Here is a 71,928-nt window from a genome sequence, read left to right as displayed (position 1 = left end):
AATTTTTTTGAACAAAATTAATGTAAACGAGAAAAAACAACAAAATTGAATAAAACCCAGCAAGAATGAATTGTAAACTATGCACTAGTTCCTCCTTCCCAAAATCTCTCGGCAGTCTTACTTCCCAAGCAAACGACGACCGCGTTGATTGGCACCTTTCACTCTAACATTCAGCTCCTCCACGTCGCCATCAAAATGATCCAGAGCTTTATTTTGCCTGTATATATATAAAAAGCCAAAAACAAATTAGCACTATATCTAAGTAACAAAAGAAGTAGACGTAGTATAATAGCATATTTTGAAATCATAAATCAGGAATAAAAAAAACACGCCCTCATAGAGCCTACATTCCTACATCCCTATAAAGTTATGCCATGAAAACTATTTCTACATGTGCTGGTCATACGAAGATGATCTGCAATGGGGTCTTAAAGAATATCAACTAAATTAGATCACCCTAGCATAGCAGTTTAAGCAAATCCAAGAGTGCTGGCATAGCAAATTCAAATGGTGACTCTCATATCAGAAGAACTGTAACTACTATAATACCAAATTATTAACCCAAAAAACTACCAAACTTCAAAGAACTGTCAGCTATATGCAAAGCCACAGTAAATCAAATTACTTTAGCAAAAACTGTTTCCATATATATACCATTCAGTCTTCATTTTAAGATGTTTTAAAGAATGAAGGAGTCCTGGATACTTCATTTTTGATTTTTCAGTTTTGTTTTATGTTTGCCATTGCAGTAACTATGATCTCACACGTGGCCCTTCAAAAACTGATGAAGCCCTTAAGGGCAAGAGAAGCAAGGGCAAGAGAACTTAAACATCTAAATCGCAAAAGCCGACAAGAAACAAACACAACTAGCACAGATACTAACCTTCCAATTTCAGATCCCATGTCCATCGCCATAACCTTCAGCTCACCCAAAATGTTACTTAAATCGTTAAGCGCATCATCCTGCTTTGCCTTCTCAACCTATTATCAATGAATTCACATAAACACATACAACAAGTTTCAAAATCCAAACACATAAATATTATTAGCGCACATATTTCTTCTTCTTTTCTAGTTTATATGTCAAAACAAACCTCAACTCTCTGTAGCGTATTTGTGGGCTCAAAAGAAGATTGTTGAGTCCTTGCTTGCCCATTAGAAGCAGGCAACAGTGCTGACCTTTGCTTCTGTTCCAACTGACTGTCTCTGCTTCTTACTGGATCATCTGCCAACCAACCAAGAGAATAAGAACAAAAATTTTGACAGTGCAGACCAACGTCGAACAGATTCTGTTCCATGAGCAATATTAAATCCAATAATCCTAAGTGCTTTAAAATATCACCTCTTGAAAATACTGGCCCTGTAATTGAACGGATTTTCTTTGGCCTCCACGTCCTAGAGAACATACCCCCAAGACTTCCAAGAAGCTTCTCACCCTGAAATCCATACCACATAACCAAAAATGATGTTACCATTTGCAGCTGAAAACACAACTACATCCATTTATTCATTTACCATACACATGGCATACATTTACAAACTAAGGACAAGGACAGCTAATGAAATCCATACAAAATAACCAAAAATGATGTTACCATTTGCAGCTGAAAACACAACTACATCCATTGGTTCATTTACCATACACAAGGCATACATTTACAAACTAAGGACAAGGACAGCTAATGAATATATCTCCTCAATAAATTTCATGGAATATAAAACTCAGAAGAACGACTGCAATCAGTATGAAATATATGTTAAATTTGTTTCATAGATTCTTCTAATTTTACACCCAGAGGTGGGGGGTCACTTATAGGTGCTGAGTATGCATTTACCTTGGAAATGTTACATGCTTCCTTTTCTACATCATTCATTTCTTATATTAGGAAATGTTGGATAGTATGATGCTTTTGAAAACTATCACAACTTCACTAGCAATCAAAGCTACATTTACCCACATAATTCTATAATTCTATGTGAGATGTATGGAAAATGAGCATGCCCTATGGAACTCCCTCCTTCCTTACTACGTAGTTCCTACAGTGTTTTAATTGTTCTCGAGTGTTAGGTTTTGTAGTTTCCCACCATCAACCCTAGACTATTAGTTTTAGCAAGGTTGAGAGCTTCTACTCCCTACCATTTTCATCATCCTTTATCTATCCACCTAGACATCCATTAACTATCCTGCATTCCTGCTTCAGTGAATTTATTATTTTTTTCTTAACTGCTTATTTCTAAAATCTCTTCTGTCATAAGGAACATGGGTGTAGCTATATTCAACATAGTATGCTTAGGCTCTTTCAAATCAATTTGTTTTTTAATGTGAAAGAATCTCTGGCTCTATATAAGTACAACCTCTTAGTCTTATACTTTTATGTAAAGTTCATAGTTCATAAAAATGTAAACAGTTGCTTAAGTACTTCTACAAGAGAAGCCCTAAGGTTTGGAATGAATAATTGTCAATCCAACCAATATCTGCGACAAGAACAAACTACAAAATGAAGGGCCTCAATCCACATTCTATCAGAGAACTCTCTCAAATAAAAAAGAGACATCATGACTGCCGTGTTTTCAAAATATATATTTAAATCTTCAATACAGTTTTCAGAAAGGCAGTGGTAGTATCCTTTATATCTTAAAATCTAGTGACTCAATCTTCTTTACTATATCACGCCATTCATGTCTTCTAGAGTCTAGACTACTACAGGTTATAAGAATAAAATTAAAGTACATACCCGACTAAGATCATGCTCAATATCGGCAGCATTCATGTGGGTTCTTGTGATCTGCTCACCCTGCTCGTGCAAGGTCACCAAAGTCTTTGACGCATCTTCTCTGATGTCCACAGCAACCTTTAGGCACCCATTGAACGCTTTCGTTGTCTCCTCCGCTTTGTAAACTGCATAGTGCTCCAACTCCTGAACTGACTGATTCTCTATTCCTCCCGTGTCACGAAAATCATTATTATACTTCCTTCTCATCGTCGAAGTAACTAAATATGAATTCCCAGAAGCCAGTTCACTCCCCTCTTCGTCGTCAAACGGGTTGATGGTAAATTTTGAAATAGCCTGGGCAGGTTCAGATGATGCTCTTCTAGCGGGTCCAAGTGTTTTCTTATCTGACTCGGTTTCCAAATCAAAGGGGTTGTAATTAGAAGAAGACGGCAACCCAGGGTCAACAGAATTCTGGTGTACAAACTTACTCAACGGTGATTTCATAAACCCCAACATTTTTGACGAAATTGTTTGCGACATGATAGAGTGTAGTCAAGACCCTATATGCAATTATCCCTGAAAACACATAATATCCAATAAGATCTATTGTTAGTTGGCATAAATGTGATAGAAAATCAAAATCAATAGCCCTTTAAACAAGAAAAAGGCCCAACATAAAAAAAAGTACCAGATTGAGACAAGTCCAAGAAACTTTTAAGAAACTCAAAGATGGAATCTTTATCCAGATGTTAACAATTAGTAAACACCTAATTAATCAAACTAACAACTTCAAGATCAATGACACGCAATGGGCTAGTTTAAAACTTCTAATTAACCAAATTAAGTACAAGTTTAACCAAAATCTACAGTACCCAATACTTAAAATGCTGTTTCAAACTTCAAACATACAAAATCTAACTATAACCAGTACTTATAAACAGTAGAGATTGAAATGGGTACCTTTAGATTGCAAGAATATGCGTGGAAGAACCAAGAAGAATGATGTTCGCAGTATGGAAGAAGTGTAAATAGGGATGGGTGGTTTGTGAAAGATTTGGTAAATGAAGAGCAGACACGCTAAAGAAAGCGTCAAAGAAGAGTGTGGTATTCGAAACTGGTAAGAAAGAGGGAAGGAGCGTTAGAAAGAGAGACACTGGTTTTTCTAGAAACAAAGAGATGGCAGAAAAATTAGACCGTTGGGTGAAGACTGATTCGTAGAGATTTTATGTAGAAATACTATATTGCCCATGTTATGGATATAGCTGTGTTTTGGGTTTGGGAAGGTATCGTAATGGTAAATTGGTAATCACACAGGATGGTATGTTCTTGTTTTTTTTATGTGTGTTTTATTCCAATCAGATAGGTTTGTGTGGCATCACAAAATCCTATAAGGGTAATTTCCCATTAGGCACCAAATAGCAAGCCACATTTTATCAGCCAACTAATGGGATCATAAACTTTTTGCATTAAGTTGCTGACAACTTGACAAGTGCCTATTTGGGATCACATTGCATTTTTGGTGTCTAATTAGGAGGTGTCTCTAACTCAAGAGAAAAAATTCGCTTTTGTATTTGGTTGGCCTATTTGTCAAATATTTGTTTGTATCATGTGATTGCTGGGTTTGAATTAACTCTACTGTTTAGGACAAACATCAGAAGACTTGTTACACTTATACAAGCTAATAGATCACTGTTGATTATTGAAAAAAAGAGCTAATAGACCACTTTCTACAATGTCTAAGGTTTCCTACGTTTTTCCCCGCTTCTAGTTTTCACAAATACTCGTTTGCAGATGCGGATGGCTTATGTGGTTTTACCTTCTTTAAGTGTATGAGTGTATCCATTACTGAATGTGCAATAGTTAACTTTAACATTTTATCAACCAACTAATGGGGTAATGCCATCAACTCTTTGCACTAAGTTGTTGTCAGGTGTATATTTAGGAACGCATTGACATTACTGGTGTTTAATTGAAAAATTATCCATCATAGAAGGGTAATATATACACTATTATTACAACCTATAAGATCACTTGTCTCTTCTCCTTCTTCTTTTCTCTTTTCTTTCTCTCTGTGTATTTTTTCTTTCTCCTCCTCTTCTTCCTCTCTCTCTCTCTCTTTTTATATCTCTTTCTCTCTTTCTAACTTCCCTCCTCATCTGGTTCGTCGATCTTCTTCCATCCATTGTCCCCTCTCTCTTTCCATGTATTGCGGCAGTTATCTTGCAGTTATGATTTCGCTCTCTCTCTCTCCACGTCTCGCAGCAGTTCCAAAGCAGTTAGGATACAGCGAATCTGATCTCATGAACCTGTCCCCCCATACTATACCGCATCCGGTCCCATTGTCACCACTAACCTCCTAAGTCATGAATAAAACCCATACAGATGCCCTCTCTCGGTCTTATTGATGGTCCGCGAACAACTATGGGGTCGAGAACTAACATTTCTCATCTCATACACCTTTCGCGGTATACCTCTTCTCTGACACTACCACTCTGTCCCCATATCTTCTCTCCCAGCACGTGTGTTCCACGTGCTTCCTCTTTATTGCCACGTGAAAATACGGCGCACGCGCATCGTATTCTGCCTCTTCGAAAATCGAGATTCCACGTGTCACACTTTCCTTGGTTCTTTTGTTGGCTAATCCCTTTTTGCCCCTGCCCCTTCAAATCCCGCTCAAACCTCTCTCTTCTTTCAAAACCCCAAACCCTCACCAATCTTTTCAACTTCCTTCCCTTCAACCCTTTCTAACTTCTTCCCACTGTTCTTCCCTCCGGTAGCTCTCCAAAGATCGTTAGGTGTTCTCGACGACCATTTGTCTTGGCTCCCTCTTATCGTAGGTTTGTCTTCCCCCTTCTTATTTTTTTTCCTTTCCTCTCGTTATTTGTTTTAATCATTTTTTGGGGTGTTGCTGCTTCATCACTTCCTTCTTTTCTAGAATCGCATACCTCTTTTTTTGTAAACTCCCCTCTTAGCACTGGTTCCATCATGTCTGGATCAGAATCGAAGGCTACCTCCGCCACCAAATCCTCCGCCACCAAATCCGATAGATCTGAATCCTCTACCCCTAAATCTAGCCATCCCACCGCGGAATGATCTGAATCCCCAGCTTCTGATTCCACTGACCCTATCGCTGTTCCATCTACTTCTGGGAGGAAACCTTCTCTGCCTCCCCCACCATCCTCCTGACGCAGACCTAACTTAGATGCCGTTAAAGCCGCTTATGGCATACCTAGTGACGTTATTCTAGAACACGTGTCTGGCGTCACCCACTTTCCTCACTTGGTAACATCGCGCCCCGGTTATCTCGTCGCTACTGTAGGACAGATAGCGGCTGGTTTGCGTTTTTCCTTAACTCTTCTTGACGTCGAGGTCTGTAACCATTTCAACATTCCTCCGTGCCAAGGCATAGGTAACTTCTGGCGTGTTATGTATGCCGCCAACTATTACAATGAGACCCACTCCCCCAAAATCCAACTCTGCGATATCCTTGCTCACTTCTATATAAAGAAAAGCACTAAACTTGGGAGTGTGGGATACCAATCCATCTGCACTCGTCCATAAAAGAAGTCTTTTATTCTTCATATCACCACTTCTGACAAGGTGTGGCACCACTATCCGTTGTATGTGTCTGGGAGTTTTTTATCCGCGGACCTCCCTTCGGAAGTTTCTCTGATGCATCTCCATTTCCTTACGAGTGGTAAGTACGTAAGCCATTTTGAGTCACAGTATTTATGTCCCACTTGTTTGTAATTTGTCTTTATTCTTGGTGATATAGGTTGGAGACCCGATTCGCGATCACAGATATACAACGGCGTTTCATCATAAATCTTCCAATCCCTTTCGCGAACTTGGAAGCGCACAGTGTGAAGTCCTCGACATTGATCTGGAAAAAGCCAATCCTCTCTTACTTGACCATTCTCTAAAAGACATTGGCAAATACCAAGGCCCCTCTATCGCCTCCCCAAAGAAAGAAAGCCAAAACCTTTCCCACCTCAAAAAAGAAAACATCCAGCTCACAAGCAAGTCCTTCAAATATACCACAAAAAATTCTCATTCACGAGCTGTTGCCCAACGTGTCGTTGCTGCTAAAGCTAAAACTACTGCTGACACCCTTCCTCCTTCGTACTCTGGTGTGGTTGAGTATGAAGCAGGAGATTCATGGCCCTGATGGCTGGAAAGCCAAGTATGCTAAGCTGGAGAAGGAAAGGGATGATTCGCGGATCGTGGCACTCAAGGCCCACAAGCAGCTCTAGGTGGCCGAGGACAAGCATTGCGACTACGTAGCGGGGGTCAATTCAAAACTGGAAAGCCTCAAAGAGACAGAGAAACTTGCCACTCAAGCTGCTGTAGACAAGGCTTTGAAAGAAGCCGCGGAGCGATTCTGGAGTCTAGCTGCGAAGAAGATAGCTCGTGAATTGCAACAACAACTTGATCAGCTTACCGCTGATGGCTGTCTTCTTCCACCGCTGCCTCCAGTTGTAGATACACCATCTTTGGTACCATCGACCGCGCATCCTGAGACTGCTGAGACCACTACTCCTAATGTGACTACTCCCATTACTAATGTTGACACCTCTCCAGTTGAATTGGACGAAGACAACATCACCGCTGTTGGTGAGGAGGCAAATATCGCTCAGGAAGAAGGGAATACTGAACCTCAGCAGTAACATGTGCTGACTTTCTTTCTTTGCAGCTTTTCTATCTGACTTGTAATTTCTTTGTGGAACAACTATCTTTTGTATGTGTTTGGACAAATACTTCATCGACCCATTACATTTGCGTAGTAGGTGCCAATCAAACTTGCGTTATACTCCATTTGCACTTTCATTTACCACTTGTCATAATTTCAGATTTCGCCCTTCTTTCGATTCGATTATGCATTGAAGCCATTTAATCTATTATAAAATTTAATATGAATATCCTTTTCATAATCTTTGAAGGGGCTATCTTGATTTTCATCCAAGTTGTTTGCACTCATTTCCCCTGCAGACTTAGTTAGCTGTGAAGCCAGCTAGGGTTGCCCCCAAGTTGTCTACCACCGCGAAGGGATTAATCCCCTTGTTCTCTTTGGCTAGCTGTGAAGCTAGATGGGGGCGGCTCAGTTTGCCCCCAGTTTGATTCGGACGTACAGTTCGCGAAGGGCTCCTCCCCGGCTTTGTCTTTATCTGGTGTGAAAGCTGCTGAGGGTTGCCCCAGTTTGATTCGGACTTGCAATCCAGCGAGGGGGGCTCTTCCCCTTTGTACATTTTGTGAAGCTATTCCAGGTTGCCCCCAGTTTGATTCATACGTAAAGTCCGCGAAGGAGGTATATCTCTTTATCTGACCATGAAGCTATTTGGGGTTGCCCCCATTCCTCGATTCGGACGCGGCGTCCACGAAGAGCTCTTCCCCGCTCTCTCTATACACTATGAATTTGTTCAGGGTTGCCCCCATTTTGATTCGGACATGCAGTCTGCGAAGGGCTCTCTCCACCCTACATATAAAATTTGTGAAGCTTGTTGAGAAGTTATATTCGTTCCAAAATTGATACTTTATTATCTACTGCTGATTCGATTGAAAGAAGTGCATGTTTATTTCACAGACATAATAATAAACAATACAAATAGTGCGCTATCTTAAGCTCTTTCTTAAATCTGCCATACGAAAAGACTAAGTACAGACTCTATACATAGAACTTTTTCAACATTCTGACATTCCACGGCCTCTCTATCTTCTTTGCAATGTCGTGATGCGTAATCCATAAGTTCGAGTTACCCCTTCTACGATGACATAGGATCCTTCCCAGTTTGGACCAAACTTTCCTTCGTTTTCTTTCTTGGTGGCAGGAGTAACTCGTCGCAGCACCAAGTCACCCACCGCAAAACTCCGCGGCTTTACTTGTTTATCATACTGTCTCTGTAAAGTACGATGGTATTCCTCCAACAGAATACGAGCTATCTCTCTTCTTTCTTCGACAAGATTCAAATCCGCAGCTAATATTTTCTCATTCATGCCTCTTTCAATAGCCTGGGTTCTGGTTGTAGATTCTATCATTTCCACTGGTATGCTGGCCTCTACACCGTACGCCATTGCGAATGGGGATTCATTAGTGGATGTTCTCGGTGTGGTCCGATATGCCCATAGCTAGGGGTGTAAAAACGGCCCTCAAGCCCTCGGCCCGCCTGACCCGACCCGGCCCATAGACAAAAAAAGCCCTCAAATTTAAGCCCGCGATGCAATTTGAGGCGGGGGGGCCCGACCCTCATGTTTTGAGGGGAGGGTAAGGGCCTAAGATATGGAAACATGAGAGTATGCCCCATTTTGACCCTTGAAAAGCCCCCTCACAAAGCCCGTATTAAGGCCCCTCATTGATATTTAGATTTTCTAAACAAAATTACGTATAATACCCTTAGGGTTTTAAGTTTTACTTATTATTACGTAGGGTAGAAATGTAAATTTCAAGTATAGTAGTTGATATAATTAAGCCTTGTAATGAAGGTTCTCTCTCTTGTAATGAATATATTGTTAGAATATGTGAATATATTCTATAGGATACAGCTGTATTATATGGATATATCTCTATCTTATAAAATATATTCATATATTCTATTGTATATGTTAATGAAGTTTGATAGGTTTTCAAGAATTTTTGTAATGAATATGTTAATCAGTTAATGAAATCTGATAAAAACCAAATATGTTAATGAAGTCTAAACAAGTTGTATTCAAGAGTTTTGAATAATTGACAAGTTATGCTGACGACCCATAGACTAGGCCCCTCGGCCCGCCCATAGTTTTTTAAAGGGGGCTGAGGTGAGGGCAAGGGCTAATATAATTCAAGTGTTGGCCCTCACAGGCCCGACCACTTTATAGCATAAATCATTTGGGCCGGCCACCCTCAAATCATATGGGCTTTATGATTTGAGGGGATTCATTAGTGGCCCAACCCCCATTTTACACCCCTACCCATAGCACATGACTTAACTCGTCTGCCCAAGCACCCTTTCTCTCCTCCAACTTTCACTTTAAATTGTCCATTATTATTTTGTTGGATGCCTTTGCCTATCCATTTCCCTCAGGGTTGTAGGGGGCCGAGAACCCTTGCTTTACTTTAAACGCCTGTAAAAACTCTTGGACCTTTCCCCCGGTAAACTGAGTTCCGTTGTCCGCGATTACTGTATGTGGTAGTCCGAACCTGCATATGATATTCTCCCACAAAAACTTCTTCACGTTTTCTTCTTTAACTTGTTGCAAAGCCACGCCTTCTACCCATTTGGTAAAATAGTCAGTAGCGGCTAACAGAAATCTCCTCTTACCGCTCGCCATTGGTAGTGGTCCTACAATATCCAGTCCTATCATGACAAACGGCCATGGGCAGAACACATTATGCAATGGCTCAGTTGGTGAGTGTATAAATGAAGCAAATCGTTGGCATTTCTCGCATTTCTTGGCATACTCTGTGGCATCTCTTTTTCATATGGGGCCAAAAATACCCTTGTGATATCAACCTATGAGTTGTAGTTCGTCCTGCAGAATGACTACCGCAATCTCCTTCGTGAACCTCTGCTAGAACCTCTTGTGCCAGCGGCGGACCTATACATTTAAGCAATGGTCCGTTGAAATTTCTCCTGTATAGTGCCCCTTCCACCAATGTGTACCTCTGACTCAACTGTTCCATCCTTCGTCTGCCCTGTTTATTCTCTACCTCTACTCCCTTTAAGAAATTCTTAATCGATGTTATCCAACCTTGATCTCCCTCGGTAATGAGCAAAACCCCATCCTCATCTGATGTACTTGGTTTGCTCAACACTCTAACTTCAATAGACTGACCCTCTGATCCGGGTAGGACCGCTGCCATATAAGCCAAAGCATCGGCATGTCTATTCTCTCCGCGACCCAGATGACCAAATTGTATTTTGTCAAACTCGCTTGCCTTTCGTTGTAGGACATCAAGGTATTTCGCCATCCGAGGGCAGTGAGCCGCAAACCCTCCATTCACCTGACAAACTACCAAATTGGAATATGAGTAAACAGACAACTCCTTCACCCACAGATCCTTGGCCAAGTCTAATCCAGCTATCACAGCTTCATATTCAGACTCGTTATTTGAAGCCGCGAATCCCAATTTCATAGATAGCTCAAGGCGATTGTTCTGAGGAGTTACTAACACAACCCCTATTCCATTTCCTGTATCTGTAGCAAAACCATCTGCGAAAACTCTCCACCCATTGCGCATATCCCAAAGGTCCAAAGGATCGCTACTGACCTCCCCTTCAGATTCCATTACCATTTCCTCTCCCCAAGTGGGATCCTCTGCCGGAAATTCAGCCAGAAACTCCACCCACGACATTGCCTTTTCCATCTATTCGACTTGGTATGTAATCTCGTAAGAACCGAAAGCAATAACAGCCACTTAAGCATCCTACCTGACTTCTCGGCCTTCAACACTTGTCTGAGAGGCAAATTTGTTACTACCACTACAGAATGAGCTTCGAAGTAAGGCTTTAATTTAAGAGCTGAAAATATCATAGCCAAAGCATACTTTTCAATCCTACTGTACCGGGTCTCTGCATCCAGTAGGGTTTTGCTTTGAAAGTAAATTGGTTTCTATCTTGTCGATCACAAGAACTGAACTTATAGCATACTCGCTAACACCCAGATACAAATGCAGCTTTTCTCCCTGTTCCAGTCGTGATAGCAAGGGTGCCTACCCGAGGTAGCTTTTCAACTCTTGAAAGGCTCTTTCGCATTCTGCGGTCCAATGGAAATCAGGAATTTTTCTCAGCAAGTGGTATAGAGGCCAGCATTTGTCCGACGACTTGGAAATGAATATATTAAGGGCGGCGACTCGGCCAGCCAGTCGTTGTACTTCCTTCACATTCTGTGGAGAGGGCATCTTAATCAACGATCGAATCTGCTCTGGATTTGCCTCTATTCCGCGGTGTGTGACTATGTAGCCCAGAAACTTTCCTGAAGTTACCCCAAATTAGCATTTCTCGGGATTGAGTTTCAGTTTATGCTTGCCCAGCATGCCAAAAGTTTCATGGAGGCCTTCTAAGTGTTCCTTTTCCGACATGCTTTTTTCCACCATGTCGTCAATGTATATTTCTATCCCCTTTCGAATCTTGCCTTCGAACATCTTTTCTCCCAACCACTGAAAGGTAGCACCCGCATTTTTTAAGCCAAAAGGCATCCTGGTGTAACAATAGGTACCACCCTCCACCACAAAGGTGGTTTTCTCCTAATCTGGTCCGAACATTGCGACCTGATTGTATCCCATCGATGCATCCATGAAGGAAAACACCTTGTATCTTGCCATTCTATCAACTACCTCATCCACTCGGGGCATAGGGTAACAATCTTTCGGGCATTCCTTGTTGAGGTCTGTGAAGTCGACACACATTCTAACCTTGTCATTCTTTTTCGGTACCGTGACCACATTAGACAACCACTCTGTAAACTCCACTTCCTTTATTATCCCTGCCCCCTTCAGCCGTATAACCTCTTCGTGAATCCCTTCAGTGTATTTGGGCCTTATGCTTCTCATTTTCTGTCGCACTAGCTTAGCATCTTCATTCATATGCAGACGATGACAAGCATACTCTGGGTCTAAGCCCGTGATATCCTCGATTACCCATGCAAATATATCGGTATTGTCCGTCATAAACTGTACCAACTTACCCTTCCATTCCTCCGGCAAGTCAGCTCCAACCGATGTAAACTTTTCCTCATCTCCCACCCCAAGGTTCACTACCTCTAACTCATCCAACGTTTTCGGTCCCAGCGGAGGCTCGTACCTTTCTGTTTCCGCTGCCCCTTGTAATTGCTATGCTGATCCTGGTTTGTTTGACGACCCCTCCCCTTTTGTTTCGCAGACCATACGTTTTACAGTAACTTGATGGATATTCTGCGCTGCTACTTGGTCCCCCCTTATTCCGTATGTCCCCCAATTAGTAGGGAAGCAGATCACTTGATAAAATGTCGAGGGGATAGCCTTCATTTCGTGGATCCATTTTCTCCCTAGAATGGCATTATATTGAGAACTTGAATCCACCACCATAAACCTGGTGAATACTGTCGTCGGACCAGCTATAACCGGTAGCATCAATTCCCCCATGGACTCTGTCATGCTGCCATTGAACCCATACAGATTAGTTCGAGATGCTTTTAACTGATTTTTTCCTATATTCATCTCCTTCATCGCCCCCTTAAATAACAAGTCCATTGAACTGCCGCAGTCTATCAATACTCTCTTTACCAGATAATTGCCTATTGTTATAGTAATTACCAAGGCATCCTCATGCGGGGAAATCACTGACTCTAAGTTTTTTGGGGTGAACCTTATGCTTTTCTCACCCACTGCTGCTCCGCAAATTAACCGCGATATGCTTACCACCGCATTCAATTGTTGTAAACTCGCTGTCTTTCTCATCTTTTCTCGGTGTGCATTTCTTCCTAGGGTTTCTCCACTAAAGATGACATTGATGGTACCTAAAATTCTAGCCGGAGCTGGCACCCTCTCTTCTTGGTGAACCTCTGCGACAAACTCCCTGAGCATCCCCTTTTCTATCATTCTTTCCACCAACCATTTCAATGCATAACACTCATTCGTGGCGTGATTCCTGATTTTATGATACGCACAAAATGGTTTCCCTTCTATCTCCACAGGTGTATTTCGCGGACCCTCAGAAATCAATGCCGCCCCTTAATCGATTGGCAAGATTTCCTCTAAGGGGCCTGTTGAGTGGAGTCTATTCGATTTCCCTGTACGGCTTCCTCTCCCGGATATCCCTTCGGCCGCGGTCTCCCGTCCTATTCGGACCTCGGCCCTCTCCTTTGTACGCTCTTTTCTCTTTTTCCTATATTCTACTCTTTCCCTTGGCGACATCTCGATCGATTAAGTGCGCCGCTTTCCCTCGATCTCTTACGTTTCCTTCGCGATTTCTATGCGTTATGTCCTCGTAAGTAATGCGTATTTTTCTACCTTTGGATCTGAGCATGCAAAAAGTGATTTCAATTTTGAAACCGACTCATGAACTCTAGTTCCCGCCCTCAAGCCGTGCTGGAAGGCTATGACCGTGGTATGTTCCTCCAAATTTTCCACCCGCAATGTCTCCTCCTTGAACCTACACAGAAACTCTCTCAATGACTCTGCGGACCTTTGTTTTATGTTGAATGTGAGTGCGATGTCAACCACCCTTCTTTTCTGGTGTATGAAGTGATCAACAAACGCGCGCTCCAGTTCTTCAAACCTTTTGATGCTCCGTGAAGCCAACCTGTAATACCAATCGGAGGCTCCCCCCTTTAGACTAGCGGGAAACATCATGCAGCGAAGCCCATCATATTTATTCTCCTTCCATAACGACATCTGTTGCCGAAAATGGTGCAAGTGATCCGTCGGGTCTCCCTTTCCATCATACCTCTCAAATCTTGGCTGGGCGAACCTCTTAGGTACTTTCAAATTCCATATCGAATCTGCCAGTGGATTTTTGTTGAGGCTTGCCACCTCCTTCTGTGTAGCGCTCTGGTTTGCTTTTTCTGCTGCGCGGTTCATCTCCCTATCTTTCTCAATCATCGCCTGTACTACCTCCAATGTGATACCCACCGTTTGTTCAGCCTCCTGTGGCGGGTATTCCTCATTCTCCCCCTCCACTTCGCTGCTTCGATGATCATCCCGCCCCGTTTCACCATGTGTAATCTCTCTCTCTTTCCTTAACTCATCATTCTCAGTCCGTAACCTAACTATCTCCTCCTGGAGAAGTCCGGTAGCGTCCACCACTGCATTAGATACTTCTTCCTCTCCTACCCCTTCTTCTCCTACCCTTTCCGCTTCCGTGTTCTCTGTTTCCTCGGCTATTTCTCTAACCATTGCTTTCTTAGGTCTCCCTACTCCCCTTTTCACTACAGTAGCCATTTTCTCTTCGTTCCCCACAGACGGCGCCAAAATGTATATACTATTATTACAACCTATAAAATCACTTGTCTCTTCTCCTTCCTCTTCTCTCTCTTCTTTCTCTCTCTGTATTTTTTCTTTCTCCTCTCTCTCTCTCTCTCTCTCTCTCTCTCTCTCTCTCTCTCTCTCTCTCTCTCTCTCTCTCTCTCTCTCTCTCTCTCTTTTTATATCTCTTTCTCTCTTTCTAACTTCCCTCCTCATCTGGTTCGTCGATCTTCTTCCATCCATTTTCCCCTCTCTCTCCATGTATCGCGGCAGTTATCTTGCAATTATGATTCCGCTCTCTCTCTCTCCACGTCTTGCAGCAGTTCCAAAGCAATTAGGATACCGCAAATCTGATCCCATGCAACCTGTCCCCCCATACTATACCGCATCCGGTCTCATTGTCACCACTAACCTCCTAGGTCATGAATATGACCCATACAAGTAATTTATTTGTAGAAATTTTGTGTTTTTTGGCAATTGTTTTGATGGTAGCGCAGTGTATAACCTAAAAGAAGAAAATCATTTTATATCTTTATAGCTTATTTCAATTGAATAGAATATTTTAAAAATATAAAAAAAATATAAACAAAGTAAATAAATAAATGATTAAAATATCTAATAGTAATCATCCGCGTAATCAACCTTAACTTGTAAAATAAGAAAAATTGGGAAGTGCATGCTCACATAGTAAAACTTGGATTTACAACACCAAAACGTGTAACCTCCAAAACAAACTTTAATTAATGAGTTACTAATTATGTTCATGTATACTTAGTCCAAGTGTTCTTCTACAGTACCATCAAAGAAAAAAAATCTTCTTGCTTTATTAACAATTTTGCATTGTATTATGGCTAGTAACTTAGGAGTGCGTTTGTTTGCCAGGAATCGGACTTAATTGAGAAGCATAATTAAATAGAATCCTTAGTGGACCACCCACTTTTAGCCTGTTTGGGAGGCTTAGAATCCAATAGAATTGAATTCTAAACAGACTCCAACTCCTTTCATCAAGTCTTAGAGAGACCCCTGTTAATTCGATAGAATGGTGGACTATGGAATCGGACTTTTCTTTCTAATCCACTCACAAATCTCGCACTCAAAATTAGATCTCTCAAGCGCCAAAAATATTTCACTCGCCCGCCAAAAATCTACCACTCCCCCAAATATCTCGGGGCTCCTACACTATATATCTTCTCTAACTCTCGCTCAAACTCACATATTCTTGTTCATTCTCAGAAGCCATATATTTTTTCTGGTATGTATTCATCTTTCTTCTTTTACTATTTTGTTTATTTGGGTTTCAATTGTCTCATTCTCATTCTAATGTATATGTGCAGTGAGATTTTTATAATTAATTTTTGAATTGGCTTAATAGTTATGTATATTTGAGATATTTGATGGTCATTTTTTGGCCAAATATTACTGCTTTGTTTACATATGCACACATTTTTCATCTTGTAAACACGGTTGGTAAAAAAAGATTTGATTTTCACTTCATACAAATTATGCTCAGTTATGCTTGTATGCCCTTACTGTTGTTTGTGTGGTTTTTTCGACAACACCACTTCCAAACACATAGTTTCTACATACTGGTGTTGTTTTAGACATTGTTACATGTCCATTGTTAATATTGTTTTCTACTTTGTTTAGGCTTCAAATTTAAAAAATTTATTTTCAATTCGTTTAAACTAATTGATAGTGTAGGAATATGGATGATGAGTTCGAGGTTGCAGCTTACGTGTGCATAATTGTTGTGTACTTTATTTGTGAGAGAGCACTCACATATTTAGATGTAGATAGAGCACCATCTATAAATTATGATGTGGAGAGAAATCGATATCTTGAGAGGTTATACACGAATAGTGATCGTCAGTGTCACAACATGTTGTGAATGAATACAATTGCTTTTCATAGATTGTGTGAAGGGGTTGAGTCTTGAAGGGGTTGAGTCCTAGTAGGTGGGTTGGAGTTAAAGAACAAGTGGCAATGTTCCTTTTCGTTCTTGGCCATGACACCAAAATAAGGCAGGGCACTTTTGATGTTATAAGATCATCGGAAACGTATCATCGACATTTTCATAATGTCTTGCGAGCTGTTTTAAAACTTGGGAAAGAAGTAGTGAGGCCTGCTCGTGCAAATTATTCTCCGAATATGGGTAGTAGAACACAACCTTGGGCCATGAGCTGTTTCAGGTAGATTTGCAGAAACAAATATAATGTCTTCTTCTATATGGTCCAATTTATTTTGGATATTTAATCTAGAGCTCTTCTTTGTAGAATTGTGTTGGTGCTATTGATGGCACACACATACTAGCTTTAGTACCAATAGAAGAGCAAGATGCTTATCGCAATAGAAAGGGTGACATTAGCCATAATGTTCTTATGGCTTGCTCATTCGATATGAAGATCACGTATGTGTTAGCCGGGTGGGAAGGATCCGCTCATGACAGTAGGTTGTTGAGAGCAGTTGTCACGCATTCAAGTGACAAGTTAACAGTTCCAGAGGGTAAAATGAGTTCAAATCAGTTTTTATTTTTAATTATTAGTTTGATTTAAAAAAATAAAAAATGCATCTAATGTGTTAATACATTCATGTTTGTAGGCAAATATTACTTAGGTGATGCCGGTTTTCCACATGTTAAAGGCTTCTTGATTCCTTATCGTGGAACAAGATATCATTTGTCCGAACACACACTTATACCGGCAACATATAAAGAACTATATAACTACCGACACTCATCTTTGCGTAATGTGATCGAAAGGACGTTTGGACTTTTAAAAAAGCGTTTTGCTTACTTGAGGCATGCCCCTTTTTATAGCGTGGATACACAAATCAAATTGATAATAGCTTGTTCTATTCTTCATAATATCATTCGAGATGAAGATCCAGGTGATATTGGGCAAGAATGGCCGGATCTTCCCAAGCGGTAAGAATGATGTTGGCACTCAAGGGACGAGGGACATTACAGCAATGAGATCTAGTGATGAGTGGACTGGGTTTAGAGAAAATCTTGCTCAAACTATGTGGAATGACTATGATTATCGTCATCCTTGAGCAAATGCTTTAGTTTTGGACTGTCTTTTTTCTTTGTTGCATGTTTCAATTATGTAGAACATTATGATTTGATTTATCTTGGGAGGACATGAAAACTTAGTTGTGACTTTGGAATAACGATTATTTATTTTGTGGTTTCCTATGTTTCTTCTAGTTGATATATTTTCATTACATAAATTTCAATTATATATCTTGGGAAAATTTTCTTAACAGAATGGAGTCACAAACGGAGACACAATCTGGGGTGCAATGCGATATGTAGGGGTCTGAGAAAACATTTTGGTCCAATTCTATGGATGCATGTATGTTAAGTGTTTTACAGGAACATTTGCACCAGGGCCTCAAAGCAGGGAACGGGTGGAAGGATTACACAATCAATGCTGTCATCTCAGAGGTGAACAAGATAGCTCATAAGGAAATTACCAAGGTGCATGTGCAAAATAGGCTTAAGACAATGTCAAAATTTAAAGATGCATATTACAAGTTGATGAGTTTCAGCGGTTTTGGCTATAACCGGAATCTCAAACTATGGGTATAAATCAGGTGTTTGGGAAGAGGCTCTGAAGGTAATTTCAACTGTGAAATTCTTTGTAGGATTGTTACATTGTTCTATTTTGGTACATTAATATGTTTACCCTCAAAAAGATATTGTACGTTTTTTTATTGGAAGAACATAAAATACTGCTTTTATGCAGTTGCTAGCTGTCCTTTAGTGTCCACTTTGTGCATGCTGTTTTTTGTCATGAAGTTCTGCATAGCTAGTACTTTTGTCCTCTAGTGTCCACTTTGTGTATGCAGTTTTTTGTCATGAAGTTCTGCATAGCTAGTAGCCTTGTTCATTATGGTTTTTTACTGTTAGAAATATAAATAGTCTCCAACCTATTATGAACCAACGTATTATGTTTAGGGGAGATATTTTGTTTTTATATTGGATATGACTTGAAGTTTTCATTACCCACAAAGACATTGTAGGTTGCTAGTTGCTTCGTAAACCCTCGAGAGATTCATTAATATTTAATATTTTATTCATTCTATTTCTTTATCAATTAAGTTGGGAAAAACATAGCTGAACAATATTTGTTTGTTTCCGAAGGTCCACTCACAGTTGAAGAGCTACATAGGGAAACCTATGCCAAAATTACTAGAGTGGGTTGAGGTGCTTGGAAACAAAACAGCCACAGGTAGGAGGATGACAATTGTAACTAGTGCTACTGATGATGCGAATGCAAGTAACGGTATACCACTTCAACAAGAGCAACAAGATCCTTTGTTAGGAGAAAATGGACAATCGCATGATTTTCCTTCCCTTGACGAGTCTGCAGTACCAGCTACTTCTGAAACATCTCTAACATCACATTCTAGTGCAGAAAAACTTCCTCAGACTAAGAAGCGTAATCGCTCAATGGTTGGAGGTTTAACAATTGAAATGACTGGATTGAAAGGATCGGTTGACAAATTTGCAGTGGTCAATGGAATCAAGGAACAAGATTGAAGAAGCGAGGAGTCGAATGGAAGACCCACTATGGGATCAATGTTCTAGTGCAATTGATGTCATAGTTGATATAGATGATGATACTAAATTGGATGCACTAGAGTGGTTCATGGGAGACTCTGAGAAGAAAAAGATGTTCTTAAGAATCAAAGAACATCAACGCCGATCTTGGATTATACGAAAAAATTAGGCACGACGACTATTATTAGACCTTTTTCTTCTTGTTGAATAAAATAAAACACATGTTTGTCATTTCTGTTTTAGATATTGACTTTGTGATATTGACTTTTATGTAAATGGCCACTAGGTCAGTTCTTTCATGGTTCCTCTTATAGATTTAATTGTTTACTGAAGTTAATTTGGGACTAAAGTTCATAACCAATTTTAAGATTTTAACACATGCGAGTTTGTTATCAGTTGGATCGTACTTGGTATGTTTGTTGTTAGTTTTTGTTGTTCACTGCGAAACATAGTCTAATTTGCAGTGATTGTATTATTATTGCAAGTGCATGGATACTTCTTCGTTACAATTTAGCTTACTATTTCCGTCTACACAATTATTTTGCTTCAATGTAACAGGTGAGTTATTTCATACTTGAAAAAAATGGGATAAATTGAATTGAAATAAACCAAAAGTTGGAGTCTGTTATAGGATTCCATATGGCAACCAAACACAAAAATCTAAATAGGAATTGAATTCCGATGATTTATGAAAATTTGCCAAACACACATTTTATAAGTTGGAATCAAATTCTATTCTAGTGGATTCTATTCCAATGGTTTCCTATCCCATTCTATTCCTAATTAGTTTCAGTCTCAGTTGCCAAACGCACAGTAGGTGTTAAGGTATACTTTTGTCTTATGTTATTTTTTTAGGATATTATAGCCTTGGGCTCCTATCACCAATGGGCCTAAGCAATCCACTGCATTTTGGGCTCCACACACACATTCCTTGGTGCTATCATTGGAGGCATATCCTTAAGTGTTTTTGGCATGATTTTTTTTATACTGAAAGTATTTTTTTTGAGAGCGGAGCGGTTGAAGAAATATATATAGCTCATAGACATGAAGTTTCCATCAAACACAAGGCATAAATGCATAACATAATAACATCTATATAAGCAACCTAAAAAAGAAAAACAAGATTGTAACAATAATGCTATCGTTATTTATAACATGGCTACCTATCTCTATAACAACAAAAATGCGAACATTCATTTGATCAGTAAAGAAAGCCATATTGTTTATTTACTTATTTATATCTAAATAAATTATCTTAATTGAAGTTTTTTATGCTATCAAGCCCGAAGTACTGCAAATTTTGTTCTTCAATCTACTCATTAAAAAGTCTTTTTTGATCTTAATATACTAATCTTCAATATTCTTCAAGATATAGGTAGATATTCAAAGCTCTATTTCGATCTCCACTTCTTAAGGTTACATATCTTTAATTTGTTATCATCTTTGTTTGTCCCGATCATAAGTTTAACATCAGTTCAAGTTCTTCTATTAAAAGACTTGATAAAGTTTCTGTACGAGGTTCTGGAAAACCTCTATGCTTTTATTAACAAACCCTTATTTTGAATTTCATATTTCTGACTTCAAGATTCACTTAAACATTCATGTTCAAGAACCAAGAACCAATTAGCTTAGATGGAAGATAGATTACAAACAGAGATAAAATAAAAAAAAAATTGGATAAATAGATTACATTTTCTTAAGAAAAAAGAAAAATTGTAAAAATGAGCACATTGATAGAATTTAATTGAGTGAAAGTTGATGTTGGTAGTATGAGATGGCTATTTCGATTCGATTGTTTTTCAATCTCTATAAGATTCAATCACTTGTTCGTATATTTAATTACTCATTTCTTAGATTTGTTTACTCATTAATGGTTTTCAACTGTTTAGCTCTACATTCGAAAATTTGATAATGGAATTAACAAATAATACTATAAGATGAGCTAATTTGTTTTAATCAAAATTTTCATACATATTTACTTGTTGCTTGTTGGGGAAGTCTCTTTTTATCTCTTGTGCAAATATTGTTATCATCGATTCGGGACGGTTTCATAATATTTCTATTTCCAAAATAAAACCTTTGTTCCATTCATTAATTTAGTTTTAGTAAAAAACAATTTTGATATTCAACACCTAAATTGGTTAATGTTTAACGTATCTAGTAACTTAAATTTTATATATGATTTTGTTGCTTGAGATTTGTAATTAGGGGTTGAAGACTAGACACGCTTTGAAAAAAAAAAAAAAAAACTTTCGTGATAAAAGGGGCTGAAGTGTGACGACTTTGATGCTCTTGGACATCTAACTACTTTAAAGAGAATTGTTCAATGAACAGTAGACTTTTTAATTATATCCCTATCCGGTTTCAATTATTACAATTATGGTTATAAATATATTTTGTAATAACATAGGTGAGGAAGGGATAAAATTATCATGTAAATTTCAGACGTTTCTCCTTGATTTTACGACACTGCCCTCAATTTTACAAACATTTGCAATATTATCATATTTATAGCACTTATAATAAAACGCTATCAAAATTTACATTGCGCTAAGATAAAACGCTATCATATTTATAGCACTTATATGAAAACGCTATAGATATATTCATAAAAATTAAAAAACAAACGCAATTAAAAGAATAGCGTTTAAAACAAAATCTTATCAAATACATTGCGTTGTTCAGAAAAACGCTATTAATAAAAGGATAGCATAGCCTTTAATAACATTTTGTAAACGCTATCAAATGAAATTGACAGCGTTTTTGGCATGCTATTTATGCACTTTTCTATAGTAGTGGAGGAAGGGATAAAATTATCATGTAAAATTCAGACGTTTCTCTTTGATTTTATGACACTGTCCTTAATTTTACAAACATTTGCGATATTATCATTGACCGAAAATTAAATCTTTGTGCTGCCCGACCCAAACCAACTAATCGTCTCTCCCTATTTATGATATTGTCCTCCGTTTTATAAACATTTGTGATATTACCCCTGACTGAAAATTAGATTTTTGTGCTACCCAGCCCAAAACTACTGAGGGCACACGTGGCATAGACATGTGCCAGTTAACTAGTTTATAATAAAGAATGTGTTTGCGGTGTAATTGTGGTTCTTAGTTGTGAAGTTGTGAACTATACAGACCTGCCACCTTAGGTAAAATGTAAATTGCATCCCACTGCAACGAAAATAAGGTATGTATTTTAACTTGGTTACCAAAGTTTAGTAGTATTTTTCTACTAAAGTTTAAATGTTACAAGAAAGAGCTGTCATAGAATCAAGCATAAAAATGAACTTATATGCCTCCACTAAAGAGAGAAAAGAGTAGGCGTTGTCTTGATTCTCCAGTCGACGAATAAGTGGTGGGCCGGCCGGTACTATTGCGCCATCATGCATCAGAAGTTGTTTTCCCAGTTCCCATCCTAAATCTTCCATCGTCAATAATTTAATTCTAAACATTAAAAAAATCCCATAATTCATTATCCGTCCATTTGGCGCATGTGGGTCCCTGTGTTCAACATGCTGACTTCATTCAGCTCCAAAAAAGGCTACTTTTAAGATCACGGAGTGTCAACACTCAACACTGAACTCAAGACTCAACTAAAAAACTCAACAGATCACAAGCCAAGCCTCAAAACTCTCTCTCTCACACACCAGCAATGGCAACTTCTTCTCTACACACACTCCTCTTCACACCACATTCTCACAACTCCTTCTCTAAATTCATCACAACAAACCACACTCACTTCCTCAAACCCAATCCACTTTCTCATTACCACCACCCTTCAAGAAAATCTCTTTGCGTTAAAAACATCTTTACTGATAAAAAAAACAAACAGCCCATCACTCAAAACGATGAAAAAAGTTTACTTGTCCTGCAAGATTCGAGTTCTTCTATTGTTTCTAGTATCAAGTACCATGCTGAGTTCACACCATCATTTTCTCCTGAAAAATTTGAGCTGCCCAAGGCTTATATTGCTACTGCTGAGAGTGTTCGTGATAAGTTGATAAGGAATTGGAATGCTACTTATGAGTATTATGAAAAGATTAATGTGAAACAAGCTTATTACTTGTCAATGGAATTTTTACAGGTTTGTTTTTATGATGACTAGTCTTTTGTTTTGCTTGTAATGGTTAAGGAATTTTATTAAAAAAATGTTGTGGTGAATGTTTTAGGGGAGAGCTTTGTTGAATGCAATTGGTAATTTGGAGTTATCTGGTCCTTATGCTGAAGCTTTGAGTCAACTTGGGATTGATCTGGAAAATGTCGCGAAGCAGGTTAGAATATTGTGGCTTATTAATTTCTTGGGGTTTGGTTTTTTTGTTCTGAAAATTTAGTATCATATGAGAAGCATGGATTTGGAATTGAAAAACTTTGTTTTAAATTTTATTGCAAATAAAATTTATTACAAAATTGGAATGTAGACATTGTATGTACATCAATACGTGTCACCTACGTTTGCATCTTAATTATGATGAAAGATGCGAATCTGAATGTTTTCTCTATGAGCGCTTTTGAGAAGAAGGACTTGCATCGTTGACTAAACTGTACTGAGAACACCACAAGTGTCTGAATGTTTGAGGTGATTAATGGCAGGAACCAGATGCTGCACTAGGAAATGGTGGTCTAGGGAGGCTGGCATCCTGTTTTTTGGACTCTCTGGCAACACTGAACTACCCTGCGTGGGGTTATGGACTGAGGTATAAATACGGATTGTTCAAACAAAATATTACGAAAGATGGCCAGGAGGAAGTTGCAGAAAGTTGGCTTGAGGTAAGATTTTTTAGGTCACAGTAAGTGTGGTGCTTTACAATCTTCAGAGTTGTTAAGAATTAAGCATATAATAGCATGCTATCGGAAGTTAAACTAGTTGTTTTAAAGACTCTTATTATTATCACTGCTCCGTTACAGTTGGGCAACCCTTGGGAGATTGTGAGGAATGATGTATCATATCCTGTGAAGTTCTACGGAAAAGTTGTTACAGGTTCAGATGAAAAGAAACACTGGACTGGAGGTGAAGATATAAAAGCTGTTGCTTATGATGTTCCCATACCGGGATATAAGACTAAGACCACAATAAACCTCCGATTATGGTCGACAAAAGTTCCTTCGGAAGATTTTGATTTAAGTGCATTTAATGCTGGAGAGCATGCAAAAGCATGTGAGGCTCAAACAAATGCTGAAAAGGTATGGGACTTCCATGTGGATTGTTTGGTACACTAATATAATCAAAATCTTTTGATCTACTCTTTCTTGTTTATCCATTACATTATATAAAATCATGTTTCGTATTTCCTGCTTCAGCTGCGAATTGGTTCCCTCCTGCTTCACCTTGTCAATAATTCTTCTTCTCAGTTTGTTCATAGGCTAATGATGTTACACATTATTCTTAGAAGCAAATCTAGTTGAAAAGTGAAAAATTGGTTTGGTAGTAACAGATTCTTGAGCAGACTGAAACATACCCAGATCTTCATAAATTGACTATTAACTTATAAATTGCTCTTTGATGAGCTTAACAAAGTTTCGCATCTTAAAAGAATTTGGAGAACCCTTATGTATAAAATGCTTTCCTTTGGTGTCAGATTTGCTATATACTATACCCTGGAGATGATTCAGTGGAGGGGAAGATACTCCGCCTGAAGCAACAATACACATTATGCTCAGCTTCTCTGCAAGACATAATTGCACGTTTCGAGAAGAGATGTGGAGGGTCTGCAAACTGGGAAGAATTTCCAGAAAAGGTGGCAGTGCAGATGAATGATACTCACCCAACACTTTGTATTCCGGAGCTGATGAGAATATTCATAGATGTGAAGGGATTGAGCTGGAGCGAAGCCTGGGAGATTACTCAAAGGTATCTTCTTTTATATGTTTGGTTTGCACTCATATTCGACAATGTTATGATTATTGTACTTGTACCTCGGTGCGTTGCTGTATTGTTTCTTTGCTTGTGTACTACTTACTGAAGAAAATTGACATCCCTTCAGGGACATACGTCAAATATGGAAAGAAAAATGTATTGTTTTTATTTAAAAAAAAATGTTATCTAAAGGAGATGTAATATTTGTTAATGTAACAACAGGTTGACTTCATTCTTGAAGATGAACTATGTAACAACGTTATTTTATATTGACTCAGATGTATTCCTCCTATTATATATGACAGGACTGTGGCTTACACAAACCACACGGTGTTACCTGAAGCGTTGGAGAAGTGGAGTTTCGAGATTATGGAGAAATTGCTTCCTCGACATGTTGAGATCATAGAAAAAATTGACGAAGAGGTACTGTTTGAATACAATTGATAACTTTCAGCGGATTAAACTACATATTATAATATTCCCTCGGCTATAATCTTTTTCTAAACTTGTCTGTTTCACATTCGAACCAGCTTACTCATACCATAATCTCGGAGACTGGTATAGAAGATCTCGAGTTATTGCATGAAAAACTGAAAGAAATGAGAATTTTGGACAATTTTGATTTACCTATCTCCGTTGCTGAGTTACTATTCACACCAGAAGAAGACACTGTTGTTGGTTCTGGTGAAGTAGTTGATAATTCTGATGAAAGTGAATCCTCCAGTGAAGAAGCTGAACTTGCCAATCAAAAAGAAGCTGAACTTGCCAATCAAGAAGAAGCTGAACTTGCCAATAAAAAAGAAGCTGAACTTGTCAATCAAAAAGAAGCTGAACTTACTGATGAAGAAGGTGAATCCAAAGAAGAGGACACTAAGAAGAAGAAAATATCTTTGTTTCAACCTGATCCAAAATTGCCAAAGATGGTTCGTATGGCTAATCTATCTGTTGCTGGTGGCCATGCTGTAAATGGTGTTGCCGAGATTCATAGTGAAATTGTAAAAGAGGAAGTATTTAATGAGTTTTATAAGGTAAACATTTGAAGTAGCTAACGTTATCCATTTTCTTATACTCCATGACAATAAGTTGGCCATGATAACATTTCAGTAAATTGAGCATGCAACCAATTCTCTTCAAATTCCTTTTGGCAGTTGTGGCCACATAAATTTCAAAATAAAACCAATGGAGTGACACCAAGAAGATGGATCCTATTTTGCAATCCAGATCTTAGTTCAATCATCACCAAGTGGACTGGTACAGAAGACTGGGTTTTGGATACGGAGAAGCTGGCAGTACTTCGAAAGGTAATGTACCACTTCAAGCTAAGATAATGTTTCGGATTGAGATTATCCCCACAAATTGGCACTTGAAGCAATTGTGCTCTCTTGCTGTTTGCTTGATATGTTCAATGTATAAGTATCAGACATTTGGACAAGATGTTAAAGACAGTTACTGTCAACAAAGTTGCATTCACTTCCCAACTCCTACAGACTAGAAAATATAGAATTCCTTTATCTCATCAGTCTAAGAAACTATCTGGTTAATTTTTAATGGTATTCTAGTTGTTTCTGTCATCAGATGCTTTAACAATTATTAGTGTGAATTCTCAACAGTTTGCCGATAGTGAAGATTTGCAAAATGAGTGGCGGGCAGCAAAAAGGAGCAACAAGATGAAGATTGTGTCATTCATCAAAGAGAGAACAGGATATCTCGTCAGTCCTGATGCCATGTTTGATGTGCAGGTAGGCAATCACTATTGAGAGAATCCCGCCTCATGGCACATATGGGAATGGGCCATATGAATGGTTTTTAAAATTGGTAAAGCTTAGTGGCCTCATTAGACCCGCTTCAGGGCTTAGTTTGCTCAAAATATTCGAAAGGCATATTAGCTTAAGCACCAATTCACCTCAGAGCACACAGAAGGCCGACACTTTTGCAAGATACATTTACCTCGTGTATGCTGTAAGTGTGGTGCCTACGCATCTAGCTTGTGCCGGCAATATTCCTGTACTGTGTTTTCTTTAATGTTTCTGCTGAAAATCTGAAATATATCTCACTTGCTCAGATATCTTTGAATTTAAACTGAGCCAAAAACACAGATAAAATAAACTTGTATTTGTGGTAAATCAACAAGGATTGATTTACTTCCTGCCTTTTATATTTAAGGTTGGGTAGGTGTTAATACTGGAGAATCGATAATATCTTGGCGAAACCTGATTCAGTTGACCAACGTTTTACTGTTTTATGCTGAATCTTCTTCCTTCGGTAGCTGTAAACTCTGGTGAGATAATTGGTTCAAGTTACATATCTTCAGGTGAAGCGAATACATGAATACAAGCGACAACTGTTGAACATCATGGGTATAGTTTATCGCTATAAAAAGATGAAAGAAATGAGTGCAGAAGAAAGGGAAGCAAAGTTTGTTCCTCGAGTGTGTATATTTGGAGGGAAAGCATTTTCGACCTATGTGCAAGCAAAGAGGATTGTGAAGTTTATCACTGATGTTGGGGCTACTATAAATCATGATTCAGAAATAGGAGATCTTTTGAAGGTACATTGCTTTCATGTATATATAATTTGCATCTAAATAACCCATATATGAGTAGTAAATGCTATCCACGTCTTGCCCGAAGCCTTTTTTTTTCCTGTAATGGCAGAAATTGTTTTTTTTCCTATACAGTAATTGTTTCTAAACATACTAGCGTCACTACAATCTTTGGTACAGATATCCATATATGTACAGTCCAAAAGCGTAGCTTCTAATTGGAGAAATCTAGATAGTGAAATTATCCTATAACGGAGGAAGATACATGTCTTAAGTTACTGCTAATATTGACTAAGCCATAGACTCTTTTAGGCAAAGAGAAGGATAAATGCTTGGGCTGAAGAAGAAATTGGGAATGCTGCAGTGTTACATATATATACAAAAAACTTTCTTTATATGCAATTGAAGTGATGTTTAGCTGCCTCTAGTCAATTGGAAATATAGGCTACAAAACTTCACCCACACAAGATGACAGCTCAGTAGTACTTTTGGAGAAGTGCAATTATAAACCCAGACAAGCACAAACATATCATTTTTTCTATAGGCCGGGTAGTGATATAAAATTACTGCAGTCAAAAGTATTAAGCAGATCCTTGGTGATAAGGGCCCTTAAGCAAGCTTAAAGTCATAGCTCTGGTGACACAATTTTATATTCCATAATACATAGACGAGTAAGAAAATGCAAAAGGCTTAGCAAGGAGCAAAAGCCAAAGAGTTGCAAAGTAATTTCAAATTGCAACTACAATTTTTACACACAATTTCAAATTGAAATTAAGAATCTGAGCTTTGTCTTCATTTTTTCTCATGAATGTTACCATCTTCTGGGCTTTCTGGCTGCCTAAGGTGGGCCAGGCAGGTGAAGCCCGCTTCTGTGAATGTTTGATAAGCTAACAGAATTACAGATAAATTGATAAATTTATCTTTCTGCTTTCATAGTCCCCCATCCCCATCCCCTTCAATTATTATTATTACTATTTTGTTAATACTGAGTTTCTGCATGCCACGGTTGTCAATTGCTTACTCCAAATTGGTAAAAAAACAGGAATTAAATGAGTTTATCTTTATTTTAGGTTGTCTTTTTTCCTGATTACAATGTCAGTGTTGCTGAACAGCTTATTCCTGCCAGTGAGCTATCACAGCACATCAGGTATTTCTGATTAACTATGATCATTGAATGAGAAAACTATTGTTTATCTATTAGATATTCAGAGCATATCATGTTATTTCGTCCCTCCCCTAGTCCCCACCCACCCACCCGTTTCTTTCTACTATTTTCCAATTCTTAAATAGGGAGCCAATTGTAAGTTAAATGGGAGATAAAACAAAGAAAACAAAAGATAATTTTCCTTTCTAGAAATGGTGAAAAGCAAAGATTTATCAGATATATGACTCTCATAGTCTCATATAGGCTAGTTTGTCGTAACCCTGAACTATATAGGTAGCATTATCTGGTAACATACTGTTTAGGTATTGAAGTACCAGAAGATATTTATAGTGGGTCATTGATTTGAACCACTAAGAAATTAATCTTAGTTTGAACTTTTAAGGACCTGTAATAATCTTTATCTTTATTGGTCAGTACTGCTGGGATGGAAGCAAGTGGGACTAGCAACATGAAATTCTCAATGAATGGTTGTATCTTAATTGGAACCTTAGATGGAGCCAATGTTGAAATAAGGGAAGAGGTAGGAGAGGAAAACTTTTTCCTATTTGGAGCTCGAGCTCATGAGATTGCTGGATTAAGAAAGGAGAGAGCTGAGGGCAAGGTATAATTAATATAGTCATACCCAAATTCTTCAATGGAAGGCCAGGAGGCCTCAATCTTTTAGTCTCATGTCGAGTGTACTTTCACAGTATGTTTTATTGTTTTGATCCTATATGCAGTTTGTTCCTGATCCACGGTTTGAAGAAGTCATAGCTTATATCAGAAGTGGTGTTTTCGGACCTGGCATCTATGATGAACTGATGGGATCCTTGGAAGGAAATGAAGGTTACGGGTGTGGTGACTATTTCCTTGTCGGAAAAGACTTCCCCAGTTACATTGAGTCCCAAGAGAAAGTTGAGGAGGCATATCGAGACCAGAAGGTAACTTTCTTCACGTTCACTAACCTACAAAAGGGTATATTCACATACATCTCATATGTGCACATGTACTTTGGAAAGCACCATATGTACAAAGACAATGATACACCCATTTTTGGGAAGCACCATGTGCAAACTTTTGCAGTGGATTCATATGAATGCTGTTTGCATGCAAAATGCCTAACACATGTATTTGCATGAATCATCGTTTGAAGCAGTTCATTGTAAATTATAAAAGTGCCCAGGGGCCATATTCTTTTCTTGGAAGGGTATATAAGTCACAAAATGGTGGGGCCCTGAACACTGTAAAAAGAAAAATTGCTTAAAGCCGTATTATTTAGTGAATTTGAATTCCAAATTCATCGCATGTTTGTAGCACCTAAAATGACTATTTGTGAAGTTGTAAAGTTACAACTTTTTGGTCACGATGTTCATTACACCATGTACTTCACCTACTCCCCCTATATCTGTGGAGAAGTATGATACATTCACTTACTCACAACGTCTGCGCCATTTATTCTTGCACAAGAATGCATTGCAACTAGTTTTCATGTTGTCTAACATTTCTAAGGACTATGTGGGCAGAGATGGACGAGAATGTCAATCTTGAACACTGCTGGTTCATACAAATTCAGCAGCGACAGAACGATTCGTGAATATGCAAAAGATATATGGAATATCAATCCCGTTGATCTACCACAGTAAAGATAACTGCACAACTGGAAAGAAGCCGCTGAGCGTGGTCTTTGATAGTGATATGCTACCCTTTTCTCAGCTGTAAGAAAGAGCATTGCCACTTTTTAGTTGACATTAGTTATGGGAACGACCAGCGGAATAGCGGATGTAAAGTTGTGAAATTAGAGTACATTATTCAGAGATAAATTTTGTAATTTATTTGAAGTAGGTGTATGCTCTTGGAACATTAGTATTCTATGGTGTAACTGCGAAATAAAAATGCAGAACTGCAAATACTATGATTCTGATTATTAGTATGTGTCACCTGTCTAGAATAAAGTGGTCTGTATAAATTCATGTGAGCTTAATTAATGCACTTAGTGAATGATGGCTTTGTTGATTCTTCTACGTAAATGGTGTGAAAGATTCCGTCTAGTCCCTATGATCTGAAAGGGCAGCTGCTTTCCAGAGGAGAGAGCAAACAATTGATATAGTTGTTCTGAAACTAAGCTTAGTTCGTCAATTGTTAAAACTGGACCAAATAATATTTTTTTTGCCAGTGCCACCATGGGACCATTGGTGTCTTCGTATGGTACCGAGGCTGGTCTTCTAGTGTGAAAAAAGGACCATTTAAAAAAGGTTTCAGAACGGGTACTAACCAAAAAAACTAAATTCATAACTTCCTTCTATTTCTCCAAATTTATTTATTTTCCAATCTCCAAGTATCAAAAGTCAAGTAGACAGGAAACCATTACATTGTTCAAATGCACGCTTCCACTTGATCTCAACATTTCTTCAATGCTCTACTTGACAAAAGTTAACATTCAGACATTCTCAAATCCCACTCAAAACCAAACCCACTCCAAACGACCGCTCCACCATGGAGGGCAAGTATTCTCTCCAAGACCCCGAAGGACTTCATAGCTTCATCCAGCATTGTTACATGAGATGACCTCTACGACTTAGATTTCCATGGTTTGATTTCTCAAAGAGACGGCTCCATTGGAGGCCAAGTAATCTCTCTAAAGGATTTAAAGCTTAATTCAGCATCATTCGATGGGATAACCTTGAATGACTTTGATCTCCCGTCTCAATGACGCGATTTTCTTCTGGAGACCATGCAAAGAATAACTGACGAAGTCTATCATCATCAATAACGCTGTCTACAGTATAATCAGCTTTTGGAGGCTGTACTCTCAGTGACCTATGTTGCAGTCCCCACGTCAACTGGTTGTTCACTAAACTGTCCTATGTGCACTGTCCACATCTGCAAACTTCATTTCTCTGTGCATGATTCCTGTCAAAAATCTAAAGAAACTAAAATTTCAAGTATATAAAGATACATTATCCCTAGAACTAGAAATATGAATAGTTCACAAATCAACATCAATTCAGTAAGGAGATTTCAATCTTGGGCAGGTCGTTACTGTTTGAATTATCAAAAGGCAACAAGGTATCAGGAAATAATGCAATAATCACTAACAAGTTGGACTATTGTCCACGTTACAACTCTTGGCTTTAGTACAGTATCCTAAATACCTATTTAGAATCGCTCTTTTATCAAAAAAAAAACTTAGAATCGTTCTACACTATAAGCACTGGTATGAATAGCAGACTGGAACCTGGCAACCATTCAAATCATTCTTTAACAGTTGGTATAGGACCAACTACAGCATTTTGTAGGATTAACTCAATGGTGGCCATAGTTTACAAGTCACTAGTCCCTCGAGTATGCCATGAGACTAGAAAGTCACGGAATAAACCTCTTCAGCTAACCATTAAGGGATTCTCTCCATGGACACCCCAAGCAGTGAAACTGGTTCCTCATTAAGCACATGCTAACACATCATACACTACGGAACTTTGAAATAATTGCAGTCTGAGCAGTAAAACCCTTTCCTCATTAAGTGCAAGTTAATACATCATACACTATGGAATTTTCATATAATGGCAGTCTGTATGTGATCAAGCATTTATAATAATTCAAGTATAACACAATCAAATTTTGTGGAGGCAAGCAAGATTTTCTAATCATGAAGGAACACGAAATCGATTTGATTATAATAAGGGGAAAAAACCTCTATCAAATTCTTCGAACAATGGACCTCCATCGATCTTGATTTCAGTTTTTCCTTCTGAACCTTGAGGGCGAAGAAGAAAAGAAAAAGCACTTGTTAAAATGATAAGAATATAGTTCACAAATGTGGGACAGAAAAATCCTTAATAATCGTGATCTTTCCAGAACAGGGCAAATCATACCTGAGCCTCTAATTCAGCTATTCTCTGCAGAGATGCTTGTTCAACAAGAGCTCGGCGTCTGCATTCTTCTTCAAGCATGCCTGTGATTTGGTACCTTAATTCAGCCATTTCTTGGGTTAAATCCTCAGCTTCTTCTTTTGCTTTCACCTTTTCTTCTCTCAGCTCATCCTAGCAAGCATTAAGATTACAGCTGTAAGAAATAAAATGTCAAGACTTGAGAAGTGCAGGCAATGCCCTTTTTGATCCACTGTCACTCTGACAGGAAAAAGTAATAGAGCTACCACTTTGAACGTGAATTAAATCATGTTCTAATCTAGTGAAGTATGCAGATATGGTAGAGAAAAACTTCCTGTGACACTATGCACTAATCAATTTCCTGAACCTAAAGGAAAGACAAAATGTATCTCCATTCTGGTTGTACAAAGTTGCTAAAAAATACTAACATCTTCTTAAATACCACACTTTACTTTATTTAGGTATCTGCTATGTTACATACTATACATGTATGGAGTATGATACATACTATACGCTTGGAACTCCTAGCTCTTTTGACATCAGCAATACACATACTGTTTTCAATCAAAATAAGCATGTGACTATACGAGTTTTTACCTTTAGTTGCTCCACTAGATGTTCATATTCATTGATCTTCTCAGACATTTTCTCTAAATCATCCTTCAAATCTTCATCAGATGCTGCCACAACTGCAAGTTTCGAAAGAAGTGGGCCCAAAACTTCCTCACAAGTGCTTCATAAATAATACCAAATATTACTAAGGACACACAGATTAATATCCTATGGTGAATTTCAATACATCGATGTTAACATATATGATCATGCAAAACACAGAAAAACAGAGAGCGAAAGCATTAATTGTCAGCCAAATAGAATCGAAAACTCTTGCCCTGAACGAAAAGAAATAAATGCATGATCAAATAAAACATATAGACATTACATCTTGCCTAAAGTGCAGCATCCGCTAGCCAGAAGTATGTATAAACACCTATATAGAAGTACACGCGCAGTACACGTGATTGATGACAAAATATGTATGATAGAACTCAGATATTTATAATATATTTGAAACAGAGAACAATGGAAAGCCTATAATTCTGTTTTGATACTTTACACACTTAAATGAAGATATAGCTCTTCTTTAATATGGACAGTACAAAATGTATGTCATGCATGCAAAAGCAAGAATAGAAACACTTTCTAGTATCGAATCAATATACAAGCATTCAACAATTTCATATACTTGGAGTTGAACAGTGAAAACTAAAGGTATTTCAGCATACCTAGTTTCGTTTGATAGATAAAGCTCGTTCTCTGGCTTATTACAACACCAAATGTCAAGTTCTGATCTATCCCTACTCTCCAGCGACTCCTTCAGGTGCTCTTCAATCCTTTTAACAAGGGTCCTTGAAAGATTTTCAGATGTTTCCAATTTTTCTTTCAAATTTCGGTTCTCCTCCTCCAAAAATTCGTTCATCTTTTGTGAATCCTGTATCTCCGATGCAAACTCTTCAATAAATGCATCCATTCTTGCTTTTTCCTCAGCAGCTTTTTCCTGAAATTTTTTAGCTTCAGAAGACACCTGTTCCAAGTTTATTAGGTCAAGCTTCAGACTCTCTATTTCACACTCAGAGTCTAATGCAATAGATGCTATCGCCTCTTCCAATTTCTCTATGCACAGTAATGAACTTTGCACTTCCATTTCCTTGTTTTCTAATTCCCGCATCAAGAACAACCGCTCAGAATTGGATTTTAGCAATTCCTCCCTCAACTGGTTTACCTTCTCCTGTAATCTACCAATCTCTGTTAGCTTTAGCTCAAGGCTGTGTACATGCTCACCTAACCAGTTTGCTTCAATGTTCCTCAAGTTTAGTTGATCCTGCAAGTTACCTGTGAAAAATTGAAAGAATGCAATCATAAGAGACGTTTCATTCATTTTGACTATAACTTTTCCCTACCAACTAATTATAAGTTCATAACTGTGAGACCAACATCATAGTTTTACTTTCTTCACTTCTTGAGTGCTCCATTGCTAATTGGATCAGCAATGACAATGTTCTTAAATGATCAGGGGAAAATCCTTCTTAACAAGTAAATTATCTCGAAAACACCTTATCCTTTTCAGATTTAACAAATCTATTAGAGACAATGTATTAGTACGAATATACATAAAGATTTTACAGTTAGTGAGAATATTCCAGTTATAATATATTAGTAAGAATATACATTTTAAAAATATACTAGTGAAGATTATAATCCGTTTTCTGTTATGCTAGTTCCAAGTTCCAAGAGTGTAAGAGTCATGAGTGTATGTGCATCAGACTTTTCTATGCGCCATAGCGAGTTACATCTAGATATAGTATCTGTTACAACTTACAACCTGAAAAAGAATACAAATTAAATCTAATAAGTAAAAGTGGATCAATCAGAAGGAAAGACTGGGAAGATCCATCATGACCAAACTGCTTCACACAGACAAGTGAAGCAATACCAGTTTCAGCTTCCCTAGTAAAGAAAAACTAAAATGCATGTGAACTTGGCAGTAATACCGATTTCTTTGGAGTAGTTATGCAGTTCTCTTTCCAGCTCTTGGATGTACTTTCTATCTTCCAGACGAGCTTCAGAAAGTGATTTAACTTCCAATTCCATTCCCTGTGTTCAAGAAAGCTCAAAAATCAGAATAATATCATTAAACTATTACAGTATCTTGTGCTTATACTGTATACAACATGCCAGGAACATCAAACCAGCATTCTGTAAATCCCAAGATACTAGGCTCATGGTCTAGCAAATTATTTGGTTGTTTTCTCATTACACTACAACCTATGCAATACCGGCTGCTGTCTCAATCATAAACATTTATTACATTGACTGCTCTATTATAGATTATCTAGTTGAAACTCGCAATCCAGAGACCACGCAAGGCCTCCAAAATCATTTACCAAGAGCTGTCTCACTCTACTGAACCACCATGTTGTACAAATAAATAATATTCTACTCGGACAAACCTATCTTGGAAAACTCATTACTTGGAATGACTTCTTTTCAATTTCTCAATTCCAAGTTCCAAGTAGTAGCTGATGACAAAATATAAAAACTATGAGTGATAAAAACTTTGTATTTAAGAATTTATGGGAAAGGGGATAAAAATCTTCACCTATATTTCTACTCTATGTTATAAACCTCTCCAGGAGCAGTGAGTCACAAACTAATCATAAATCATCAATCCATAAGGTTCGCATTATTATTGAAGATATAAAAGATATTAACCATAACTGTGTTTAAGAGTAATTACAAAATCAACATAGCAAGCTGGAAATGTTTTCGATGTTAAGAGCATTAAAGCAGAATAGTAAACATTACTCTGATAATTTGAGCGCTTTTAGACTGCGATTCTCTTAGCACGTCTCTCTCTTTCCTCAACTACAGAAAACAAAGATGATTTCTTCAACTAACAACAAATATGAAACCTATCAGACTAGTTTGACAACTATACCTCCATACACAGTGTCCCTACTCTTAACAGCTCATCAATGTCGAAGGAATGATCAGCATTATTCTTTAAGCTACTAGACATCTGCAAAATATCACCAATGGCCCAGAAAACAATTTGAATATCTCTTATTCATACACCAAACAAAATAAAGCCAAAACTTGATGCCAAAGTCAAAGTAAGTTAATCAACAGGAAAAATACTTCCTTTAACTCAAAAAAAAAAGCCCATTTTCAGTTACCTCAAATGAAGAGACCTCTAGATATTGAGCGTTGATCTCGAGGTTGTTGTTGTTCTGCTGTTTAGTTTGAAGAAGAAGGGAAATGGTGCGGACACGTTTCAAACTTCACTGCCGCCAGCTAAACCTTTTGTTTTTTTTACAACTATACGTGTTGCTGAGATGCAACGCGGAATAAAATGAAATTTGTTTGCAAACTATATCGAATTTTTGTTGGGAGTTGTCAATCTCAATTTTAAACCTTTTAGCTATAGACTGCTTTGGGATTTGGGAAGGATCTATATAACAAATTGGAGTGGTGTGGCCCATAAAAACAATCTGACCTTTGGATCTACTTATCACGTCGTGGATCTAAGGCTTATGGAGTGTGATCAGGATAATAAGGGCAACAAGAGTAGTGGATCATTACTAAAGTCAACAAAAACGGCTGAATTTTTAGTTGCGCTTCTGTTGGGTGGGTTTTGGTTGGGCAGTTCAGTGTATGCCTGTATGGAGTGGGTTTTTCTTGCCGTATGGCAAGGGCAATATATTAGAGCTCATTTTAAAAAAACAAGAGAGGCGGGGCGGATGCCGTCAGAAGTGCCGAAGGCACACATATCTGTACCGTATGCCACTGGCAAATACTAGTAATCACTAAATCTGAGGTTGTTCACCAAATATTTTCTTCAGAGCAACAATCACAAGCATTCCTAGTCTCAAATAAGTTTTAAAAGTCTCTTTCGAGAGTTTAAGAAAATATTGCAACACAGAACGTACGTTTAACAAGTATCATGATCTGAGTTCAAGACTTCAAGTGCTGCTTAATGGTTTTATTCTCCCTGGAATTCCAACTCCATTCTTTGGATACCAATTGATAGGCGCCATGCGTCAAGAAGATTTTCAGGTAATAAGCTAGCCAGGAACCATTGAAAAGAATGGGCCCAGTATGGTGTGCATCGTGGCCCATAGCCTATGCAACGAATTGCAGCTTTGGCATAAGCGTCAGGTGACGGCACGAACATGGAAGTTCTCTTAATTGATGCAACTTTTGATGCCATGTTTGTTGCAACATACAGGGGAACCTGTATGCACAATTGTTAGCATATGCAAACAGATATATATATACACAATGGCTTTATGTCAAAAACATAAAAATGTTTGGAGAATTATTCCACGAATAAATTCACTTGGTAGTTGAAAATCATGATGAGATAAGAACATAAGAAATCAATTACCTAATAATACTAAAATAAAAAAGAGAAAGAAAATAATTAAATACCTGACACTGCACATCAATTCCACAGGCTTTGTACTCTACGTACATACATCTGGACAGCTGATCAATGTACCTACACAGTGCACACAACCGTTTACCATACTATCCTCTTATTCTGCAATATGCGAAATAAATTTGGTCACCCTCCTAAGCTAGTGTTCAGCTCACTTCCGCATGCAGCTCCAAATGAATTAAACTAGAAAAGAAAAACATGGGACGATATATATGAGGAAACGGGAAGGTGCGCTACAAGCCTACAACACTCGTGTATGTACGTCTAGCATGTAAAAATCTCACGCAGGTGGGTGGCATGTAATTATGTAAATGCAATTGATCGATATCACTAAAATGCTTTCAGCATTCATTCCAGTAAAAGTGAAACTGTTAATTCTTCACCTTAGTTGTGTGACACAATAACCATCATTTAGCTTGAACATTATTTTTTTATGAAGTAGTTCAGTTGGATGAATTGGTTGTAAGTCAAATATGTGGCAACCAAATTAATTTAATCTGTCTATAAATTGAATAGAAAGCAGGTTTTTACTGTATGTATATTATCTACATGCATGCAACTCAGGTGATGATAAACTGATGAGGTGATGACCTTAACTAGATAACTGCAAGGCAGTGGGGGCGTGAGCGGAGGTGGAGAAGAAAGAGGGAGAGATGAGTTTGTGGTAGGGAGAGAGAGAGTTGGGTATGGTTGAGAAGGAAGGAGGGAGAGGAAGACTGAAGGAGGGAGATTGAGGGGTGTGTAAATCACTCTTAGATTGTAGGCGAAAACCGGAGAAAATGAGAGAAGATGGGGGGTACGGTCAGACACAAAGTAAGGGTTATTTGGGGGTACGGACAGACACCTGAGAGAGTGACACGAGTGAAGTGGTTTTTTGTGAGAGTGTTGAATAGTGACTTCAAGAGTTCGCTCACGCTCACGGATTAATCTAGACATAAACACACAGAAAAGAAAAGAAAAATAAAGAAAATGAGCAAATGATACATACATCAAGCTAAGTAGTAGCTAGTTACTGGACTACTGGTATAATTGATTGGTTTTAAAGATGCTAAAGTAGAACGGAAAAGTACGTAAAATAAAATAATTAAAATACTATACTATACGCTTTTGTAGCGGCGTAAATAGCATAAAGAGGGTGTGAAGGTACAACAATGGATGCACCTGAGCCAATATTAACTATGGCACCTCTCTTCCTCTTAAGCATTTCCCCGATGACAGCTCTTGTAACCTTGGTCGTACCTTCTACATTCACTTTTAATAGATTTAACAACACTTCTTCATGCACTTCATGAAAATAAGCCGCCTTTGGGTACGTGACACCAACGTTGTTTACTAACACACCAACATCAATTTCTTGCACCATTTCCTCTATCGCTAGAATTCCATTGGAAAGATCTTTGGCGAAGTCTAGGACAATTATCTTGATATGGATACTTGGAGATAATGTATGAATCTCAATTGAAACAGTTTGGAGTTTGTTGGAGTTTCTACCAACTAAGATCAAGTTAAGGCCTTTCTTACCTAATTCAAAGGCAAAGGCCTTCCCTATGCCATCAGTTGATCCCGTTATTAGAGCCCACGAACCATAACTTTTGAGATTTTTGGAAGGTCTAAGGAACGTGTTATAGAAACATTTGAGAAGAGCTATGAAGAATTTGAATATAGAATACACCCCAAGGATTGAAAGAACAATAATCCAAGAAGGTTGGATTTTTAGGTGATGAATGCTAGAGAGTTCCATTTCTTCACCCTGCCGGCTTGCTCTTTTCAACTTAAAAATGGACTTGTTTTAATCTTGAGTACGTAAATAAATAAAATCCACAAATGTACGTATTCAACTATTCACGGACTATGCGTGTCTTCACCAAAAAAAAAACTATTCATGAACTATATGTGTGGACGGACGGTTATTAATTTCTCTAACTATCTAACTACTTAAGAGGACCACACTATAAATACCACGCACTGCATGCAGGTGAATTGCGACTTTAATTTGTGCCAAGTTTGGGTGGATAGTTAGCGAGTATGGCATAAAACTATAAAACGATGAGCTCTTCAAGTCTTCAATTAACCTTGGGTCAGTTCAGTGTCTATCCAAACTAAGGAATAATATCTTTCTTGTTGTGAACTTCTCGTCAGAATTGTGGTTGAATTGGCTGGAGAGAGTTATTTTCAGTGTGGTTGAATAGTTATTCTAGTTGTCGATCTTGCCATGAAATGATGAAACAGTGTGTAACCCAAATTTGATCATACCAGATTCTCAAATGTTTGGGCCCATGTGTGGTGGGTTTCAGTCCAATGTTAACGCTTCAAATGTTTCTTCAGGATTCAGGAAGCTAAATATCTTTGAACACTGACACGGTTTTTATCAACTGTTAAAGTGGCTTTATTTGTAGATGGAGATATGTGCAGTGGACTTTTAACAGTGGAACTGTAGTCTATTCAAAAGTACAATCTATTAGAGATGAGTTAAAACCAGTGTAGTCAAGGCGCACTTTTAGTGCCTCGTCTTGACCAAGGCGCGAGAGGTAATATAAGGCGTGCGTTTTTTGTTTTTGCGTTTTTTGTCAATGCGCAAAGCGCACAAGGCGCGTGTCTAATCAACTTTTACAGTTTTTTTTATTATTTTTTACAATTTTTGCTATACATGATACATTTACACTCGATCCAATTGTTGCATGATTTAAGAAATTGTACAAATTTAGTAAGTTTCATTGTGGAGTACACTTTAAACTTAATTTTGACTAATTTTTATTAAATTGTATAGATTGAGAGAAGACACAAAGATGGATTAAATTTTAAATGAAGTTTTACGGGATTCAAAAATTGAATCACGTGTTCTATTTTATGAAGAACTCATTTGGCTCAATTCGATCGGTTCATTATTTTAGTTTATTGAAGTTGAGCTAGATTGTATTGAGAGATACGAGTTTTATTTTGCTCTTTACTTATTGCTTAAGATTTTTCTTTTAAATGACTACAATGGTTTTATGTTTACAATCACATAAAATTAATTTTAAAATTTGGCTAAGCAAATCAGTGATAATTCATGTCATATTTAATATTTATTTTATTTTTTATTTGATATATCTATTTTTTTATTATTACGTGCCTCACTTCAATGGGGCTCATACCCTAAGGCTAAAGAGCACAAGAGGGTGGGTTTACCAAAATTTGGATATTTGAAGAGAAATTTGTATTTTTTTACATCCGAATTTTTACTACAAATTGAAAAAAGTTAAAACCTAGAAAAAAAATCAAAATTTGGATATTTGAAGAGAAATTTGTATTTTTTTCGCTACATCCGAATTTGGACGTAGTCAGAAGTCGGTACCAAATTGAAAAAATGAAAATTGAATACTTTAGAAAAAAAAAATTAGAGTACAATTTGTTATTTTTTGATAAGTTTAAGTTTGAGGACTTGACTGGGTTTTGGTTGCATAATAAGTCTCACACTCTCACCACAATGACCACATTACGGTATGCTTGTAGGTTCGCAAATATTTTATGCACAACAAGCAATGAGCCAAAGAAGAAGAACAACATGTCAACAGGAGACAAAAATCTAAAGAAGAAGAACTTGGAAGAAAGAAGTTTATGCTTCTGATTCGTATGAAACTTGGGGTACTTGAAATTCCTATTAATGCGCAATACGTCTGTTCTTCATAATCTTCATGGTGGAAACTTGCCAAAGAGCCGTGTCTCTTTCGCTATATGTTTATCAGAAATCCAGATAAATATTTTAAATATCAAGATCGGTTTGCAAAGTTTTTTATGGAAGCAGTGAATAGAAGAAGTTGTGGGCAACTGGTAAAGCTCTCGTCCTGATTTGATTACCAAGTGGCTTGTTGACTACGTTGTTGATCAATCGAATCCGTTGAAATCTCTTCGATTAGGATATGAGAATCCTTTTCAGAAGACTTCCACTTTTGGAAGAGCTTGAACTCTATCGGTGTCTTATTTTGAAGAGTTGGGCCGTTCTTGCCGAAATTTAAAATGTTTTCCATTGGGTTTGAGAAGTGCAGTATACAGTATAGGAGTGGAAAGATAATTGTGACAGTAAAGTATAAGAACTTATAATTAAGGGAGATAGATTCCATAAATAGGAACATCGGGCAACATACATGTAGTCAAATCAGTAGTCCATACAAAATTACAGTGAGACAGTTAAAGAGGCTGTTGTTTGTTGCTGTGGATAAAATTACAAAAGAATCACCATTTTAGTATCAAAATGGTGACACTTTTTTTTTTTTTTTTTACGCATACCACACATAGTTTGTGATTCCGAACGAAATTTTGGAATTCCGTCTGGAATTTTGGTTTTTCAAAAAAATATAATTCCAAATATAAAATCGAAATTTTTGAAATTCTAAAATCATTTGAAATTCCAAATGTAATAAGGGTTAAAATTTAATAAATTTCGGTTTTTGAATTTGTTAGAATTCCAAAAATTCCAAAATTCCAAACTATGATACCACACGAAGTGTACATCTAAAATGGAAATGTAACACAAGAAACCAAGGTCCAACAGGAGTTCCACAAAGGTGTCCATATTATTCTATAAGAAAAGTTGAGTCACAAATATCATATATAAGAGTAAAGGAGTACCATCTATGAGTAATAATAAAGTGCGAGTCCTTACAGCTTAGTAGTAGTCTTTTGATACTTAAGGAAGCATGAGCCCAGCCCCGGGCCCCCCAACCCGCACCAACACACCCACCCACACTCTCCTCCTTTTTCTCTTCTGTTCAATTTCTAAATAACAGAGTGATCTGTTAGGTTCCACAAGTAAATATCTTTACTAATGACGTACGTACTTTGCAACTCACTTCAAAAACAAAACATTCCCAACTGATAGCAGCTAGAAATATAAAAGTGATTGATAAAAACAATCTATTGAGATGGGTATACAGATGATTTTTAATGTTCTCAAAAGTAAGAAGTTACAAAATAAAAGTGTTGAAGATCGAAAAGCTGATCTACCAGATGTCGTTACTGATTCAAAGCATCAAAATAAGTTAACCTGATCATGAACAACAAACATTACAACTCCTCAGAATCTGCAGCATTTAAGTATGTGACCGTGACCGTGACCGTGACCGTGACCGTGACCGTGACCGCACAAATTCCTCCAGTCTATCCCATACTTCCAATGCAGCAGCTCTGTCCTGGTGTCTCTTATTCTTACTTATTTGCATGTTAAAGCAATAGTTACTTACAACACTGTGTACAAATAATGCTGAAATCCACTGTAAATGACAGGAAAGAAAGGAGAACGCAAAGTGCACTGACATATTCCTATTTGATTAATAATCATTAGCCGAAAATAAATAAATAACTTAAGAAAGGCTTATTCTCACCGATATGATCTTCACATTCCACTGTTTCACATTCTTGGCTGCCTCGATGGATGTCCCCAACTTGAATATATTGTTCGTCAAAACTGTTTCAACATCAATCTGAGACGGAATTTGCCCAAGAGATGTGTATGGAACATAAGAAATTTGGCCGTATAGATCTACTCATGTCTGCATCACTGTCTTCAGAGGGCTACTAAAAACTTTTCGCCTTTATCATTCCCTGAATAGTACTGGTGTTGGAGTTATCCCTCACAAGAGGATGAAAAAGAAAGAAGTTCTGTTCGCATGAAAAGATCTGAGTGCACGCGCGCTCAGATTGATCTATCCCAAAGCGCCTTGTTATTGGAAGTCATGAACAAGCACATGAGGGCGCGCACGCGCTCGACATTGGCCTTGCCAAGAGTGCGCCCGCGCCCATGTCTATTTTCGTAGTTTTCTGTTTTGCTACAGTAACCACAAAATTGTGGGTTACTATAAAAACCAAAAGTAACGTTTTGGAAAACCTAAGTCTTGGAAAGCCCAATTTTGAAAGCAATCAAGATTGAGAAAAAACCCTTACATCCAGGAAAGCTTGTAAGGAGAGAGGAGTGATCTAGTAAGGTGAGAGACTGAAAGGAGTAATTGTAATTTTCTTTCCCACTTTATAAAACGATTAGCTCTTGTGAAAATATGCATAATTGGCCGAACCACGGTACATCTTTGTGTTGTGGTATGCTTGTTATTCTCTTTATATTATTATTTGTTGTTGATAGTTGTTTAGAGAGTTGGACATGCTAGGTTGGTTGTAGTGGATATTTAGAATTTGTCTGGAGTTGTAGTGTTTCATATTAAAAGTTATCTGTATAGTGGAGGATCGATTGGTATCGGTATTAACCCCAACAAGTGGTATCAGAACCAGGTTAGATTAACCTAGGGTGTTATCCAAATTTTGCTCGGAAGGTGTTTGACGAAATTCCTGAGGGAAGATTTGAGTTTAAATAACTTGTAGAGATAGACAATTCCGTGAATACTCGAATGACTAGTTTGAATAGAGCTAACTACACCATTTGGAAAGCCAAGATGGAAGACTTGCTCTATTGCAAGGACTTGGAACGACCCATTAAAAATGGGGGAGAAAAACCGAAAACGATTCATTTGGCTGAGTGGAGCAAGCTTGACAGAAAAACAATAGGGTACATTCGACAGTAGATTGACGACAGTGTCTTCCACCATGTATCCCAAGAGACTACTGCTTTTGGCTTGTGGAAGAAATTCGAAGACCTCTATGAGAGGAAGTCGGCCGGAAACAAAGTGCTGCTCATTAATAAGTTTGCCAACACGAAGTACAAAGAAGGTTCTTCAATGTCTGAGCCTTTTAATGAAGTACATAATACCATCAATCAGTTGCACTTGATTAAGATTGATATGGGTGATGAAGTTGAGGCTTTGTTACTATTAAACTCTCTACCCGATAGTTGGGAAACTTTAGCAGTTTCTCTTAACGGAGTCGCTAAGGATGGAGTTATTTCCATGGAGATGGCTACCGGGGCATTGTTGAATGAGGAGACAAGAAGGGGTTCACGAAGCAGCTCCTCTCACTCAGAGATACTTGTCATAGAGAAGCGGGGGAGAGGTAAAAATAGAAAACCATCTCATTCTAGAGGTGACGATAGAAGCAAATCTAGAGACAATGTTACTATTGTGCCACCAAAGGTCACTTCAGGTATAAGTGCAGAACACTGAAGAGGTGATAAGCATCAAAAACTGTATTATAAAACCCCATAGAGACATAATATTTCCATTAATTTTGTATTTAATAATCATGAAATAATCGCATTTTCGTGTTTTTGCAGGTTGGAGCAACTAACATACAAATAATGATAAAGCAAGCATTTAACCACGGAATAGGGAGTGTACATAAGCTTTCTGATTAAGCCCATGTGAAGCATAACAAATCCGCACAGAAGCATCAAACTTCCGAAGCTCCTACCTCTTGAACCAGGACTCCGAATGTGACAAGTGAGCTGCTCAGACGATCAGTGCGATGAACTCTACGCATAAGCGGGAAGTTGTAAAATTGTCAAAAGACCGGACCACCACTGGACTGCACGTGGACCCACTATGCAGGCCAGCAAGATTTGATGAGTCATCATACAAGTCAAGACAAAGGTAAAAATAATTGGTGCAAAAGTGACACCTTGCATGTAGTTAATAAAGTTAGATGAGATTAGGTGTTAATAGTGAAAAAAAAATAGGTGTCACTTTGTTGTGGATTGTGTGGGTAAGAAGAAAATAAATGTGGTTTGGTGTTTCACGTGGGAGGAAATGAGATTTCTCTCAAATGAAGAAGAAAACAAAACAAGGGGGGTGCATTACATTCATTGCCCTAACTCTTGTTCTATTTAAATTCCTAGTCTTTATCTTTTGGAAATGAGTTTTTGTTTTTTTAGAAAGAAAGCTTGTAAGATGTTAATGGTAGAAACACTTTCTAGTTTCTAATAAAATTTCTTTCTTTCTTAGGTAATCTGTTTTTACATTCCTTTATTCTTTTTATTACTTATTAGTTTGTATCTTACAAAAATAAACATAAGGATCATGAGCTAAAATCCTCCAAGGTGGAGGGTTAATGATGCTCATGTGAGGGTTTGTATAGATTTCTTTGTAGTAGGATTCTCTGCCTAGACCTAAAGACGCATATAACACACTACCCCAAAATGGTAGTGTCCGGCCAAACTTGAGGCCTGGAAGTGAAGAAAAGACTTCGAGTCGCCTCTCCTTTCCATGCCTAGGAATAATGACGATGCCTTGTGAGCCTTAATTAACTCCTTGTTTCTAGATTTGACAGGATTATGTTTTATGAGTCCAGAAGTTGAGATGGAGTTTCAGAGATGAAAGTCCAGTTCAACTTCTTATGCTAGGGAAATGGACTTAGAAATGAGTTCATCTTACTAGGGATCGACGCTCAAGCTGGTTCGGGTTTGATAATATACTTAAAACAGCTTAGAGACGGTAGGAATCCTATACTAAGATAAGATAATAAGTTCTTGTATGAGTATTATAATCTTCCACTACTTCTTTCTTCTTAAATATTTTGTAAAATTCTTAGTCTTTTTCTACCGTTTTCGTGTTTTCATATTTTTTTGCATTCGTTAGGACTTAAACAACAAAACTAAGCTTAGCTAGTAATTTAATATTAAACTTACTCACTAGTTTCCCCTTTTAGAGCATTAGAAAGTTGTATGTTGTCCTAGAATTTAGATTGGTTTGAATCCCTACTCAACTAAACGCAAGAAGACGTGAGTAAGGACTTGAGTCTACTCCAAACGAAATAAAGATTTCGTATCTTTATACTGAAAAGTGATAGATATCAAATAGCGCCGCTGCCATTCTAAAGACCCAAGGACTTGTGCTTGCAAATTGGAATTGCTCCAAGGGGAGACCCCCCACTCTCATCCTTTCATTTATTTCTTTTTCTTGTGTTTTCTTCATTTTTTTTTTGAAATCTCCCACATTTTGCTACTGATCCGCATGCTGCTTTTGGTTGCACTTACAGGTTCCAAATGCTAGGACCTGGAAACTAGGCTACAACAAACACTAAGCTTACTGTGAAAACATTTGACTTCATCGTGCGTTTTTTTTTTCTTTGGCGGACTTAAGGACGCTTAACGGGTTTCAAATTTTAATAGACTATTGTATGATTCACATGTATGCAGTTATGTCGTAGCATGGACTATTATTTGCGTATTAGGTTAGAAATATGTATGAATCATGTGAATACACCTATAAATATCTATATACGATTAAGTGACTATGAATTGCATCTAAATGTATATGTACATGTCCATGGTACTATTTTGCATGGTTATCTGAGATATATATATATATATATATATATATATATATATATATATATATATATATATATATATAAGTTGCATGTTTAGCATATATATAAATATGGATGGAATATAATTGCATGTTGGCATATTTAACTTTTGAGTTATACATAGTAATTAGAGTGTGTTTTGATATTTTGGCCATAACTTTGGCTACGGTTCTCTGAATCACGCGTGTGAGCTCAATTTGAAAAGATCTCGACGGCGCGCACACTGTCACCACTGAGCATGGCTTGGTAGAGGTCATTTTCAAGGTCAAAATCCACTGTTTAACCCCTCCAAAATCATCATTTTAGAAAATTGTCTTGTTTAATAAGTCGATTTTGTCATGAAAAATGAGAACATTCCAACGAGGGTTAAAATCTGAGTTGGGTAAGTTGTTTCTAAACCTTCCGGGGGTGAAGTTTCTCTCTATATGACAATCGCAATCTCAATGAGTATTGACGAAATCGAATTATTATACAAAACAAGAGTCATATTTTAGTTTATGTATAATACGTTGCATGTTTAGTTTACGTCTTTGCCTAGTCGTATATATCTACGTACGTATAATATCTTCGCGATGTCACATGTGAGATCATTATGAGTGATTACAATTTGTCTGTTAGTGTAGATATACGTATACGTAATATATATCTACCTATTTGCCTACATGTACGTCTTACTGATGTGTATTTGCCTGTACGTATCGAAGTATTTATTGATGATACAACATTGCCTATTCATATTGCTATACGTATGAGTAAAGTATTTTCACATGCTCCTGTATATAGTAATGTATGAGTAGGTTGTATTTGCATGATTATACTTTCTCCCTTGCATAAATTTTAATTAAAATTTTTTTTAAAAAAATTATTAGGACCTTGCATAAATTTTAATTCCATAAATCTTAAATCATATTCCAACGGTGCCTAGGAAACTTGAAAAATTGAGGTTACTTAATTAGAACCGTGCTTGCACGGAAAGCCTCCCTCGTAGCTCTCTTGTGACCTGGCTGTTGGTTTATGTACACGTATTCCTAGCTTCACTGCTACGTTAGCAGCAGCTTATGCCTACGTTGTTCAACGGTAATGCTTGAAGATAATCATACAATTCAAGTAATAATAAGTTTCTTCTGTCAATTAGATCTAATTTTATGTTTGCATGAGATTAAGGTTTGGTTCTACTAAAGAATTTGAACATACTTATCGTAGGAGAAAATACAATAAGCATTTGTGTAAGTTCTCACCTCCACAAAGTTCTTCATTTATTAATCCAAATCAACAAGATTCCTTGTCACCATTCCCTTCATTCGTTATGGCTGACATAAATCCACCAACTGAGAAGCCCTTTTCGGACTTCTATACAGTATTACAGGAATGACCTTCTTCCTGCATCAAACTCGAGGATATTGTCGGTGATTTTCAAATTCCGCTCAACGTTTTTAGTTTGTTACCTGTTTATCATAGTTTGGATCATGAAAAACCGTACAATCACCTCCGTAGGCTTCAGCAAGTGGCCACAACATTTCACCATCCAGCAGTCTCTAAGGAACAACTCTTGCTTCGGTTATTTCCTTTCACTTTAGCCGATAAAGCGTCACTTTGGATAGCAGGACAACAACCACAATCCATAGAAACATGGAATAAACTTGTCCAAGCTTTCATGCTACAATTTTATACTTAAAAGAAATCTACTGAAATGCTTCAGAAAATCCAATTCTTTCGTCAAAATCCTCATGAATCCTTTACAGAAGCATGGAGTCGATTTACGGATCTTCTTTTAGAATGTCCTCATCATCAGCTCAACACCGCTGTCCTTGTTCGTTTATTCTTTAATGGACTATCCGATCATCAAAAAGAAACTCTTGACATAATGAACGACGGTTGCTTCATGGACAAATGAGCTACTGAAGCATATACTTTTCTTGAAAAACAAGCAAAAAGAGGTACATATTGGGGTAACGTTGATTCTTCTAGGTCATCTAAGGATAATGTTCCAAAAGCTACATCTATTTTTTAGGTAAAAAACGACCCGAATTAAAAAATCTGATAGAATCCCTCACTAAACAAGTAGATGCTCTTGTAGTTCAAGTAAACGATCAACTCCCACAACAGGTCATGAACGTTAACACCTCCCCATGTGTTCTTTGTCTTAGTCCTAACCATCCCTAATCGTATTGTCCCTTGTTATATGCTTCCCCTACTCAACCATCGGAGGAGGCATGTGCATTCAACATTCCTAATGCACCTTGGAGACAACATCCGAATTTCGCTTAGCGCCAAAATAACTAACAGATGGGGGCTCCTCCAGATTTCGCAAATCCACTTGTTCGACAACCTAACAACTTTATTCCATACCGCCAAGGAAATAATTAGCAATACCAACAAAGTCAAAATCAGTTTCAAAGTAATTCTAATGATAACTATCAAAACAACCACAGCCTTGTTCCAACCAATCCAAATTCTGGCTATAATCAACAACTTCTCAGCAATAATCGTGAACTAGTCCCTGTTGCACAACCTATGCCTCTCGCTACTGATAGGACAAACGAGACTTTGTTCACATACATGAACCAACAATCCCAAATCCTAACGTCTATCCAACAATCACTTCAACAATTAGCGCAAGAAAAGAGTCAGAAAGGCATGTTTCTTGGACAAGCAGTTCCGAACCCTAAGCCAGCGAACACTGCCTGTGAAGTTACCAATGCACCTAATACAAATGCTCCAAACCAAGGTGAGGTGAATGCCATAACTACTCTTTGTTTTGGCAAAACCGTTGACAATCAAATCCATATGCTAGATGATCAAACAAACGTAACCATAGGTTCCAGCAAATCAGCTCCCAATAATGAACCTATAGTGGGAACACAGAGTTCATCAAAGTCACCAATTCATAAATTGGGAAACAAGTGAATAGATCCTTATGCCAAATTCCGCCCTAAGGCACCGTTTCCTGCACGTTTGGCAAAGAATAAACCTGAAAAATTTTGATGAAATTTGAGAAACTTTTAAGAATTTGACAATAAACTTACCTTTTCTCGATGCCCTAAAACAATTGCCAAAACATGCTAAATTTCTAAAAGATATGTGCACCACAAAAAGGAGAACAAATGTTCCTCAACAAGCATTCCTTACCGAACAGTTTCTGTCAATCACCGAATACAATGGTATAGTCAAATACAAGGACCCTGGTAGACCAACAGTTCCATGCACATTAGGTGACAAATATACGACCACTGCACTACTAGACCTAGGAGCTAGTGTGAATTTACTTCCTTATTACTTATTCAAACAACTAGGTCTTCATGAGCTTAAACCTACCACGATGACTCTACGGTTAGTGGATCGTTCTATTAAGTATCCAAAAGGCATTGTGGAAAATGTCCTTGTAAAAGTCCAAGATTTTTTCTATCCCGTCGATTTTGTTATTTTGGATACAGAAGTTGCCTGTGACTCCATTCCCATAATATTAGGGCGTCCCTTCCTAGCAACTGCTAATGCTCTCATAAACTGTAGGGATGGTTCTATGACCATGTCCTTCAGAAATCTTTCGGTCGAGGTTAACATGTTCAAGTTGATGAAACAAATTCCAAAGAATGAAAATGATGGTGAAGTTAACTTGGTTGACACCCTTGTACAAGAATGTTTCACAAACTCTTTTCCTGACGATAAAGTACACCAATTTCTTTCATTTGGTGATTCTGAATTTGATGATGATGCTTATTCGCAGGATGTAAACGAGTTATTAGAGTCAATACCACTATTTGACCCTACGACCATCCTTTCAAGCGACTTGGATGAGCATCAGTCTATTTTCTCTATGGAAGACAATTTTCCTCAAGAATCTTTAATGCCCACTCCTCCCACCCCTGATTTAAAGTCTATTCCTTCGGAATTAAAATACATACATCTTGAACCAGATGGTAGTCACCCAATTATCATATCATCATAATTGACTGCCAATCAAGAATCACATTTAATTAGTGTCATTCAAGAACACCGTTCTGCTATTGGATGGTCTCTCGATGACATTAAAGGCATTGACCTTAATGTGTGACATCTTGAAGAAAATGCTAAGACGTCATGTGAGCCACAACGTCGTCTTAATCCCACCATGAAGGAGGTGGTACAGGAAGAAACTTTAAGGTTACTCGATGCCGATATTATTTACCCTATCTCGGATAGTGTTTGGGTGAGTCCAGTGTACGTTGTTTCCAAAAAGTCTGGCATTACAGTTGTGCAAAATGATAAAGATGAATGCATCTCCGCTTGTATTTCAGTGAGGTGGTGAATATGCATTGACTATCACAAACTTAATACGATCACTGGTAAAGATCATTTCCCACTTCCCTTCATTGATCAGATGCTTGAACGATTAGCGGGTCATACATTTTACTGTTTTCTTGATGGTTATTCAAGATATTTTCAAATAATCATAGATCCTGCTGATCAAGAAAAAACAACGTTCACCTGTCCTTTTGGTACATTTGCATATAAACGAATACCTTTTGGCCTTTACAATGCACCTGGTACATTCCAACACTGTATGATTCATATTTTCAGTGATATGGTTGAACGCTTTATGGAAGTGTTTATGGACGTTTTCTCAATATAAGGTAATTCTTTCGATAGCTGTCTATCAAATCTTGAAAAGGTTTTAGTACGTTGTGAAGAGAAAAATCTCGTTCTTAATTGGGAAAAATGTCATTTTATGGTTACAAAAGGAATAGTTCTAGGTCATATCGATTCAAAGGATGGAATCGAAGTCGATAAAACTAAGATTGAAAAAATTGCTTCCCTTCCTATACCAAAATCAGTTCGCGACATATGTGCATTTGTAGGACATGCATGATTCTATAGGAGATTTATTCAAGATTTCTCAAAGGTTGCTCGACCTTTAACAAATCTCCAACTTAAAGATGTCGTATTTGACTTCACTTTCAATTGCAAACAAGCCTTTGAGACTTTAAAATCCGCCCTGACTACAACTTTTATAATTCAACCACCTGATTGGTCTAAACCTTTTGAATTAATGTGTGATGCGAGTGACTATTGCTATTGGAGTTGTCCTAAGGCAACGCCGAGAGAACAAGCCAATTGTCATTTACTACGCTAGTAAAACTCTTAATGAAGCTCAACGTAACTATACCACCACTGAGAAAGAGTTTCTCGCAGTTGTATATGCCCTGGATAAGTTTCGTCCTTACCTAGTTGGTTCTTCCACAATAGTCTACACGGACCATGCGGCGCTTCATTACCTCTTAGCGAAAAAAGATGCAAAACAGCGGTTGATCCGCTGGATCCTTCTCTTGCAAGAGCTTACTCTAGAAATTAGAGATAAAAAATGTTGCAAGAATGTGGTTGCAAACCATTTATCACGAATCGTCAATGATGTCGATAATGATGCCGACCCCATCTTTGATTCATTTTCGGATGAACACTTGTATTCTATTTTTTTATCTCCTTGGTACGCTGATATAGTAAACTACCTAGTTACCGAGGAGGTCCCTTTATCTTGGACTCGTACAGACCGGAAAAAGTTTTTATCCACTGTGAAATTTTATTTCTGGGATGATCCCTACCTCTTCAAGTATTGTTCCGAACAACTGCTCCGCCGTTGCATTCCCGACTGGGAACACAATGACGTGTTATTCTTCTACCATGAACAATCATGTGGTGGTCATTTCAGTGGTAAGAAAACAACAGCCAAGGTTCTACAATGTGGATTTTATTGGCCAACATTGTTTTGAGATACACATGAGCATTGCAAAGCATGCAATCGCTGCCAGCAGCTAGGACGCATTACTCAACGCAATATGATACCCTTAAATCCCATTTTAATTGTGGAAAATCTTTGATGTATGGGGCATCGACTTCATGGGTCTTTTTCCAAATTCTCATGGCTTTCTATACATACTGGTAATTGTTGACTACGTGTCAAAATGGATTGAGGTGATGGCCTGTCATACTAATGATCATAAAACTGTCATTTTGTTCGTAAAGGAAAATATTTTCTCTCAATTTGGTGTTCCCAAAGCTATCATTAGTGATGGGGGAAAATATTTTTGTAATAAATTTTTTGAATTGTTAGTAAAGAAATATGGAGTCACTCACAAGGTGGCAACTCCGTATCATCCTCAGACCAGTGGCCAAGTTGAAGTATCTAATAGAGAGATTAAATCCATTTTAGAAAAAATAGTTAATCCATCTAGAAAAGACTGGTCTCTCAGATTATCTGATGCCTTATGGGCATATAGAACGACTTTTAAGACACTTATAGGCATGTCCCCTTACTGTCTTGTTTTTGGTAAACCTTGTCATCTGCCGGTTGAACTTGAACATCGTGCTCTATGGGCCATCAAAAGCCTAAATTATAATACCAAAGCGGCAGACACGAAGTGAAAATTGTTGTTAAATGAGCTTGAAGAAATTCGGAGTGATGCCTATGATATCTCGAAATCCTATAAAGCCAACATGAAAAAAGTGCATGACAAGCATATATTAAGAAAAGATTTCAAAATTGGTCAAAAAGTTTTGTTGTACAACTCGAGATTACACATTTTTTCAGGAAAATAAAAAACTAGATGGTCTGGTCTTTTCCTTGCGTCTCTACTGTCACCCTTTATGGGGCTATCTCTTTGAAAAGCTTAAATGATGACTGCGAATTTCGAGTAAATGGTCAACGCCTTAAACATTATCATGAGTTGCGCTCTCCAGATGTCGAAGAGACTCTTCTCAAAATCCAATCTACAGAGACTAAAAAATTCACTGGGGTATTTCCTTCCATGTGTATAAGACAGGGGAAGTACGCCATTAGGGTAGCTGAGCCCCTCTTCTATTTTCATCTCTCAAATCTTCTTGAGTGTGTGGTTGCAAGCGCCAGAACCTTAGTCCACAAAAACTATACTTCAGAACTGAGTATAAATATCTTTTGATAATCAAGCAAACGTGCCTTCTGGAAAACAATGGGTACCAAAAATTTCAACTCCTTCATTCTCTTCCCTTTTCTATTCTCTTCCTCGCGAACTCCAACTCATCATTTGGTATAAATCTCACCCATCTCGAATAGATAATGGTCGTAGTACTTTTGCTTGAAAGCGACGTGCGCGAAGGATGGTGTATGAATTGTCAAACACCTTTCTGTCCAGGTCTTGAACTATTATCCGATATGAGCCGGTATAAGGTATATTATTGTCTGACACCAGCTCAGCAAGATAAACTTCGTCGTCGCCCCGTTGTTCCCACAAGTTGGGATTCGTCTTGAGGATCTGACGTTAAAAGACTCAATTCATCTTGAGAATCTGACATTAAAAGACTCAATATGTATATACTCGTGTCTTTTATTTTCACCTTTGCACTAAGCGATATGTACAAAGAGAGTCATGATATGCAACATCAGATGGTCCCTCGTTCGCACGGGCAGTAGATTTCACCAGGCCAACCCCAAATCATTTTCTATTTAATGACAGTTTGGGGCGGTTTAAGGCTATACCATATGTACTAAGGGTAATATTATTATTAGACCATTGCACATTGGTCAGGGATGGTACCGTCCTGAACCCTAGGCCCCAAAACATGAGGTTAAGCCGGCGGTCGGTCGGCTGGTTGGGTTCGCCCTAGAGCCGACATGACAGTTGCCTGATTTTACTGTAATGGTTTTCTTCTTGAAGTCCGGTGTTGTTGACACGTTCCTCTTCCTTTGTAAATTTGTACATAAAAAAATAAATAAAAAAAAATGGGGGGTTGCGTTCTGTTTTTACAAGATTCACCCACCCCCCCCAAATAAAAATAAAAAGGTTTGAATGTGCCTTTGTCATATTCCATTGGATGACATTTTTAATGCCGATCGTTTTGACATCTCATTCGTTCAATTTTGAGTTAAGACGAATCGAAATTTCGCGTTTGAAATTTTGGAACATAAAGGGAATTTTTGGAATTCATTTGGGCTTGGGCCAAAAATTAGAACCCGACCCAAATCACATGTACGGTCAGATATCCAACGGTCAGATTTTCCATTATAAAATCCAACTCTCCTTATCCACTTTCACTCATCCCATTCTCTAATTCTCCACAGCTTAATCTTCATATATTATCTTTTCATTAAAAACAATGGATCCGATCGAGCAATTGGAAAAGGAGCAACGCGAATGGGCTATCACAGTATTTGTGATAACAGTATTTATTATTGTTCTACTGTCGATCATGCATAACTTCATCAAGAATATCTAGATCTATGTAACCTAGATATCTCTTTCCCTTTGTCGCTTTGTATATTACTATGGTGTGTTAAATAATTCTCAACCATTTGTACGGGTTACGTATTAAATGGAGAAGTACCCTATTTAATAATTGTGTATATTAGTTGTATTTTTATCTTATAATAAAATAAAATAGTTCATCAAAACAATAACAAATAAGCAAAATAAATAACGCACCAAAATAAATCAATCTCAACTTATTGTTTTCAGAATAGATTCGCACGCTACACGGTATGCCTAACACTTGTCATACACGCAGCTCGATTATTCTATCCATCTTCTATTATTGAGGTATGATCATCAATTCTGAAATTACGTGTATGTTATATCCATATTCTATTATTGAGGTATGATCATCAATTCTGAAATTACGTGTAGGTCTAACTGCCCTGTGAAACTTTCCTCCATATTTTTATCATTTTAATACCTCATTAATTGTTTTTGGATATCTGACATAAAAAGACATACCATAGATACCCATAGTTGCTGTACATAATTAGGGATGCCAACATCACATGTTTCACTTGTGTTTTTCACATATTAAGTCTAGATCTAGCTGCACTTGGCATCTTGATTTGTACCAGATCCTATATTGGCTATAAATCTCTTCAGTTTCAGCCATATTCATTTCACGGTTTCTACACTATCCTTCCATCACTTACGTTTTCAAATGGATCAACCAAGAAAGATAGTGCCCGAGAAGAACTACCTGAATTTTTTTGATGATGGCCAATTTTCTCCTTTTTATGACACAAAAATTGTACGTCGAGGATGGATGCCTCTTCTATATCATGCAGAAGCAGCTTATTCCATAGATTTGGTTTTAATGTTCTACCAATTTAGCGGACCTAAAAATGGAAAATTCTATTTCCATGCCTATGGACAATGATTTGAATTGACTAGAGAAATTATCTCCGACATACTTCAAATTCCAATGAATACACAGGAGTTCCACCTTCCAGAGTCAACATTTGATTCCGTCAAATCTTTACTATGTGCCACCGTATCTCGTGGCGAAGTCGGAAATAAAAATCACGTTGTTCTTTAACGCTCTTTGAAACAGAATCAATGAGTTGTGCTCCACTGGTTGGGACACAATGTGGTGGGTACGTCACACCAATCTGAAGTAACCAAGCCTTAACTCCACCTACTTTGGATTATGCAGAATCAAAGAGATGATTTTGCATAATCCAACACCTCTGGAACGCGATCACTAGGAAAACAAAAAGGTTAGCACCTCTACCTACTTTAGTAACGAAAATTATGATGCGTTGGGGTTATCCAGCAATTTCTCCAGAAATATCTCTTCAAAGAGCGGTTGTTACTGTACTTCACAAAGACTGTGCCGGTGGTTCTTGGATGCCAGATACTCTCTACTAGATGAAATGGATGGCCAAAACTCAAACTCTGCACATTTCTTTGATGAAAATGCCATGCAGAACATTTTTAACCCCATGGAAGGTATTCAATTTCTTCATCAAGGCATGAGAGAACTACACGCACGTCAGGAAATTCTCATAAACTCTCTTATGGATTTCCAAGAACGTCAAGCATTGCACGATGCTCAACAGGAGGAAATCTTGGAAAATCATTCTCAGTCCTTGCAAAATCACGATCTCCTAATGGAGAATCAAACTTCACTCTTTGTCAACCAAGGCAACATTCAATTGCAGCTAGGCCAACAAATTGATGCACTGACAAATCTTGTGCACGATCTACGTCTCTATCATCATCATTCTGAACCATGATTTACTACCATAAAAAAAACAAAAAAAAAAAAAAAAAAAAAAAAAAAAAAAAAAAAAAAAAAGGGGGGGGTGCGTTCTATTTTTACAAAACTCAACTTTTCCCAAAATAAATAAAATAAAATTATTATTATTAAGTGTTTCATCGTGTGCTCCTTTAATTAAAATTGTTGTTATCTTTGTGTCTTCTTTTGTAAGAAATGCCTACTAGGATTGTCATATTTCAAGTTATGATAATAACAATTATAACGTGTTCTTTTAAACTTGATTACAGGAGATTTTATCTTCTTGCATACTCATTTCTCCATCCAGTCAAATTTTCTTGGACATATTTCTTCTCATATCTTTCCCCATCACTCCACTCCATCAAACATGGCATTTTCATCGAACGTAGCATCTTCATCAAACAGGGCACCTCTGAAACTCATCCCTGAGCAATCCTTTCAGGTTATGATGGATTCTAGTACTTATGGCCATCTCTTCTGTGACTACATCACTAACATCGGGTGGTCTTCCCTACTTATTCAACCTGACCAAACTTATTCTCCAAGTTTGGCTGCATACTTTTATGCTAATATGGAAGACACACCAGCATTCAACCATGCACATGACTTCTACTTAGATGGTTTCACAATCCTTGTTGGTGACACACGACATATTTTTTTTGAACAACAACTTGCCCTAACTTTGGATCTTCCATATCACGAACAGGCCACATCATGGCATTACATCTATCACAATTCTTACCGTTCCTTTCATTGGCATGTTTTTCGCGAAACTTACGGTGATGGTCTTAGGGTTACACGAGAAGGAGATGGCCATGTGCCATGGCGCGACATCACCATTCCCTTAGCAAGCATGACCATGAACATGGGGACTACGATGTTGTTTATACTCCTGAACATCATGGGAGATTGGCACTTTTCTACTGCCAATGAGGCTGCTTGCGTAGTATTCAATGCACTGGCTCAAGGTCATACATTATTTGATATCTTAGGTTATGTTATCTCCAATCTAAAATGAGTTAGCACTTTTCGGGATAAGTATACACTTTTACCTGTAACCGCTTGCCGAATTATGAAGACACATTTCCCACAGTTTTCAGTTACTTTTCATGACTAGGTCAAGGTAGATTCTATGTGCCCAACAAACAAGATAATTCATTCATTAAGGTTTAGGCAATGGAAACGTCCTGCGCGATACTTGAGACATGTTCGTTGTTATCCAAACGATGATAAGATGTTGAAACATTTGAACGAATCCGGTGAACAAGAATGGGCCACCATTTGGGAATACATTATCTTTTGGCACAATGCTAAGGAAAAGCATTTCACTAAAGAAGACGCCAGACCATTGATAAGCACCCAAAACTGTGATATTATACCCCATAGAGACATAGCAATTTGGTTAATTATGTGTTTAATAATCAGGAAATAATCGCATTTTTGTGCTTTTACAGGTTGGAGCAATTAACGTAAAAATGATGATAAAGCCAACATTTAAGCACGAAATAGGGAGTATACAGAAGCTTTTCGATTAAGCCCACGTGAAGCCCAACAAAATCCGGACTAAAGCCCAAAGACTCAAACAGTATAGAATTCAGTCAGAAACAGGATTATGTGCACGGAAGCGTCAAACTTCCGAAGCTCATATCTCTTGAACCAGGACTCCGAATGAGATGAGTGAGCTGCCCCGACGATCAGTGTGACAAACTCTACGAATAGGCAGGAAGTTGTAAAAATGTCAAAAGACCGGACTGCCACTGGACACTTCATATGAACCCACTAGGCGGGCCTACAAGATTTGATGAGTCATCATGCAAGTCAAGACAAAGGTGCAAATTTGACACCTTGCATGAAGTTAATGAGTTGGTTGGATTTAGGTGATGATTGTCTAAAAAAATGAAAGGTGTCAAATGGGGGTTAGTTGTGGATAAGAGAAAAATAAATAAGATGAGAGTGTTTCACATAAGAGAAGAGAAAAAGGCTCTCTTATGTAAAGGGGGGCTGTTTTTGGGGAGTGGGCTAGCTTTTACTTTCTTGACTTTTACTTTTCATTTACTTCCATGTCTTTACTTTTGGTTTTAGTTTTTAGTGTTAAAAAAAAAAAGCTTGTAACTTGTTAATGGAGGACTACACCTTCTAGTTCTTGAATAAAATTTCTTTGATCCTTAGGTAAAATAGTTGGTACATTTTGTATATTTCTTCTTTCTCTCTCTCTTTTAGATATCTTCTTATAACTTTTATTTTAATTCCAAGGATCATGAGCTAAAACCCTCCCTTTGTAGAGGGTTAGTGATGCTTATGTGAGGAATCCTTTTTTATTGTTTTTCTAGATAGTTGTTTTGGAAAAACAACTAGACTTACATCCTATCCCAAAATGGTAGTTAGTGTAGAGTCTAGTTAGGAATCAAGGTGATGATCTTAGAGATAAATTATTATTTGGGTTCCACATGCTAAAAATATGATATTAGAGATGAGTCATATTTTTAGGGATCAAAATAATCTTGTTAGGATTTGTCTTTGAGTTCTAGGAAGATTAAGTTGCAATAATCTAGAGTTAACAATAGAGATCGTCTTCACATAAGGAGGACTAACTCTCTACACCTTTCCTAGAAATCAATTTTCATTTTATTGTAATTTGCATGTTAAGTAAACTTAAAAGCTAGAAGAAAACTAAGTAGTTAGTATCAATTCAATCATAGTTTAAAAACTTACTCACTAGTTTCGTAAGGAGCAAAAACAAGTTGTAAGTTGTCCTAGACTTAGGTTGGTTCGAAATCCCTACTCAAAACTATGCACACGAATATCGTGAGTAAGAAAAAATATTTGTATTCACACTTTGCCGAAACAGAGAATCAAATCTTTAACATACTCAAAAAGTGAACATCAAAATGGCACCGCTGCCATTCTAAAGACCTAAGGACCTGTGCTTACAAACTGGAATTGCTCTACAGGGAAACCCCCCACTCTCATCCTTTCATTTATTTCATTTTCTTGAGTTTCTTCATTTTTTGAAATTTCCCACGTTTTGCTACTGATCCGCATACTTCTTTTGGTTGCACTTACAGGTTCCAAATGCATCGACCTAGAAACTAGGCTACAACAAACACTAACCTTACTGTGAAAAATTTGGCCTGCTGTGCACATTTCTTTTCTTTGGCGGACTTGCGGGAAGCTTGCAGGTTCCAAATTTTAAATATTTTTGCATGATTCACATATATATAGTAGTTATGTCATAGTATGGACTATTATTTGCGTATTAGATTAGAAATATGCATGAATCATGTGAATACGCCTGTGAGTATCTATATACGGTTAAGTGACTATGAATTGCATCTATATGTATAATACATGTATCTATATGTATATGGTTACTATATACATATATATATATATATATATATGGTTATCTATACATATATATAAATTGCATGTTTAGCATATATATAAATATGGATGGAATATAATTGCATGTTGGCATTTTTAACTTTTGAGTTCTACATAGTAATTAGGGTGTGTTTTGGTATTTTGGCCATAACTTTGGCTACGGTTCTTTGAATCACGCGTGTGAGATCAATTCGGAAAGATCTCGACAGCACGCACGCTGTCACCACCGAGTGCTAAGCTTGGTGGAGGTCATTTTCGAGGTCAAAATCAACTATTTTCCCCTCCAAAATCATCATTTTAGAAAATTGTCTTGTTTAATAAGTCGATTTTGTCATGTAAGAGGAGAACACTCCAACGAGGGTTAAAATCTGAGTTGGGCAAGTTGTTTCTAAACCCTCCGGGGTGAAGCTGCTCTCTATATGACACTCGTAATCTCAACGAGTATTGACGAAATCGAATTATTATGCAATACAAGAGTCGTATTTTAGTATAATACATTGCATGTTTAGTACGTCTTTGCCTAGTTGTATATATTTGTGTACGTATAGTATCTTCGCATGCTACTATAACTGGATACGTATGAGTGATTACAATTTACCTGTTATTGTAGATTTACGTATCCGTAATATATATCTACCTATTTGCCTACATATATGTATTACTGATGTGTATTTGTCTATACGTATCGAAGTATTTATTGATGATACAACATTGCTTATTGATAAACGTAAAAAGAATAGTTTACTACGAAATGAACGTTGAAACTCAAAATGCAAGAAAACTAAACTAAATTACGTGTTGCTATCAAAGATTTCTATACTCTCAATTCTATCGAAATAGAGTGGAGTAAAAAGTTCATTCCACTCTCAGTTCCTTAGTATTGAAGTTTTCTACAATTGACTAGTAATCCAAAGTTTAATGAAAGCAATGGTGGAGGTTTTATACTACGATGTGAATTCGAACGACAAGATGCGAACAACGAAACGACATATATAAAGATGTGAACTTTACTACTTTTAATTAACCAATACTTCAAATCTAATTAATGACTAAGAATTGAATAACAACAATTGAAATTAGATCTAATAAATTGAAATGACAAAAATTGAAATGACAAGAATAACTATTTTATTTATCTAACTTAAATGAAGAACAATGATTCAAAGGATTAATCTAAAACAATGAATTGAAACTAATTAATTTAACTAATTGAATTCAAATAAAACAAGATCTAGAAGCTATTTTAATGGTTACTTTTTACTCTAACCTATCTAACTATCCCTAACTTAAGAGCTAAGTCTTATTTTATACAAAAGAGGAGACCAGATCCACAATTTCGTGCATGGGCTGAGGAGCTATGTTTTGGGCCGGAAAATCGAGCCCAAAGCCCAATTTCTTCAGTCCATAGAGCCCATTTTAGCTGGCTTCGACTTTAGCAGACTTTTCATCCACTTCTGCTCCTTTGAGTTGGTCAAGGCTTAGACCATTGGAAAGCTCTTTCCGAGCCGGTCATTTTGATGTAAGGTAGGCCCAATTCCGAGGTTTGAGTCCAAAGATATGATCTTCGGAAGTTCTACCGACTTGTGCATTGTTTCTGCCGTGTTGACTTTTCAGCTTTTGACCGGGATTTACAAAGGCTTTGTCTCCTTGAATCTTGGCCTTTATCACAGAACTCCTTAGCAACCAACCCTTGCTTCTTTATCTCGCCAAATTGGCACATTTCTGCACATAATTGACTTTACTGCCTGAAATACATAAAAACACGTAATCAACATTAACTCTTATTTATTAGTCGCATAGATGGTCTAAAAATATGATTATTAAGGGGTTAAAACTACAGTTTTGGGCTCTTATCACCTATTCATATTGCTATACGTATAAGTAGAGTATCTTCACATGCTACTGTATCTAGTAATGTATGAGTAGGTCATATTTGCATGATTATACTTTCTCCCTTGCATAAATTTTAAATTAAAAAAAATAAAATAAGTAAGACCTTGCATAAATTTTAATTTCATAAATCTTAATCATATTCCAACGGTGTCTAGAAAACTTGAAAGATTGAGGTTACTTAATTAGAACTGTGCTTGCACGGAAAGCCTCCCTCATATCTCTCTTGTGACCTGGTTGTTGGTTTATGCACAAGTATTCCTAGCTTCACTGCTACGTTAGCAACAGCTTAGGCCTACGTTGTTCAACTCTAATGCTTGAAGATAATCATAAAATTCAAGAAATAATAAGTTCCTTCTATCAATTAGATGTAATTTTATACTTGCATGAGATTAAGGTCCTGGTTCTACTAAAGAATTTGAACATACTTATCGTAGAGAAAATACGATAAGCATTTGTGTAAGTTTTCACCTCCACAAAGTTCTTCATCTATTAATCTAAATAAAAAAGATTTGTCACTATTCCCATCATTCATTATGGCTGACGAAAATCCCCCAGCTGATAAGCCCCTTTCGGACTTCTATATAGCATTACAGGAATGACCTTCTTCCTGCATCAAACTAGAGGACATTGTCGGTGATTTTCGAATTCTGCCAAACGTTTTTAGTTTGTTACCTGTGTATCATGGTTTGGATCATAAAAAACTATACAATCATCTTCGTAGGCTTCAGCAAGTGGCCACAACATTTTACCATCCAGCCGTCTCTAAGGAACAACTTTTGTTGCAGCTGTTTCCATTCACTTTAGCGGATAAAGCGTCAATTTGGCTAGCAGGACAACAACCACAATCCATAGACACATGGAATAAACTTGTTCAAGATTTCATGCTTCAATTTTATACTCAGAAAAAAACTACTAAAATGCTTCAGAAAATTCAATTCTTTCGTCAAAATCCTCATGAATCCTTTACGGAAGCATGGAGTCGCTTTACTGATCTTCTTTTAGAATGTCCTCATCACCAACTAGACAAAACTGCCCTTGATTCGTTCATTCTTTAATGGAATTTCTGATCATCAAAAAGAAACTCTTGATATAATGAACGACGGTTGCTTAATGGACAAAGGAGCAACTAAAGTATATACCCTTCTAGAAAAACAAGCAAGAAAAGGTACACATTGGGGTAACATTGATTCTTCTAGGTCATCTAAGAATACTGTTACAAAAGCTACATCTATTTTTGAGGAAAAACCTGACCCCAAATTAAAAAATTTGATAGAATCCATTACTAAAAAAGTAGATGCCCTTGCAGTTCAAGTAAACGATCAACTCCCAAAACAGGTCATGAACGTTAACACATCCCCATGTGTTCTTTGTCTCAGTCCTGAACATCCTGATGCTTATTGTCCCTTGTTATATGCCTCACCTTCTCAACCATCAGAAGAGTCATGTGCATTCAACATTCCTAACGCACCTTGGCGACAACATCCGAATTTCGCTTGGCGCCCACCTCCACCACAGATGGCTCCTCCGGGTTCGCTAATCCACCTGTTCAACCACCCAACAACTTTATTCCATACCGCCAAGGAAATAATCTGCAATACCAACAAAGTCAAAATCAATTTCAAAGTAATTCTAATGCTAACTATCACAACAACCGCAGTCTTGTTCCCGCAAATCCCAATCCTGGCTATAATCAACAACTTCTCAACAATAATCGTGAACTAGTACCTGTTATACAACCTGCGCCACTCGTTACGGATAGGACAAGCGAGACTTTCTTAGCTTACATGAACCAACAATATCAAATTTTGACGTCTATCCAACAATCACTTCAACAATTGGCTCAAGAAAATAGTCAGAAAGGCGTGTTTCCTGGACAAGCAGTTCCAAACCCTAATCCAGCAAACACTGCCTTTGAACTCACCAATGCACCTGGTACAAGTACTCCAAACCAAGGTGAGGTGCACGCAATCACTACTCTTCGATTTGGCAAAACTGTAGACAATCAAATACGTATGCCAGATGATTAACCAAAGAAATTCGAAGGTTCCAATGAATCTATTTCCAATAATGAACCTATGGAGGATTCACCAAATCCAACAAAGTCAATATCTCAGAAATTAGGAAACAAGCAAGTGGACCCCTTTGCCAAATTCCGCCCTAAGGCACCGTTTCCTGCACGCTTGGCAAAGAATAAACCTGATGAGAATTTAATGAAATTCAAGAAACTTTTCAGAATTTGAAAATCAACTTACCTTTTCTTGATGCCCTAAATCTATTGCCAAAACATGCAATATTTCTGAAAGATAAGTGCACCATAAAAAGGAGAACTAATGTTCCTCAACAAGCATTTCTCACCGAACAGTTTCCATCTATCACCGAACACAATGATATAGTCAAATATAAGGACTCTGGTAGACCAACAGTTCCATGCACCTTAGGTGACAAATATACGGCTATTGCGCTACTAGACCTAGGTGCTAGTGTGAACTTACTTCCATATTACTTATTTAAACAACTATGTCTTCAAGAGCTTAAACCTACCACCATGACTCTACAGTTAGCCGATCGTTCCATTAAGTATCCAAAAGGAATTGTGGAAAATGTCCTGGTAAAAGTCCAAGACTTTTACTATCCTATAGACTTTGTTATTTTGGATACAGAAGTTGCATGTGATTCCATTCCTATCATCTCAGGATGTCCATTCCTAGCAACTGCTAATGCTCTCATTAACTGTAGGGATGGTTCCATGACCATGTCCTTCGCAAAAATCTTTCGGTTAAGGTGAATGTGTTAAAGTTGATGAAACAAATTCCAGAGCCTGACATTGATGGTGAAGTGAACATGGTTGACAGCCTTGTGCACAAGTATTTAACAAACTTTTTTCCTGATAATGAAGTACAACAATTTATTTCCTTTGGCAAATCTGAATTTGACGTCGATGATTATGCACAGGAAGTAAACACATTATTAGAGTCAATACCACTATTTGACCCTACTACCGTGATATCCAGTGACTTGGATGAACATCAATCTGTTTACTCCATGGAAGACGACTTTCCTCAAGAATCTTTAATACCCACTCATCCCGCCCTTGACTTAAAGCCTCTTCCTTCGGAATTAAAATATGTACATCTTGATCCAGATGGTAGTAATCTAATTATCATATCATCACAATTGACTGACGATCAAGAATTCCGTTTAATAGATGTCATTTAACAACACCATTCTGCTATTGGATGGTCCCTCGATGACATTAAAGGCATTGACCCTACTGTGTGCACCCATCGCATACACCTTGAAGAAAATGCTAAGACGTCGCGCGAACCACAGGGTCGTCTAAACCCAGCCATAAAAGATGTGGTACGGGAGGAAGATTTAAGATTACTCGATGCGGGTATTATTTACCCTATCTCTGATAGTGTTTAGGTGAGTCCAGTACACGTTGTTCCCAAGAAATCTGATATTACAGTTGTGCAAAATGATAAAGATGAATACATTTCTGCTCGTATTCCAGTGAAATGGCAAATATGCATTGACTATCGCAAACTTAATGCAGTCACTCGTAAGGATCACTTCCCACTTCTCTTTATTGATCAGATGCTTGAATGGTTAGTCGGTCATGCATATTACTGTTTTCTTGATGGTTATTCAGGATATTTTCAAATAGTCATAGATCATGCTGACCAAGAAAAGACCACGTTCACCTGTCCATTTGGTACATTTGCATATAAACGAATGCTTTTCAGCCTTTGCAATGCACCTAGTACTTTCCAATGCTGCATGCTTCACATTTTCAGTGATATGGTTGAACGTTTTATGGAAGTATTCATGAACGACTTCTCAATATATGGTGATTCTTTCGATAACTATTTGTTCAATATGGAAAAGGTTTTCACACGTTATGAAGAGAAAAACCTCGTTCTTAATTGGGAAAAATGTCATTTCATGCTTACAAAAGGAATAGTTCTAGGACATATTGTTTCAAAGGACGGAATCGAAGTCGATAAAGCTAAGATTGAAAACATTGCTTCACTTCTTATACCAAAAATAGTTCGCGATATTCGCGCATTTTTAAGACACGCAGGTTTCTATAAGAGATTTATTCAAGATTTCTCAAAGTTTGTTCGACCTTTAACCAATCTCCTGCTTAAAGATGCCGTTTTTTACTTCACTTCCAATTGCAAACAAGCTTTTGAGACCTTAAAATCCGCCTTAACTACCGCTCCCATAATTCAACCACCTAATTGGTCTAAGCATTTTGAATTAATGTGTGACGTGAGCGACTATGCTATTGGAGCTAAACTAGGGCAACGCCGAGAAGATAAGCCAATTGTCATTTACTACGCGAGTAAAACCCTTAATGAAGCTCAACGTAACTATACTGATAAGCACCCAAAAGTGTATTATAAAACCCCATTGAGACATATAAATTTGGTTAATTATGTGTTTAATAATCATGAAATAAATATGTTTTCATACTTTTGCAGGTATTTGCAGTAAACATGGAAATATTGGTTAAACTTGCAATAAAGCACGAGGAATGGCGTATATATGAATTCTCCCAAATCCGCACAGAAGCATCAAACTTCCAAAGCTCCTACCTCTCGAACCAGGACTCCGAATGCGACAAGAGAGATGTTCAGACAATCAGGGCGATGAACTCTACGCATAGGCGAGAAGTTATAAAACTGCCCAAAATATCGGACCGCCACTGGACTGCACATGGACCCACTATGCGGGGCCACAAGATTGGATGAGTCATCAATCATGGAGCATGTCAAGACAAAAATAACAAATTATTGGTGCAAAGTTGACACCTTGCATGTAATAAATTAGATTAGGTGTTAATAGTGAAAAAAAAAGGCAAGGTGTCACTTTGTTTTAATGTGGTGGATAAAAATGAATTAATGTGGTTTGATGATTCACGTGGGAGGAAATGAGATTTCTCTCAAATGGAGAAGAAATTAGACAAGGGTGGGGGACACTCCATTTACTCCCTTGACTTATTTTCCTTACATGGCATTATTTTAGTTCCTTAGTGAAAAAAATCATAAGTTAGTTTTAGTTTTTATTAGAAAGCTTGTAATAGTTTTAATGGAAGAAACACTTATTTTCTTCTAGAAAATAAATAGAAGTGAGTTTGATTGTTTATCTTCTTCATTTTTTCTCTCTTGCTTTGTTTCTCTAGTTTAAATTCCTTGTCTCAAGGATCATGAGCTAACTTCCCTTTTGGGGAGTTAATCCAACTCATGTGAGGGAAAAACAATTGTTGTTGGTTTGGTAGGATTTTAGGAAGAACAACTAACTCTACATCCTATCCCAAAATGATAGTTGGTGTAGTGTCTAGTTAGGAATCAAGCAATGAGCTTAGAGATAAGTCATTGCTTGGTTTCACTTGCTAGCATGTATGAGCTCTTTAGTGAGCCATACATGCTAGGGATCAAATCTTTTTTTTTCCATTAGGGACTTGTCTATGAGTCTAGGAAGAATCAATAAACCTTTTCAAATCAACAACTAAATGTTAGTTTCACATGAGGAGGATTAACTTCCCACCTTTTCTTAGTAATTTGTATTTGTTGTATTAAGTGCATGATTTCAAACTTTAATGTTTTCTTAATGTTTGTGTACGAAAGAAAACCTAGTATTAGTATTATAACCTTACTCCTTAGTTCCCTTTATTGGAACAACTAATTTGTAGTTGTCCTAGACTTTAGGTTGGTTCGAATCCTTACTTTAGCTCTACAAAAATGAAAATCGAGAGTAAGGAAATTTGAGTTGCTTTTGTATCAATTTAGAGAGTTCAAACTCTAAAGACGTAAGGAAAAGCTAATATCAAAATGGCGTTGCTGCTGTTCTAAAGCCATAGAACGTGTTCTACAGATCGGAAGTTGCAAAAAGGGGGAACCCCCATTCTCTTTCTTTCTTTCCTTTTCTTTCGTTCTTACGTTTTTGTTAATTTTTTCGGATTTTGTCTCGTAAACAACCTGTTCGCTCACGGATTTTACGTTCCACTTTCAGGTACCAAAAGTTAGGACTGGGAAAGCTAACTGCGGGCGATTATAAAACTTCTGTGAAAATTTGAACTTATTATGAATTACTTGATACGTGTGCGCGTGTGTAGAGTCGCGTGCGCAGGTGTGACCCGCGTTCGCGAGTCAAATTGCTTGTTTGCTGCCCCTGTTCAACCACCAAAAAGATCATCCCTCGATCTACCTTGATCCATTTCCAGGCCTAAATATCTGGCCCTGTACCTGATAAATTCAATAATCCTTTGGGATTAATCGCGTCGACGGATTGAATCGTTTGTTTTAGTTCAAGGGCGGAAAAGTGGGAAGCTATAGGTTCCAAAATTTCAGTATTATTGTATTTTTTTTTTAATGTTTTTTTTCTGCATGTATGCCATGTATATAGTATTAGGAAAAATTTATGGATTATTATTTAAGTTTTAGCCTAGAATTATGCATGAATCAAGTTTGAGTATTAACGGTAAATATTTATATACGATTACATGGACATGAATTGCATATTAATGTATATTTACATATTAATAGTATTTTGTTTTGCATGGGTATATGTCTTTCTAAAATGTATAAATGTTTCTTGTTACATGTTTAATATTTTTCACGATACGCATACGTGATTGTCTAATAAGTCGATTTTGTCAAGAAAGAGGAGAACATTCTAACGAGGGTTAAAATCTGGAGTTGGGTAAGTTGTTTCTAAACCCCTACGGGTAAAGTCGCTCTCTATATGACATTTGAAATCTCAATGAGTATTGTCAAAATCGAATTTTTTATGCAATACAAGAGTTGTATTTTAGTTTATGTATAATACCTTGCATGTTTAGTTTTGTCAGATTTATATCTAAAGTGATGTATACTATCTACGATGCTAATGTATTTAGATAATGTGATGAGTGATTCAAATTTGCCTGTATTATGATATGTTGATATACGTTACATTTTATTAATATCGATTTACAAATTAGCGTACATATACGTATTACTGATGTATATTTGCCTGTACGTATGGAAATATTTATCGATGACACAAGCTTGCCTATTCGTATAGCTATACGTATGAGTAGAGTATCTTTACATGCTACTGCACCTAGTATTGTATGGGTAGATTGTATTTGCATGTTTGTATTTTAACCCTTGCATAAATCTTTAAAAAAAAAAAAATTAAATTAAAATTAAAATTAATACCGCCTTTGCATAAATTTTAATTCCATAAATCTTAAATCATATTCTAATGGTGTCTAGAAAACTTGAAAGATTGAGGTTACTTAATTAGAACCTTGCTTGCACGGAAAGCCTCCCTCATATCTCTCTTGTGACCTGGCTGTTGGTTTATGCACACGTATTCCTAGCTTCATCGCTTACGTAGCAGCAAGACGGATTTTAGGCATATGTTGTTAAACTCTAATGCTTAAGATAATAATAAAATTCAAGTCCTACTAAATTCCTTCTGTAAGTTAGATCTAATTTTATGCTTGCATGAGATTAAGGTCTGGTTCCACTAAAGAAATTGAACATACCTATCGCCGAAAAAAAAATAACGATAAGCAATCGTAAGTTCTCACCTAAAAATTGTTCTTCTTACGCTAATTACCTTCATCACAATCCTTCGTCCGCCATCAACTTCTCGTCATTATGGTCGACGATCCTCCACCGCCAGAAGCCCCTCTCGGATTTCTATATCGCATTACGGGGAAGGACCTTCTTCCGCGCATCAAACTTTGAGGACATTGTCGGTGATTTTCAGATCCCACCAAACGTTTTCAGTTTGTTACCTATATATCATGGTTTGGAGCACTTAAAAACCTTACAATCATCTTCGTAGTTTCAACAAGTGGCAACAACATTTCACAATCCAGCCAGTCTCTAAGGAACAACTCTTTGCTTCGATTTGTTTCCATTCACTTTAGCGGAAAAAGCGTCAATCGGCTAGCGGGACAACACCCACGGTCCATAGATACATGGAATATACTAGTTCAAGCTTTTATGCTTCGGGCTTTTACACTCGAAAAACAACGAAATGCTTCGAAAATTCAATTCTTTTCGTCAAAATCCTCATGAATCCTTTTACTGAAGCATTGAGTCGTTTTTATCGATCTTCCGTTAGAATGTCCTCATCACTAACCGGAAAAAGCATTGTCCTTGTTCATTCATTCTTTAATGGTCTTTTCCGATCATCAAAAGAAACTCTTGATATAATGAACGGCGGTTGCTTCATGGACAAAGGAGCTACGAAGCTTATACTTTTCTTGAAAAAAACAAGCGAAAAAAGGTACACACCGGGTAACACCGAAGTCGTCTCGGTCATCAAAGGACAATGTTACAAAGGCCACATCTATTTTTGAGGTAAAACCCGATCCCAAAATAAAAATTTGATAGAATCCCTAACTAAAAAGTAGATGCCCTTTGCAGTTCAAGTAAACGATCAACTACCAAAACCGGTCATGAACGTTGACACCGCCTCTTTGTGTCCTTTGTCTTAGTCCCCGACCATCCTGATGCATATTGTCCTTTGTTATATGCTTCCCCTACTCAACAATTGGAGGAGGCATGTGCATTCAACATTCCCAATGCACCGTGGAGACAACATCCGAATTTCGCTTGGCGCCAAAATAACCAACAATTGGGGGCTCCTCTAGGTTTCGCTAATCCACCTGTTCGACCTACCAACAATTTTATTCCATACCGCCAAGGAAATAATCAACAATACCAACAAGGTCAATTTCAAAATAATTCCAATGCTAACTATCAAACCAACCGCAACTTGTTCCAGCTAATCAGAAAGGCGTGTTTCCTACACAAGCAGTTCCAAACCCTAAACCAGCAAACACAGCCTTTGAACTCACCAATGCCCCTGGTACAAGCACCCCCAACCAAGGTGAGGTGCATGCAATCACTACTCTACGATCTGGAAAAACTGTAGACAATCAAATACGTATGCCAGATGATCAACCAAAGGAAAAAGAGGGTTCCAAGGAATATATTTCTAATAATGAACCTACGGAAGATTCCCCAGATCCAACAATGTCAACACCTCCGAATGTAGGAAACAAGCAAGTAGACCCCTTTGCTAAATTCCGCCCTAAGGCACCGTTTCCTGCACGCTTGGCAAAGAATAAACCTGATGAGAATTTTGCTGAAATTCGAGAGACTTTTCAAAATTTAACAATCAACTTACCTTTTCTCGATGCCTTAAAACTATTACCAAAATATGCAAAATTTTTGAAAGATATGTGCACCACAAAAAGGAGAACTAATGTTCTTCAACAAGCGTTCCTCACTGAACAGTTTCCCTCCATCACCGAACACAATGGTATAGTAAAATACAAGGACCCTGGTAGACTAACGGTTCCATGCACCTTAGGTGACAAATACACGGCTACTGCACTACTAGACCTAGGAGCTAGTGTGAACTTACTTCCATATTATTTATTTAAACAACTAGGTCTTCATGAGCTCAAACCTACCACCATGACTCTACAGTTAGCCGATCGTTCCATAAAGTATCCAAAAGGAATTGTAGAAAACGTCATTGTAAAAGTCTAAGATTTCTTCTATCCTGTAGACTTTGTTATTTTGGATACAGAAGTTGCATGTGATTCCATTCCTATCATCTTAGGACGTCCGTTCCTCGCCACTGCTAATGCTCTTATTAACTGTAGAGATGGTTCCATGACCATGTCCTTCGGAAATCTTTCGGTCGAGGTGAATGTGTTCAAGTTGATGAAACAACTTCCGAGCGACATTGATGGGGAGGTCAACGGGGGTTGATGAA

At 37.5% G+C, this 71,928-nt stretch overlaps 4 protein-coding genes across 14 annotated transcripts in view; 1 reads left to right on the top strand and 3 right to left on the bottom strand.

Annotated features, from left to right (window-relative positions):
* The window catches only part of LOC147522138 (SNAP25 homologous protein SNAP33-like), a 4,016-nt gene extending 75 nt beyond the window's left edge, over window positions 1-3,941 (bottom strand). The window contains exons 1-7 of one of the 2 annotated variants that reach the window (XM_086591490.1): window positions 3,675-3,941; window positions 3,203-3,290; window positions 2,736-3,118; window positions 1,343-1,436; window positions 1,095-1,225; window positions 884-981; window positions 1-217 (exon numbers count right to left, since the gene is read on the bottom strand). The exon at window positions 1-217 is cut by the window's left edge and continues 75 nt beyond it. In XM_086591490.1, the coding sequence (XP_086447616.1) occupies window positions 118-217; window positions 884-981; window positions 1,095-1,225; window positions 1,343-1,436; window positions 2,736-3,118; window positions 3,203-3,254 (858 nt within the window). In that variant the 5' untranslated portion in view covers window positions 3,255-3,290; window positions 3,675-3,941 and the 3' untranslated portion in view covers window positions 1-117. Of the gene's footprint in view, window positions 218-883; window positions 982-1,094; window positions 1,226-1,342; window positions 1,437-2,735; window positions 3,291-3,674 lie in introns of both variants that reach the window. The other variant, XM_086591485.1, reaches the window with a different exon arrangement.
* Window positions 3,942-22,764: 18,823 nt separating this feature from the next.
* Window positions 22,765-30,741, top strand: LOC147522137 (Glycosyl transferase, family 35). Of its 2 annotated transcripts, none has more exons than XM_086591376.1 (14): window positions 22,765-23,287; window positions 23,373-23,474; window positions 23,794-23,970; window positions 24,109-24,384; window positions 24,780-25,051; window positions 25,336-25,480; window positions 25,588-26,085; window positions 26,206-26,358; window positions 26,668-26,796; window positions 27,369-27,605; window positions 28,670-28,746; window positions 29,179-29,365; window positions 29,484-29,684; window positions 30,267-30,741. In XM_086591376.1, exons 1-14 carry the CDS (start codon window positions 22,856-22,858, stop codon window positions 30,384-30,386), a joined length of 3,006 nt encoding a protein of 1,001 aa, XP_086447502.1. In that variant the 5' UTR covers window positions 22,765-22,855; the 3' UTR covers window positions 30,387-30,741. The 2 variants fall into 2 exon arrangements, with proteins under 2 accessions (XP_086447502.1, XP_086447509.1); XM_086591383.1 differs by having other exon boundaries at window positions 22,766-23,287; window positions 25,363-25,480.
* A 270-nt stretch (window positions 30,742-31,011) lies between these two features.
* On the bottom strand, window positions 31,012-36,613 carry LOC147522136 (myosin heavy chain-like protein). Of its 9 annotated transcripts, none has more exons than XR_015212381.1 (9): window positions 36,365-36,613; window positions 36,127-36,207; window positions 35,994-36,053; window positions 35,180-35,282; window positions 33,914-34,520; window positions 33,228-33,363; window positions 32,616-32,805; window positions 32,435-32,497; window positions 31,012-31,664 (listed from the first exon to the last, which is right to left on the bottom strand). XR_015212381.1 is itself a non-coding variant. In XM_086591392.1 (9 exons), exons 2-9 carry the CDS (start codon window positions 36,205-36,207, stop codon window positions 31,605-31,607), a joined length of 1,278 nt encoding a protein of 425 aa, XP_086447518.1. In that variant the 5' UTR covers window positions 36,365-36,613; the 3' UTR covers window positions 31,012-31,604. The 9 variants fall into 9 exon arrangements, 7 of the variants coding, with proteins under 7 accessions (XP_086447518.1, XP_086447532.1, XP_086447540.1 ...); XR_015212380.1 differs by having other exon boundaries at window positions 31,012-31,653; XM_086591392.1 differs by having other exon boundaries at window positions 32,616-32,783.
* A 396-nt stretch (window positions 36,614-37,009) lies between these two features.
* On the bottom strand, window positions 37,010-39,413 carry LOC147522135 (very-long-chain 3-oxoacyl-CoA reductase-like protein At1g24470). Its single transcript, XM_086591455.1, has 3 exons — window positions 38,733-39,413; window positions 37,620-37,689; window positions 37,010-37,422 (listed from the first exon to the last, which is right to left on the bottom strand). Exons 1-3 carry the CDS (start codon window positions 39,368-39,370, stop codon window positions 37,171-37,173), a joined length of 960 nt encoding a protein of 319 aa, XP_086447581.1. The 5' UTR covers window positions 39,371-39,413; the 3' UTR covers window positions 37,010-37,170.
* Window positions 39,414-71,928: the final 32,515 nt, after the last annotated feature.

This window comes from Coptis chinensis, chromosome 1 (genome assembly GCF_015680905.1).
Source record: "Coptis chinensis isolate HL-2020 chromosome 1, ASM1568090v1, whole genome shotgun sequence".
NCBI classification, from domain to species: Eukaryota; Viridiplantae; Streptophyta; class Magnoliopsida; order Ranunculales; family Ranunculaceae; genus Coptis; species Coptis chinensis.
Note: the sequence above shows the minus strand (reverse complement) of the source record. Positions and strands in the feature narration are given on the sequence as shown.

Excerpts from the sequence above, each read along its gene's own strand:
- LOC147522137 (XM_086591376.1), top strand. The coding sequence starts at position 22,856 with ATGGCAACTTCTTCTCTACACACACTCCTCTTCACACCACATTCTCAC. Across the intron at positions 25,052-25,335 it reads GCCTGGGAGATTACTCAAAG|ATGTATTCCTCCTATTATAT; the intron begins GTATCTTCTTTT and ends ATATTGACTCAG. Across the intron at positions 26,797-27,368 it reads ATGCCATGTTTGATGTGCAG|GTGAAGCGAATACATGAATA; the intron begins GTAGGCAATCAC and ends ACATATCTTCAG.
- LOC147522136 (XM_086591392.1), bottom strand. The coding sequence starts at position 36,207 with ATGTCTAGTAGCTTAAAGAATAATGCTGATCATTCCTTCGACATTGAT. Across the intron at positions 36,054-36,126 it reads TAGGGACACTGTGTATGGAG|TTGAGGAAAGAGAGAGACGT; the intron begins GTATAGTTGTCA and ends TGTTTTCTGTAG. Across the intron at positions 35,283-35,993 it reads AAAGCGCTCAAATTATCAGA|GGAATGGAATTGGAAGTTAA; the intron begins GTAATGTTTACT and ends TCTTGAACACAG.
- LOC147522135 (XM_086591455.1), bottom strand. The coding sequence starts at position 39,370 with ATGGAACTCTCTAGCATTCATCACCTAAAAATCCAACCTTCTTGGATT. Across the intron at positions 37,690-38,732 it reads ATTTACGCCGCTACAAAAGC|GTACATTGATCAGCTGTCCA; the intron begins GTATAGTATAGT and ends TGCACTGTGTAG. Across the intron at positions 37,423-37,619 it reads GAATTGATGTGCAGTGTCAG|GTTCCCCTGTATGTTGCAAC; the intron begins GTATTTAATTAT and ends TTGTGCATACAG.